The sequence below is a fragment of the Ananas comosus genome, linkage group 16 (genome assembly GCF_001540865.1).
Source record: "Ananas comosus cultivar F153 linkage group 16, ASM154086v1, whole genome shotgun sequence".
In the NCBI taxonomy this organism is placed as follows: domain Eukaryota; kingdom Viridiplantae; phylum Streptophyta; class Magnoliopsida; order Poales; family Bromeliaceae; genus Ananas; species Ananas comosus.
The window spans coordinates 2,132,238-2,204,326 of NC_033636.1; the positions used below are offsets into that span (position 1 = coordinate 2,132,238).

The 72,089-nt window shown below is 36.2% G+C and overlaps 4 protein-coding genes across 12 annotated transcripts; 3 read left to right on the top strand and 1 right to left on the bottom strand.

The window, feature by feature from the left end:
• On the top strand, nucleotides 9,421–19,378 carry LOC109722178 (phosphoethanolamine N-methyltransferase 1-like). The gene is made up of 12 exons (XM_020250092.1): nucleotides 9,421–9,734; nucleotides 9,993–10,111; nucleotides 14,756–14,893; nucleotides 15,058–15,195; nucleotides 16,027–16,170; nucleotides 16,424–16,534; nucleotides 16,650–16,791; nucleotides 17,532–17,812; nucleotides 18,389–18,550; nucleotides 18,676–18,729; nucleotides 18,918–18,992; nucleotides 19,068–19,378. Exons 1-12 carry the CDS (start codon nucleotides 9,719–9,721, stop codon nucleotides 19,161–19,163), a joined length of 1,476 nt encoding a protein of 491 aa, XP_020105681.1. The 5' UTR covers nucleotides 9,421–9,718; the 3' UTR covers nucleotides 19,164–19,378.
• Nucleotides 22,667–46,274, bottom strand: LOC109722460 (pentatricopeptide repeat-containing protein At5g59600-like). Of its 7 annotated transcripts, XM_020250529.1 has the most exons (7): nucleotides 44,270–46,274; nucleotides 44,094–44,167; nucleotides 43,070–43,105; nucleotides 28,515–28,856; nucleotides 24,066–25,740; nucleotides 23,147–23,524; nucleotides 22,667–22,943 (listed from the first exon to the last, which is right to left on the bottom strand). In XM_020250529.1, exons 1-3 carry the CDS (start codon nucleotides 46,218–46,220, stop codon nucleotides 43,082–43,084), a joined length of 2,049 nt encoding a protein of 682 aa, XP_020106118.1. In that variant the 5' UTR covers nucleotides 46,221–46,274; the 3' UTR covers nucleotides 22,667–22,943; nucleotides 23,147–23,524; nucleotides 24,066–25,740; nucleotides 28,515–28,856; nucleotides 43,070–43,081. The 7 variants fall into 7 exon arrangements, with proteins under 7 accessions (XP_020106118.1, XP_020106116.1, XP_020106115.1 ...); XM_020250527.1 differs by lacking the exon at nucleotides 24,066–25,740 and having other exon boundaries at nucleotides 23,147–23,250; nucleotides 23,437–23,548; nucleotides 44,094–46,274; XM_020250526.1 differs by lacking the exon at nucleotides 24,066–25,740 and having other exon boundaries at nucleotides 28,521–28,856; nucleotides 44,094–46,274.
• LOC109722579 (uncharacterized mitochondrial protein AtMg00810-like) lies at nucleotides 40,957–42,858 on the top strand. Its single transcript, XM_020250674.1, has 2 exons — nucleotides 40,957–42,065; nucleotides 42,783–42,858. Exons 1-2 carry the CDS (start codon nucleotides 40,957–40,959, stop codon nucleotides 42,856–42,858), a joined length of 1,185 nt encoding a protein of 394 aa, XP_020106263.1.
• On the top strand, nucleotides 59,309–65,990 carry LOC109722469 (zinc finger BED domain-containing protein RICESLEEPER 2-like). 3 transcript variants are annotated; one of them, XR_002219474.1, is made up of 5 exons: nucleotides 59,309–59,417; nucleotides 60,634–62,627; nucleotides 62,737–62,813; nucleotides 64,999–65,100; nucleotides 65,716–65,990. XR_002219474.1 is itself a non-coding variant. In XM_020250538.1 (4 exons), the coding sequence occupies exons 2-3, from the start codon at nucleotides 60,635–60,637 to the stop codon at nucleotides 62,811–62,813; spliced, it is 2,070 nt and encodes a 689-aa protein (XP_020106127.1). In that variant the 5' UTR covers nucleotides 59,309–59,417; nucleotide 60,634; the 3' UTR covers nucleotides 65,716–65,990. The 3 variants fall into 3 exon arrangements, 2 of the variants coding, with proteins under 2 accessions (XP_020106127.1, XP_020106128.1); XM_020250538.1 differs by lacking the exon at nucleotides 64,999–65,100; XM_020250539.1 differs by lacking the exons at nucleotides 59,309–59,417; nucleotides 64,999–65,100 and adding an exon at nucleotides 59,539–59,735.

Here is a 72,089-nt window from a genome sequence, read left to right on the forward strand (position 1 = left end):
GAAAATATTTTGTTCGTAACAGTTTACTGACTATTGAGGATCATCGTTGAATTGAGAAAGATTGTGGGATTATTTTTACTGAGAATTTGATCTCAAAAGTTGTAATGATGTAAAGATGTTCGCTGCTTAAAACTTGATTGATTGCTTCGCAAGTGGTGGAGTGGCGGCTTGTTTATCTTTTTATGCATGTTGTTTTATTTGCGAGATTTTTTTTCTTTTCTTTTTACGGAGTTGTTTGCCTGGTATGAAATTTTAGTTTGATTTAGAGAGTTGTCGACTCAAATGTTTACATTATATTCCTTAAAGGAATTGAATTGCATAAAAAATCACCATATATTCTGCGGTCAATAAAGAGATAGATTTTAATAAAAAAAAAATTGAAAATTTTCCTAAATTCATTATTAATTTTGTCCAATTTAATAATTTTAGTTACTTCTAATAAATAAAATAGATTAATAGAGTTATCAAACTTGATAAAGTTTTAATTTCACTAAATGTAAAAAATTTAAATTAAAAAAAAAATAGAAATTGAGATGACATTGTAAACAAGTCTATTTCAAAATATCCTAAATTTTGGCAGACGGACAGATTGGACAACCCGCAGACGGGTCATCGTATTTGCGGGTTAAACAGATACGGATAAAATTCACTCGTAAGTTTTTGGATAGCCAACATCTTTACTAATACTAGCGAGCAAGTGGACGAGCAGGTATGCGGGTTACCGACAAGGTACTTTTTTTTTATTTTTTTCTTTTTGTTCTTATAGTTTTCAAACACAAATAACATGTATATATTTTTTAAAAGATCAAAATATAATTTATTATTAAAAACAACACATTAAACAACAGACACTACAACATAATTAGGTTATAGGGACACATGTTTGGGACACTTTTGAGTAAGTGTCCCATTTATGCTAAAACTTAGAAACACACCTACTAATGCCTAAATATAAAGCCCAATCCAACAAAAAATAAAAGATTACTTTACTGAACCCACCACACCCAGTCCAATTGGCCCGATTACAAACAGAAAAGAAAAAAAAAAGAAAAATCAATTACCATCTTGTCTTCTCTCTTCACTCAATCCACTGAAATTCTAGACGAAGAGCCTTTACTGTCGTCCTTCTCCGCCACCGCAATTAACGAGATAGAGTTTCGGCGGTTGCTAAATGCTTAAATAAGTGTTAGTAAATTAGCAGCACACTTTTAGGTTATAGCGACACTCTTTAACTGTCACTATATACCTAGCGACCCCACATATAGCAACACTTTTTAAAAGTGTCGGTAATTTTAGCTAGCAGCACTTTTTTGACATGTACCTATATTTAAAAGTGTCGCTATAGACCGTTTTTGTTGTAGTGATAATAAAGAAAAAAAAATGACACCAGTAGAAATTAGTGTGAGAATTTTGAGGAAGGATATGTAAATATGGATCTCTATGGGTACCCGTGGGTTATTAAAAAATGCATATAATTTGAAAAGCACCTTCCATTTCACCCCAAAAACTTTAGATAATGTAAGAGAAATTAATAATCATACCCATAAATTTATGAATAACCTGTATATTCCGTGGGTACAGATTTAGGTTGGCGAATCTATGCCCAGGCAACCAAGTCTATATGGTCTATAGATCTATGCAATAATTTTCCTGAGTGGGCATATCCAATCTCCATCCTAAGTCACCCATGTCATGATATGTCATTATCATGCATCAGTGTCCTTTTTTCATTGGCCTTTTTTTGCATAAATATTGTTGGATTTTATTCAATAATAAATTTTAATAATAACAAATAAATTTGGAATTTAATTTATCACTTAGTAATTTTAGGTTATAATTGAATTTAAAATAACTCAAGTCAAATCGGAATTGATCAAAGATAATCATTCAATCAAATTGTTTAAATTGATCCGAACAACATCAAATTGTAACAAATTGGATGCAAGTGCCACAACAATAATTTGAAGGACTTCTTTGTAATTTATTGGATTTGAGCCGGCCAATCTAGTCAAGTTGAGATTAACGTCAAATTAGTCATTATTTTTAATATAGTATGAAAGAGATTTGATATATGGTATAAATTCAAAAATAATTTTATTATGGCATAATTAAAAAAAATATGAAATATGATATAAATGAGTTTTATAAGTATGGAATTAATTCAAAATCTTTTTTACAAATGTGGAATTAATTCAAAAAGTTTTACATTTGTAGTATTAATTAAAAGCATTGTACGAATCTAGTATAATTTCAAATGAACTTTTCAAATGTAGTAATATTTCGCCCCCTGCCGTTAGTAATCCGTTAGGGTTCCGTTTATAAAATATTATTGTATTTTTTTATGCCAAAAATATCTTCAGCCTTCTCTTCTGTGAACATGGTGAGGGGCAAATTGGTGAGGGGCAAAATTGTCATTTTATCATCACAGTTCACACCATGCCCCACTGTGAACATTTTTTATTTTATAATGGGGTAAAGTGTATGTTTTTTAATGACCGGGGGGGAAAGTGAAAAACCGGATTTTGACAGGAATGTTTTCTGTAATTTAGCCTTATTTTTAATATAGTATGAAAGGGATTTGATATATGATATAAATTCAAAAATAATTTTATCATGGCATAATTTAAAAAATATGAAATATGATATAAATGAGTTTTATAAGTATGATATTAATTCAAAAGCTTTTTTACAAATGTGGAATGAATTCAAAAAGTTTTACATTTGTAGTATTAATTAATTAAAAGCATTTTACAAATCTAGTATAATTTCAAATGAGCTTTTCAAATGTAGTAATATTTCAAATGTGGTATGAATTCAAATTTATTTTGAAATTAATTCAAATACATTTACAAATATAGTTAAAATTTAAATTAAATCAATTATACTTTAATCATGCCTTTATTCTATTTTTGAAATGATGGCTAGCATATTTAAAGAGGAGCTTGGATGTTGTTTGATGTACACAGCTTCAGAAAAATTTTTCAGGTCCTAATTGTTCTTTTAATTTACAATTGTGAGCTTTATTGAGAAATCGTAATATAAGTTTTGTAAAGTGTGATTGTAAGTGGCTTTGGTCTTGCCCTGTTTAAAAGGCTAAGTGATAGTAATTAAATCGGTACCTGAAGGAGAAAAAGAATTGGATTGGAGTAAGCAGAAGGCCGAACCAGGATAAATCATCTATGTCATCTGCTTTTGATTTCTTTCTTTTATTTAGTTGTGTAATTTTTATCTTGATTTATTTTTACTTGAGTTTTTCTTTTTAGTTGCCATTTGATCTGTTAAAATCGGAACGCCGAAAAATAGATCCAGAAAATAACTTAATGCAAGAAAAGAAAAGATAAGCGGAAAGAACACACCGACATTTACGTGGTTCGGCCAACGGCCTACGTCCACGGGCGAAGACGGAGCAAATAATTTTATTAATGTCGAAAAGGCGGAGTACAAGAAAATCTCTCAAAAGACCAAAACTTAATTAGATCCGAAACGCCGCAACAAGCAACTCCAAAGCGGCTTCTCTCTCAACCCGTACGGACCAAAAATGGCCTTAATTTGCCGGCGGCTTGGCTCTCTCTAATACGCAGTGCACAATAGCTTCATCTCGGCTCGGGTCACGACACGCAAGAATGCACGATACACCATGGGTTGGGTTGACTTAATTTAATTAAGCACCAACAGAGTACCCTGAGCGGAGCACCAAGAGCAACCCCTTAATTAATTTGCTTGGCCCTTAATTTGGTCGCTGCAGGAGTTCCGGCTCCTCAATGCTCTATATATATAATATATATTAGAGCCTTAATTGGAGTCGGATTATACCAAATTAATTTGAGTCTGACTCAAATTAAATATTACCAAATTATATAATCCTCATTAGATTAGGATTTAACTTCAACTTAGATAATTACAAATCTAAACCAAATATAACATGATCCTTCAAATATTTCACTCATTTTATGTTTTTGTAAAAGTGCACTATTTGGGAGAGGTAAAGAGGGGAGAGAGAGAGAGGCGTTGAGAGAGTGAGAGAGAGACGATGAGAGAGAGAGAGAGGCGGTGAGAGAAGAAGAGAGAGAGGAGAGAGAGAGAGAGCGGCGCTTCCGCGTTGAGAGAGTGAGCGAGAGACGATGAGAGAGAGAGAGGCGCGGTGAGAGAGAGAGGCGGTGACAGAGGGAGAGAGAGAGAGGCGAGAGAGAGAGACAATGAGAGAGAGAGAGAGAGGCGGTGAGAGAGAGAGAGGCGGTGACAGAGGGAGAGAGACAGAGAGTGGCGCTTCGGGTATGGACGGGGCACGGAAAGGGAGCCATCCGATGGAAAAAATGGACGGCGCAGATTAATCTCTGTTGAAAGGTTGGTTTTGGAAGGGGAATGAGAGCGTGGCAGAATAGAAGTCCCAAATAGTAAGATTGTATAGATTTTATACATTCGGTCCGATTTGTTTAGAAATTCGACAAAAATCTTTTTATCAGGACTATTCGCATAGACCGAGACAATAGGCTGGCAGCAGTGGGAGTACGACACCTTTTTATCAGTTCACGCAAAAATCTTTTTTTCATTGGTTCTTCTTACCGTTGATTGTTGTGTGAAAAAAATTCCAAATAAAAGATAGGCACAAAAATAATGCATGATCCTATTAAATAGAGTAAGTAATTTTCAAATGGGATTGTGCAGCATTTTATAGTGCAACAAAAGAGATTTTTTTATTTTTTATTTTTTTTTTGAGAAATAGGTAGCACGCTATCCGCTTCGCTTATTTCATTTAGAAATAAATTCAGCTAGAAATGTGAATCAATTGGGATTCGAATTTGGGTCTCGGGTACTAACCACGAAGTCCTTTGCCACTTGCTCTAGGGACGATCGGTGCAACAAAAGAGTTAGCTAGTGCAACAACCTACTGCAAGTCTGCAACCATCGTTCGAGAACATCAGTGGGTTCAACTTTAAACAACGAACATATAGAACATGGAATTGCGAACGTCAAAAATAGCAAACACAAATTATCATACAGATGCGACATTTTAACTTTTTTTAAAAAAGTTGCACAATTTGAATGTCTCTTACATATATGGTTCGATGAGCACTCACACCATTTAATTACTAATATTTTGTATATCTCACGAACCGTCCCTAGAGCAAGTGGCAAAGAACTTGATGGTTGGTACCCGAGGTCCCAAATTTGAATCCTAGTTGATTTATATTTTCAGCTAAATTTATTTCTAAATGAAATAAACGAAGCGGGTAGCGTGCTACCTATCTCTCAAAAAAAAAAAAAAATCAATATTTTTTTTATGGTGCACTCTATTTATACATGTTATAAATGTAACGACCCGACACGCTAGCAACAATAACTCATTGGGTCCAAACCACCGGGCCCAAAATGCTTAAGCCGGGTTATTATTACTAGCGTGTAGGCCTCATATAAACTGATCGAAATCAGTAGAGATTTTAGAGGTGGCTCCTACCAAATCCGTTGGTGTAGCACTTTGTCCCACATAGCACTTAGCTTTCACACTTCTAGCCGGTATTCGTCTCTGATACTATTTGTAATGACCCGACCCGCTAGCAACAATAACTCGTTGGGTCCAAACTACCTGCTCAAAATACTTAAGCCAGGTTATTATTACTAGCGTGTAGGCCTCATATAAATTGATCGAAATCAGTATCCCATCCAATGTGGGATTATTGGAGCGTTACAATAAAATAGTGCAATTTCTATTTTAATTGTGCAATATTTTACTAATTAGTGCATATTTCTCTTTAATTGTGCATTATCTCTCTTTCGTTAACTCTTCTGTTGCGCGACTTCATCAAAATGTTGTACAATTTGAGAATTTCTTACTCTATTTAGTAGGATCTTGTGTTATTTGTCGTCCCCAACCTATACAAACCCACTTTTTAATATTTATAATGTGAAAGAGCTTCAAATAATTTAATTTCTAGATGGTAAAATCAAGATTTTTAAAATCTAGATAGTTATTTCTAAGATCTAAAGTTCACGTTAGGATATATGTGTTTCATCGAAAGTGAAAAAGGGTGAAGTGATTTTTGTCCGTACATGTCTACTTCCGTTACTTGGTACATTTTTACTTCACCTTCGGCGGAAACTCAAAGCCTCCAAAATATTATAATTGACTTTGAAAAAAAAATAATACAATATTAACTACGAAAAATTGAATCCAAGTTCTTGACCCGTAGGAGCCATTTTTAGAGCTAGGTTAGGTTTTAAATGGAGGATGTAAAAAGAGTTAAATATAAGCCCATAAACTCGCAAGAGCCACTTCTTAAATCCGTAGGAGGCGTTTTTCTTGAACTCGTAGAAGCCACCTTTAAAAAATCAAAGTTTAAACAGGGGATGAAAAAAGAGTTGAATATAAGCTTTTGAACCCGCATGAGCCACCTCTTCTTGAACCTGCAAGAGTCACCTCTAGGCGTAAGGATCTAAACGTAGGATGGAAAATTGATTGACTATAGGAGACCACACACATTCTAGCTAGACATCAGGAACTAAACGTAGATGGAAACGAAATTGAATATAAAAAATAATATATCCTAATAATAATAATTAAATTTAATTATTTTTTAAATTAATAATTTAAATGTAAATAAATTATTATTACTGGTTGATCGGATCGTTACAATATTAAAAATTTCTCTGACCGAATCAAACAAACACGTGGCGAGGGGAATCAAACAAGAAAATCTCAACCTCAAAATTTCTATATAAAAAAAGGCTTTTCTCGTGACCAAACCCACGTGTAGGCGGGCCCACACACTCGTCCACTTTTCTCCCTACTCCACTGTAGGTGTTCAATTCCGATTACTACACGAATACCACCGTAGAGAAATGTCACCACCGTGGGGCCCACTGGATCTCTTCCGCCCAATGGCGATCCGCCACGTTGATACACAACCCTCCGCTCTTTTTGCGACGCGTGTATGCACCACTACAAATAGGCGATTTGGTTTAGCTATATATTATTTTTAATAAAAAAATAAACATAATGGAAAACAAAATAATTCTCTTATTATATGATTCTGATGCAGAACTATATTCAGGCTTCGTTTGGAATTATAGAGAGTTTGTATTATACGCGGTAAGAAAGTATAATAAAAAAATATCCTGTTTATTTTCGTACGTAATATTGCGTTCTGCATGAGTCGGTTATGATATATTTTTTGTGGTCTTGTCGGAGAACGCAGAAGCATATCTTTGTATGTTTTTACCCTAACTCTATTTTATCAAATTGCATCTGATAGGCTAAGCCTTACAGAGGGTACCGATCAAGTTATTTTTTTTAGTAATTTAAATCGATTTCTTGTATTAGATTTTATTGAGTCTTTAAGTTTTAATTTTTTGAATTTTTAAAATTATTTATTTTATTAATTAACTTTTAGAATTTTTTAACTTTTAGAATTTATTATAAGAAATAAATCTTAAAAATTAGATATATGGTTTAGAATTTTTTTTTTAGATATGTTTGGATTAGAAGGAATCTTAAAATCATGGATTTGTTTTAGATTATATTTATAATTTGAATGCTAATTAGCCTATATTTTGTTATTTAAGAGTTTTAGTTATGATGAAAAATTAGAGATATGATTTAAGACTTTTTTAAAACAAAATTTTCGATTAGAAAAAATATCTGTGAGATTTGTTTTAAATTATGATTATATTTATAGTCTATGTGTGACGCCCCACTTGCAGGGGGTCACCCATCCTAGGCCTACCGAGTTAATAATTTTAACCCTTTTATATATTATATAATATAAGATCACCTGGAGCTCATACCAGGCCTTGTAATTTCAGAGCTAAGTTATAATAATTTTTTTTGGTGTTTATGATTTGATTATAACCGTGGTTTCTTCCTTCCCGTCCTTGTCGTATGCGCGGTGGTTAAATTCTTCTTCATAAAAAGGTATTATCCTTTTCTTTTCTTCCTCATTTTATCTCTTTATCTCTTTTTTTTATTCTTTTTTTCTAAATTTGCTTTTTCAGAATTTCAAAAATAATTCTATAAAATTTTCACACGAATTGAATCACCGTATTCATATCCATGCCCTAATCCTTATTTTTCGATCTATGATTTTTCGACCTACGAGCGATGAGAATTAAAGAAATACGATAAAAATATAAAAAAAAACATAGTAAGAAATACAAAAAGAAACACAATAATTTAATCATTGGGTTTTAAACATGATGACTGAATAATCATGTTTAACTTAAAAATGCCCACACGACTCTCTTTTGTTCAATGTGACTGAATAATCATGTTTAACTTAATAACACCCACATAACTCTCTCTTATTCAGTGTGATGCTCACGTAGTAAGGAAGAGGCCATTTTCGCCGGTTTAAATTTACTGAGATTATTTGTAAAAATAAAAATCAAAGAGGCTAAATGCAGAAAAAAATCTTAATTTGTATTCGATTTCACAAGAAAAATCAAAAAGTCGAGCCGAACCAAACCGAATCAAAAAAAATCTACTGTCACACTTGCACGATATCGTCAATAATAAGCCAATCATATCTTTTTTTTTGAGATAAAAGTATAATAAAAAATATTTTTTATTAACTATACTGGGACGGATAAACCCTAAAAATACAATCTAATTGATTGAAAATGCATGTCAGCAATATAAGGGGTGCATTCAAGATTTTTTTTTTTTTTTCCCCACGGAAACCGAACGGTGCTCACCAGACACACACACACAACAGCAAACATCCCAATACCCAAACATCCGATCCCAGTAAAGAAGTGGTCCCCACAAACCAAAATCGAATCCCGAGGGCTTTTTTATAAAATGACTCTCCATAAATTCAATTTTGACAAAATAGTCCTATCAAAATTTTATTTGTAAAATTAACCCTCCTTTCGCCACTTAGGCGTAACGTCAGGAATTGTTCAAAAAAAGGTGAATCGTTCACCATCTTTATTATATTTATTGTGAAGGCGGTGAATGGTTCACCGCCTTCATAAGACGGTGAATCATTCACCGTTTTTAGTACAAATCTCTACTCTGATGCGCAAATTTTTTTAAGTCCAGAATATGGTGTCCTTGATAAGATGGTGAATCGTTTCCCGTCTTCTCGAGGGCACAGAAACGGAAGATTTTGCACTAAAGGCGGTGAATGATTCACTGCCTTCTGAAGGCGGTGAACCATTCATCGCTTTTACAATAAATATTACAAAAACGGTAAACGATTCACCGCGTCCACGTGGCGAAAGAAGGGTTAGTTTTACAAATAAAATTATGGCAGAGTCATTTTACCAATTTTGAGTTTCTGGAGAGTCATTTTATAAAAAAACCTAATCCCGATTCGCTTTTTTTATATATATATATATTTTATTTTTATTTTTTATTTTTTATTTTTTTAAATAAATTTTTTGGCCCGCCCCTTCGCCTATAAAAGAGTCGGCGAAGCCCCTTCGTTCTCCTCAGACCCATTCCCCCCTACGATCTCTCCTCCGACATTGTAGTAGCGTTTCTAGGGTTTTTAATTAATTCAATTTTACGCATTTTTGGTTTTGGGGGTTAATTTGGGGGTGTCAGCATATATGCAGCAAAAGGGCCGGTCCTATAACCGTCGATCCCGGAGCTTCTCTCGATCTCGCGTCGCCATTGAGGGATCTTAGCATTTTCTTAGCTCTAATTACTGTGAACATCTCATATACCCACAAAACAAGAAAAAAAATTAAATTTTGAAAAAAAAAACTGAAGAGAACGATGGCTTCTGCGTACGGTAAGATAGATCTCTATCCAGATCTGCACATTTTTGTTTTTTTTTATTTTTATTTTTAATTTTAAGATGAAAACATGACCAGATGATGAGTTTGATGGTGGAACATATGATTGAACATATTATGTGTCGTGTTAAAATTTTGTTATGTCTTAAGATGAAAGGAGATGTGAGATTGTGTTGTGGAGCATATGATCGAACACGTTGTGTGTGTCCGTATTTTGAGCTATTATTGTTGTTTTTTTGGTAATGGGGGAGCAGGGGAGGAGGAGAGGATGGCGCAGAAGACGTACTGGTTGGAGCATTCTAAAGAGCTCACCGTCGAGGCGATGATGCTCGACTCTCGCGCCTCCGATCTCGACAAAGAAGAGAGGCCTGAGGTATAATCTCCACTGCACCTTCTCTGATTTTATTTTATTTTATTTTATGTTTTCTGATACTGTGTTATTATTATTATTATTATTATTATTATTATTACTACTACTACTTTTTTAGAGGGAAAGTTCAAAATGCCTCCTATATAGTGCAAAGTTTTTTCTCTTGATTTTTATTTCTACTTTGTGTTTATTTTTCCTGATGTAAGTTATTGCTTCATTTTTTTTTCTTGCTTTATTTTGTTTCCTTGATGATGGATGGTATAATGTGGAGTTGGAAAAGCAGATAAACTATTTGTGAAAAAAATGTAACTCTTATCTTCTGCACTGTGCTGTGAGATGCACGTGGTTGTCTGTCCTAGAAAAGAGCCTGGTGTGTTGTTGGTACTTCGTAGTACAATTATTAGGAAAGGGTGATGATATTCACAACACCGATTTTGATAGGGACAGAGCAAGTTCTAGCTTTATTGATTGCTCTATTTCTTAAACTGTTAGTGATAGCCTGTATTTTCAACTTTTTAACTGAGAGAACTAGAAATTAGCTCCGTCTCTATCAAAATTAGATTTGTGAATGTTAGCTCCTATTAGGAAAGAATGTGAGAAAAAAGGGTCACGTTGGAAACAAATATGTTGTAGGTGTGCACTGAGAAAGGTTGCTGCTTTTGGTATCCTCAAAGTTGCTCTCAAAGGTTGCTGATTCGTTGGCAATTACATGTGGTTGACGTCGATGAATCCATGCGTGCAACGCGAGTGAATGCCAGCACATCAGCAGCTTTTGGGGGCTCCGTAATGGGTACCCAAAGCATTACTCAATTAAGAAGAATGTTGTGTTTTGGATAGACCATAAGGCTCTTTCGAAAGTTGCTGATGTATTAGCAGTTAGGCGCGGAGGTCATTGATTGGCTCGTGTACGCAATATGAGGCACTGTTGTGCATCAGTAGCTGTTTGGAGGTTCTAAATAGTATGCCTAAAGCACTCCTTACTAAAAAAGAGTTTTTCTACAAGTGTTCTAAAGGTCTCCTCAAAGGCCATTGATGCATTGACAGTTAAATATGTTAGGGACTAATTAGTTTATAGTGCAACACAATGCACTGCCAGCGCATCAGTGGCACTTTGGGGGCTCCAAAAAGGGTATCCCAAGCATTATTTAAGGAGAAATAGTGTTGCCATAGGTGTGATCAAACGTTCTTAACAAATTGTCGATGTATTGAGGCATTGATTGGTTCATGCGTGTGACGCGTGATTGCTAGCGCATCAGCGGCTTTTTAGGGGCTAGAGAAAGGGTACTTAGTGCATAACTCATTAAGAAATAGTGCTATGCTATTGGTAACCTCAAATGTTCTCTCAAAGACCGTTGATGTGCCGGCAATCACACGTAGCGGATGCTGAATGGTTCACATGCGCAACTTGAGGTGTTGCTAGTGGATTATTGACACTTTGGTAGTTACATTAGGGGTTATCTAAAGAATTACCAAATAAGAAGATTTTTGCTGAAAGTACCCTCAAAGTTTTCTTAAAAGGCTGTTGATGTGCTGGTAATTACACGTGATTGGTGTTCGTCGGTCAATGTGTGTGATTTGAGATGCTATTAGTGCATTAGTAGAACTTTAGCGCTACATTAGTGTTACTTGAAAGGCTAAAACATAACCTAATGAGAGCAAGTGTGCTAATTTAAACTCACCGGTCTTTTCAAAGGCTATTGATGTTTAAGCAATAATGCACGAATGACATGCTAATTCATGCACGTGAACTAAGGTGTTGCTAGCGCATTTGCGCTCTTTGTGGACTGCATAAGAGATATTGCTAGCATTGCATAATGAGAAAGTGTATTGTTATTTATACCCTCAAAAGGACCCTTTAATGGCTAGTGACATGCTATCAATCACTTCGCATGCACAACTTGAATTGTCGTCATTACTGACAATTTTAGGACTGCACAAAGGATCCCGAAAAATAAATAAAGAATGTTCAAAGGGTATTGTAAAAGATCCTCTTAAAGATTGTTGATGCATTGGCAATCCTGCGTAGCGGGATTTGATTGTTTCATGCAAGCAAATCAAGCTACTGCCAGCATAACAATAGCCCTTTAGGGGTTGCAAAAGGAGGTATCCAAAGCATTACAGTGAGAAAGAGTGCTACTAATATCCTCAAAAAAGTCCTCTCAAAGGCCACTAAGGTGCTAGCAATCCCACGTGGTGGCCAATGATTAGTTCAGGTGCACGTATTGAGATGTTTTTAGTGTATCATTTGCTTTTTGCGGGTCACACAAAGTGGTACCAAAAAAATTACTCAATGATGTTTAAAACTGAGGCAAATAAATGAAAATTAATGTCAGATATTAGTTGGTATTGCGTTGGATCAGGTTGGCCCATTGGAGATTGGACCCAATAGGATTGAAAATTTAACCTTATACCCTAAGCCTAATCGTTTTATGTCCATGTCAGGTAGTCGAGAGCAACAATATAAATCTTTGGTTGTGTCAAGGTGCAAAACTGACATGAATGAGTAGAGCAAATCAATGCAATATATGTCTTTGAAGTGTTTAGTCTAATTAAATCTTATCTTTTGTGTAATTTCTAAAATAAATTGTCATTATTGTGAAAGAAATAATTATATATATCTCAAACCCAGTGAAATTTAGGAAGGAAAAACATCAAGAGAAACAACAAAATGAAGACAAAATTTATTAGAAAATAGGTCTGCAAGCATAATTTCGTTTCTTGATTTAAACCTCTTAACTAACATGTTGTTTGATTTTAGAAAAGTTTTTAAGAACTTAATGGCTTTTCTAAATAGAAATTTTCAATTTCTTGACAGCATATTCTACACCTTCTCGGAATAAAACCGCTAAGTTCTAACAGAGCTTGATGAAATTTTCTAAAATCAAATAACATGTTCGTTGAGGGGTTTAAATGCAAAAAAAATATACTTTGCACCTTTTTTAGATGATCTATATTTTGGAGTGGTTAGTAAAATTTTTTGCCAGAAGATAACATTGTAGGAATAATTGTTAGAAGATAAAAATCATAAACCACAGTAGGTATGTACTAAACATATTCAATTATCAATAGAACTTGCCAAAACATTGAAGTTGTGTATATACTAAATTATCATTAGTCAAAAATTTTAAGTGGGTTTGTTTCTACTTGTGGGTACATTTAATATATGCAACATATTTGAAAATTTCAGTAGGTCTCAATAGTTGTGGCTCCACACAAAAAATGGAGACCTAGCTCCTGCTTGGTTCTTGTCGGTCTATGTAAGCTTGTTTGAGTGAGAAAAATTATGATTTCATTGGATAATTGAGAATAAAGTCAACTTAATTGTTTGATTTTCATTCTATGAAAGTTTCTTAGGACTGTAGGGGGTGAAGCAACTATATTCAGGGATAAGTGCAATATAATAGGTATAAAGTGAAGCAGGGCACAGTTCCATGATATTGGTTATTTCTATGTATTTTAGATAATCTGGTTTGGCTAGAATATCGAACCCCTTCATTTTTTGTTTCCGGGCTTTCTTTGATCTAGTGTAATAAATTGCTTTTCCAAAGGCTAGGTGAGTAGCTATTTCTTGTTCATATCTTTATTCCATCCCTTCTCTTTATCCTCCTTTTCTTCAATTCCTTGGTGTCTACTCTTCCGGTTCCCTTTATAATATGCTTTTGCCAAAATGTTCAAACCCACTATAGCCCGAAGCATCCTCACTAGTTAATATCAAGTATTGTCCGGAGGTAACAACTTTTATTATACATAATCTATTAGATGAGCAAAGCTACTTATACATTTCAATTGGGGTGTACATTTTACATCTCACCTATTCAATGGGTGGGGTAGTCTCATTAGTCACATCCAGTGACCAGTGAGTGACTCCCACCCATTGGATGGATGGGGTGTAAGATGTACACCCCGATTGGGGAGTACAAGTCGCTTCTTCCTTGTTAGATAGTATAGTAGTTTATTGAAGTTAAATAGTGCTCATAGATTACAATATTGTATTATTTACAGTCACCTTCGTAATTAGAAAGATTGGAGGGGCCTAACGCTAGAATCATTTGCATTTTTGCACCTGATTCTTCAGCTTAGAGAGAGATCAGCAATGAAGTAGGCAATATTTCGTAAAGGTGGAGAAAGGAGGGGGGGGGGTGCGCGTCACGAAGGATTCTAACTCTAGACACATTAGTTCTATCTAGTTAGTAAATACGATGGTTGTGACGGCATACTAATGCAGTAATCAGTTGGGATTAGGATAAACAATTTAGCAAGAGGTTTGAGAAAGAGAGTGGATGCTGGTTATTGAGGACGTTTTTTTTTTTAAAAGATTGCAAGATTAGCCTGACTTGTCATGTTTCAGACACATTTGATTACAACAGATATCTGACACAGTTTCTAATTTAATTGTGTTAAAATTCAATCTCTGTTCAATTTACGGTTATCATATCTGAGATTGCTGCCAATTCAAACCTGATGTTTAACTTGTCTCGGAAAAGTTGGTGTTCTATAGATCTCAAGCTCAAGTACTGAACTGTAAGTACGAGAGGGAACTTAGACCTTCGGCACAACATTTTGGCTATTTTTGCATGTTATTTCTCATTAATAGAGTATCAGAGTTATTATATTTACATATAAGAGGTCCCATGCTTTGTGCTACAGGTTCTTTCTCTACTTCCACCATATAACGGGAAGTCAGTTTTGGAACTTGGCGCTGGCATTGGTCGTTTCACTGGTGATTTGGCAAAAGAAGCTGGTCATGTTCTGGCCCTGGATTTCATTGAGGATGTGATTAAGAAGGTATGACAACTTTTTCTCCACAAGGAAATATTAGTTGATAAAGCTAGATTTAGGTTCAAGGGTTTTATATATATATATATATATATATATATATATATATATATATATATATATCATTGCCACTTTACTTATGCCGCGTGATCTTCAATATGTTGCTTGTGCAGAATGAGAGCATAAATGGGCATCATAAGAACGCAAGCTTCTTGTGTGCTGATGTGACATCTCCGAACTTGAAGATTAATGAAGAATCTGTGGATCTGATTTTCTCGAACTGGTTACTGATGTATCTTGCAGATGATGAGGTGATCACCTATGAACTTATAATGTTCTTCTGCACTTCAAATCTTCTCCTAGTAATAGGGTGTTGGCAAGATGAATTTTATGCACTTCACAACTGTTTTCACCTATGTATTAAGAAGGAACTCAGCAATATAATTGTTCGAATGTATTCCTTGGGTAGATTCAACTTATGTATACGTAAGAAGGAACTTGTAATTCCTTGATATTATTAATTTATATGTTCACTGCATGCATGCATGCATGATGTTGCTTTAGTAAATGCAGGAATTAATGATGCTATAGTAAATGCGGGAATTAATGATGCTACTACACTACTACAGTAAGCAAATAATTTTAGGGATATAAATTCTTTGTGTTGATTAAGTCATCCTATGATATGTTATGAACTATTTACATTATTCATCACCTCAAGTGTGGTGAACCGCTTCTTCACAATAATAATGCAACAATATTGCTATTTTAGGAGCTAGATTTTTGGCAACATTACGTAGTAAGTAGTCATGGTGGCAGACCTTGCATAACTGCAACCTAGTTTTTCATGCAGAAACCCACCTAGACAGTAGATGATGACCTTTCATAACTGCATTGCCAGTTTGTGGGGTAGTTTTTGCTTCTTAGTATTTCTTAGAAATCAGTAGTTTGAGTTGGAAAGAAGACGATGCAAGCTGATGCAAGTTATTAGTTTTATGGGGATTTTTTTTTTGGTTAGGATTTTGCACTACATTTTGATGCTCTTCAACATTTTCAGAAACCTTAAATTTGCCTTTCTCGTTGTTTAGAGGATATCTTATTTTAGTTTCTAGTATTTAATCTTCCTGCTATTATTCGTATAGGTGGTGAAGTTAGCAGAGAGGATGGTTAAGTGGTTGCAGGTTGGTGGCTATATTTTCTTTAGAGAGTCCTGCTTCCACCAATCTGGTGACTCCAAAAGGAAAGTTAATCCAACACATTATCGAGAGCCGAGGTTTTACACTAAGGTGACATCCTTAATCCCTTCTCCTTATGTTATGATATTTTGGGCATGCTAATGATTTTATTTTTTGGTTATATGACCTGATCTAACACTTTGACATGCTAGTTAATAATGCTGTTTTGAAATAAAATTTTGCTGAAGAAGTGTAGTTAGCCCTTTTCTGTTACGAGTTCGATTAAACTCTCAATGACATTTTAAAGTTGAAGTCCTGACTAGCTGTTTCTCTCATTTCCTATTTGAAACTTTTTTTTTGACAGGTATTTAAAGAATGCCATACCTATGATGAACATGGGAACTCCTTCGAACTGTCTCTTATTACCTGTAAGTGCATTGGAGCCTATGTCAGGAACAAGAAAAATCAAAATCAGGTTAGTCTCTCTCCTTTTGGTTTATTCCTTATATTATTTTCATCACTATTTTTTTCAACGTATGCAATTCTTTTAATTAAATTGCTCAAATACATTAACTGTTCACATCTTGCAGATTTGTTGGATATGGCAAAAGGTGAAGTCAAATGATGATAGAGGGTTCCAACGTTTCTTGGACAACGTACAGTATAAAAGCAATGGGATTTTACGCTATGAACGTGTCTTTGGAGATGGTTTTGTGAGCACCGGAGGAATTGGTATGTATCTGTTCTTCCTTTTTGTTTTTTTTTCTTTTTGGAGCTCAATAGATGTGGTAGAACATTTATTTGGTTCATCCTGTCCTTGTTGAGAAAAAATTTTCTAGTAGTTATGATTAATAAAGCAATTTTTGTTGCTTTTAGCGCAATAACTTGATTCTGTGAAATTTACTTGTTTGTTGAACTTTCATAATTTACAGTTGTAAACATGTGCTAAACTGCTGATTGGTTTTGAACAAGAAATGGTCATCGAAATATATTACAAATGAACTGCATCTGTTTTTCAACCTTAGTATCTGCTATGTTGCTTAGTAAGTAATGAAGAGTATATGAAGAAAAGAGGAGCAGTACTACTGATTATTACAAGTTTCTATTTGTATAAACTATAAACTTATGATATGTCTGTTAGATGTGAAGAAAAGAGTGGGTTAGGGATGCATTATAATCTTTTTAGCTTATACCACTTCTAATAATTGAAAAGGAAAAAAAAGAAAAAAAGAAAGCTTCCAAATGTTGCATGTACCTATCATTTGACATTAGCTTGCCGAAGAATATTCTATATTATTGTAATTTACGGACACAGTATTCTTATTGCATGCTTCCGTCAACTTTCTCGAGTGCATTTAAGTGCAACAGATTTTCTAACTTAAACATGAGTTCCTTTTTTGAATTTTTGGCTTGCAATCATTCTCTTGTTTTTGTTCTTCAATGTGACCTCACTATTACATTTCCCTTACCAGAAACTACGAAAGAGTTTGTGGCGAAGCTGGACCTTAAGCCCGGGCAGAAGGTGCTTGATGTGGGGTGTGGAATTGGGGGAGGTGATTTTTACATGGCGGACAACTTTGATGTTCACGTGGTTGGTATCGACCTTTCCATTAATATGGTCTCTTTCGCGCTCGAACGTGCCATTGGGCGCAAGTGCTCAGTCGAGTTTGAGGTTGCTGACTGCACGAAGAAAATGTATCCGGACAACTCATTCGATGTGATATATAGTCGTGATACCATACTTCACATACAGGTTTGTCCAGTCTTCATCAAGTAGCTGCTAGTATTATTCTTCTACATGTTATTATCTATTTACTGGTTTAAGACTTGTGCTGTACATCTTTAGTAGTACTTTCTTCTCCCAAGTGCTATTGAGTGGGAATAGTGGTTGATATCTCCACTATTGCACTGACATCCTTTGGAAAGATGGAATTCATGTCTAGAATTAGGTAACCCAAATATTCTTGCGGACTGCTTAGTTTGTGGAGATAGCAATTCCATGGTAAGGATGGAATACTGCTATCCTCGTCGGCGACCAAGTATTAATCATTCATGGAATTTTTGCTTGAACTAATTTCTTGTCATGGACTTTTTTACCTCTCTTTAAACCAAACATAATTTTAAAGTACTTAGCCGATATTTTCTACTGAGAAAATAAGGTTTCCCCTAGGTATTGCATAACCAGACTGATGTTTCGGTGACAAAAAGTGCCACAACCTTGCGCATGAGCATATTTCATAGTTCTTGCAAGCTTGAATACATTGGTATTATATTTTCTAGTAACATTGTAATTGATGAATTCCTGTTATGCTCATTTTTGTTTTTTTAGGATAAACCCGCATTATTCAGAAGCTTCTTTGAGTGGCTAAAGCCAGGGGGGAAGCTTCTCATTTCTGATTACTGCAAGAGTTCTGGTGCACCTTCCGAGGAGTTTGCAGAGTACATTAAGCAAAGGGGGTATGATCTGCACGATGTGAAAGCATATGGACAGGTTGTCTTCTTGAACTCGTTTTCTTTCGAAACCATTTTGTCTTAACATACTTGCGCATACTGATATGAATTCCCGGAAAAAAAAAAAGGGTAACTCTGGTCTCTTTTATTATTGTGTCCTTCTAGATGCTTGAGGAATCTGGTTTTCGCGACGTTGTTGCGGAAGATCGCACTGATCAGGTTCTCTCTCTCACCCCCCCGTGCATGACTTCCATGACAGCATACTACTTGATTCCAGTTACAATGTTAAAACCAGTTTTGTGAATAGCAATTTGAGAAGTCTGAGATACTGTAGTGGGTTTACCATCCACATACATTCTATGAATGTAAAAACTTGTAACTATGTTTTTGTTTATTTTTTCCCTCAGTTTCTCGAAGTTCTGCAGAGGGAACTTGATGTAGTGGAGAAAGACAAAGACGCATTTATACATGATTTCTCTGAGGTGCTTACAATGCTAAAACCGGTGTTTTCTATATTTTGTTGATCTTGTCTCACTCTTTTTGAATTCGATGCACAGGAAGATTATGATGACATAATTAATGGATGGAAAGCGAAGCTGAAGCGGAGCTCAGTTGGCGAGCAGAGGTGGGGCCTATTTATTGCCACGAAATAATGATCGAGAGAGTTTGACATTTTCAATAATAATGTTTGATCATGAGATTGATCTCTTTATCCCTTCGGTTTACCATACTAGATGGTGCTTGGTTTACTATTTGGACTGTTTATGTTTGAACTCGACGAACCTTTATTAGTATCTTATTGTTGCTTAGTTCATTGTGGGACCTCTTTACCAAAATAAATGAAGTTCATTGTGGGAGTATGATGTTATGTTCTTGTTCTACTCTCTGCTTGTTGGGTATTTTGGCTCGAAATTGTCGAACATAACCTATTTTATTTTAGACTATAGAATCAGAATGAGATTTATTAATTTGAATAGTTGTTGTTTATTTTGCAGAAATCAGATTTTTATTTTTATTTCAATTATGAACCAAACATGCCCTTATCTTTACAACTACTAGTAGTTTCCTTTTGTTTTCTCATTTTTAATTTTTTGCAATTTTATGATGGAAACAAAGACTATTGAATTTTATGATGGGCACAAGCCACCTTTCTGTTTTTTCCTTCTTTTTTTTTCCCTCGAGAATTGACTTTATACGACTTACAAATGCACGAGTGCAAGTCATGTAATCGAGCTTCGCCCTCTCACAATCTTATGTAGAAATACAAGAACATACGTATTTTTAATGATAGTTTAATTCGAATTTTACTACGTCCTTTTTTTGATGTGATGTTTGTCATCTCACGTGACTTACCGAATTTTGTTAGGTATATATCCTATGTGTAGTCTCCGTTGTAGAGAGTACTTTTTGTACCGATTATTTAAAGATAAAAAACATCTGATCAGCTCTTTCTTAAACAATTGAGCTTTCGATATGAGCTGAAAGTGAGCTGAGCTTGAGTTAGCTTGCAAGTAGCGAGCTATTGTGACACCCCTTATTCGTTCTCTCTCTTTTTGGTCGATGATAGATAACATCTAGGGTTTAGAAATGTATTTGATAAAACGAAGAGAAAGGGGGCGTTGACATTCATTAATTAGTAAATTAACACGTTAATGGTTATTATCTGAGTTGCTGTTCTAGAGGTAGTAGGTTCAATCTTTGCTTATATTTCTATAAGAAAAGCAAGCTCTTACGACACCCCATATGGTCATGCTCTTACATCACTCTCTCACTTTCCGGTCGGTGGTGTTACATTTAGGCTTTAGAAATATATTTGATGCAATGAACGAAAAGAGGCATTACCATTCATAATTAGTAAATTAACAGCTTAGTAGTTGTTATCGAAGTTGCTTTTCTAGAGATAGTGGGTTCAATATCTGTGCTTATACCTTTATAAGAAAAGAAGCTTGTACACTAGACTACCTTGAGTTAGCATGCAAGTAGAAAGCTCTCTTGACACCCGTTGTTCATTCTCTCTCTTTTTGGTCGACATTACATCTAGGGTTTAGGAATGCATTTGATGGAATCAACGGAAGGTGGAATGCCATTCATTAATTAGAAAATTAACAACTTAGTGGTTGTTATCTGAGTTGCTGTTCTAGAGATAATGGGCTCAATCTTTGCTTATACTTCCATAAGAAAAGCAAGCTCTTTTGACACCTCTTACGGCCATGCTCTTACATCATTCTCTCATTTTCCGGTCAATGGTGGATTACACCTAGGGTTTAGAAATACATCAAAAGGGGCATTACCATTCGTTAATTAGTATATTAACAACTTAGTGGTTGTTATCCGAGTTGTTGTTTTCGAGGTAGTGGGTTCAATCTTTGCTTATATTTTTATTAGAAAGAATCTTATACCCTAGACTTCTTGAGTTAGCATGCAAGTAGCAAGCTCTTTTGACACCCCTTATTCATGCCCTCTAGTTTCGGTTGATGATGGATTACATCTAGGGTTTAGAAATGCATTTTGATGGAATGAACAGAAGAGGGCATTGCCATTCATTAATTAGTAAATTGACTGCTAAGTGACTATTATCTGAGTTGCTGTTCTAGAGGTAGTTGGTTCAATCTTTGCTTAGGGTGTGTTTGGAACGACGTAAAAGCGGGTGGAAAAAAAATTTTCAGGGAAAAATCACTTTGCGACCGTTTGGTTCGATGTACAAAATTTTTCCTTGAAAACTAATGTTACATATACCGGGCAAAACACCTCTTTTCATTTTCTGTGGGAGAGCTACGAAAAACGAAAAGAGTGGAGGAAAAAATCGCGGCGCATGGCTGCTTGATAGCGCGGTCCACAAGGCCATTTCGGCATCCGTACTACTGATAGTATAGCAGCCGGGCTCATATAGAGCTAGACTGCTATACTATCGTTAGCATGGACGCCTCTGTGCTACCAAGTTGTTTTCAATGATGCCACTTCCAAATCAACGATCGGCTCCGTTAGACTTGATCTACACTATTGAAAGTATTTGAAAACTAAATTTCATAATTTTTCGGTATCATTTACNTAAATTTCATAATTTTTCGATATCATTTACATATCAAACAAATAGTCTAAAAATGAACGGCTGAAAATAAAAATCTCATAAAAAATGATGATAGAAGACTTGAATTTAAGATCAGAGGTACTGATCTTACTCTAAATAGTAAAAAGAATTTTCTACAAAAAATTCATCTGATTTGGGTTGTTTTACACCGTTAAATTTACAAATGCATCACATCTACCATTAAAATTGTCAATTTTGAGACCTTTTGATCACTAGCCAAATGATGTCGAAATTTTGCAACTACCTACCTAAAATTTCTATTTCGTCAATTTAAAGTGATTAACATTACCCAATTGATCGAAAGACAATAAAGAATGCTTGCCAGAAATATAGATGACCTTTCTTGATGTCAAAAATCACTTTTGCAGGTAAAAGTTATCCTAATTATTATATTTAATTTGTAAACATTCAATGCTAAAAATAAACTTCTATACTATATGACTAAATTTTGAAATAAAAAAGACTGCTTTATTGCCACATTTGCTCCTTTTTTTTATTTTTGATTATTTGGCAGTGCTAAAACATAAAATTAGATGATCAATTGCAAAGTTTAAAAAGTTTGGGTGGGGAGTATGAAATATTGAATTTAAGTAGTTATCTGCAAACATGCAAAAGATTGAGTGGTTCTGATGCATGTAATCCCGACTCTGCGTACTGATAGATATGTCAAATTAGACTCTACTCAACCATAGATACCATCCCCACTATGAGATTGTCAAATCTCCTATTCAATAATGTGGAGCGACACTTGAATCTCAAATACAATGATGGATAGTGAATTTGATGATCTCACCATGCGAATTATTCCCCACAAATTTATGTTCAAATAGGATGATCTTTATATCCATTATGTAGCCGAAATGATTCGGAATTAGGGCTCTTGCATTGCCTTTTGAGTACTTGTGGATGTTTTGGATCCCCGAAAACCAAAACCAACCATACTTCCATGCTAATACTAGTGTAGGGGACAAGTTTAATTAGTGTTATAGAACTATTAAGCATCTTAATAGCTCAAAAAATCTGGAGCCAAATCGGAACACCTTCCATTCACATGGCATCATAGTTATGTACTGAAAAAACTGCACACTACTTTAAATTAATATGGCATAACTATATACACCTTGGTCTATATGTAAATACATGCTTAATCCAAAAATCGTACCTCAATCTGAGAATTTGGTACCGTCAAATTTCAAGTTGAAGAATCTGAAGCCTATAAAATCACTGTGATTAGATTGCATTGTTAAACATGACTTGCAAGCAATTAGTTTGCAAAAATTCAGAAGCACCATGATGAGATTGGCAAAACCTGCTTTTTCACCGTTAAAATTTGACGTGTGTTGTCCTGTAGTCATTGATCACAAATTGAATGAATTAGAGCTCTTAGCATAATTAGGAGGACATAAATCTGTGTTTTATTTTAAAAAATAACTAAAAATCAAGCTAAAAGGATAGTGCAAGTGAAAAAGAGGCTGAGATTGGGCCATTTATCTGCTACTACTTTTTCAAAGATGTTCGAATAATTAAGAAGAAGACAAAACAATTTACCTGAAGCACAAGAAATCGCTGCAAATGGTTGCCTATGGAGGAGGAGACTGTCCATTCTTGCCAAGCAAAGGCCGCAAGGTCACCGGAGATAAAAAATAAGGGGCCTGTTTGTTTTTATGAATCATGGAGGTTGAACAAATAAAAAATAAACAAATAAGGGGCCTGTTTGCTTTTATGAATCATGGAGGTTGAACTCGTGACTTCGAAAAAGTCAACGGCGTTAGTGTTTGTTTCGGCACCGAAGTCATGAGATCAGCCAAACTCCTACTCACAATTGTACAGAGATCAACCTTTTCACTTCGGTGGGATCAGGGGCTAAGTCGAGTTCACAAAACTCACGAGTTCCTCGCTTTCTGACTTCTCGATTCCATACAACCCCTAAATCATCAGAGCCTCAATAAACTAAGGGAAAAAAGAAAGACAAAATGTATCAACCAAAAAAAGCAAAGAAAGCCAATGAAATTAGAAACACACAAAAGGAGACAATTTCATGAGTAAACAAAAGCACACAATAGTAACTTGGTGAACAGTAGCAGAGGTAAACAGGAAGCATAGCTACAAACATCAGTATAATAATACAAGATAATAAGATAGAAAAAAAAGAGGAAAATTCAGAGAGCAACAATATGTTATGAAGAGCAAGAACACAAGACAAAAATAAAAAAAGAATGTTTAGTGGATAGAAAAATATATGTTATTAATAGCAATCCACCAGAAAAAAAAGGAAAAATTATGAGGAGAAAAAAAAAGAGATGCAATCACATGTCGTGGTGACATAAATTGAAGTAAAAGAAATCCAGCACATTATTTTTAATCATATAGGAACAGACTAGAGAGGAATGGGGGGAGAAAAGGGAGAAAAGACTGCATATGAGGCTCGGATAGACCTATATTTGTCACACATGAGACATTTACATACCAAAACAATAAATTTCCCCTGCATATAATGCTCTCCGCATTTTGGAGAAAGGTAGGCCCTGCGATTAAGCGATGTAATGAGTAATAACAATTGGTTATATGCCTACTTGTGCTGTATTTCTATACATCTCTCAATATTATTCTCTCCCATATATTTCTATCTTCCTTACTCTCATCCATAAAAGTAAACAAACATGTGGAAGAAAAGGAGGAGACACCATATATGTTGTAAAAACAGTTTAACAAAAAATCAAACACAGAAACCAAATTTCAGCCCCTTGTTTTTTCTACTTTCATCGCGTTTGAAAAGGAAAGGAAGATACAGACAAAAGCAGAAGAAAAGGAGCTCAAGTAAAGAAGGATGCAGTAAAAAGACTGATATTGCAGTACTCGATTATTAGAAGCAGGAAGTTTGTAGGAAAAAAAAAAGAAAGGAGACAACATGCGAGTAAAAAAATTGAACCAAGTAAAAAGGAGGCAGCACTGTTGCACCTATTATGCTAAATCAACAACAAAACGAGTCCACGAAATTCAGTTAACTTACTATTGCCTCTACTTTTGTGCGTCCCTGAGATTGGAGTATTAGGGTATCAAGAATGGAACAAACGAAAGTCAGAAAACCCATTTGGATTTGAAGAACTTTTGGCATTGTTGCTTGTCAAAATTTCTAATCAGCTCTCTACATAATCAAGTTTTCAGTTTAGTTGTCTAAGTTTCAGAACAATTCATAAGTTATAGTATTTTTGTCTCTCTCAGCATTGAAACAGAAGCTAAATAATATATTTATCCATCATAATTCTCTAAAAAGGAAAATAGAAAAGAAGAAAAAAAAACAGTAGAAAATTCATAACAAATAAGCATCCAAAGAACACTAACAACTCAGTGAAGACTTCTACGAAGTCCCCCAAAAAAAAAAAGCAACAGAAACTGAAAAGAAGAAAAAAAAAAGAATTAAGAAAAAGACTCATTATATGCTGGTACTTACAGAAGAAAAGTATTTGGATTTCTTTTACTAATACTATAAGTACCAAATTCATTTACGACCTAAGTAATATCAATTTTTTCAAAACTGCTAAAGCTATAATCTTCTTCTACTTTAGCACTCTGTTTGGTTCACGTATAAAGAGGGGAATAAGGTCTTATTGCCCTCTTTATACCCAAACAAGAATTGGGGGAGGTGGGAACTGTTGTTCCCACCCCTTAACGGGTTATCCTAGATTATCCTGGGATAACCTGTTAAGGGGTGGGAATTGTTGTGCCCACCCTAAGTTGGAACAAGCTTGTTCCTATACTTGTTCTCATCTCCTCTTGAGAGCTTTTGTGGAATTTTTGTAGCCGCCTCTCCAACCGTAGCTTTCTTCTTCTTTATGCTTTTTCATCTTCCTACCGCGTCTCTTCTTCCTTTTCGTGCCTTGGACTCTACGGACGAACCTTGCGCTGCTCCTGAACCTTGGACTCTGCAGCGCGACAAGCCAATCTCCAGCTTCGGGCATGGTCGAACACGAGGATGAAGGACCTCGCGGCTGGGTCATCGACGACGGCGGCTGGGACGAGGCCGTGCAGGAGCCGGAGCAGCGGCTTGAAGGGGACGATGGTGGTTGAGGCCGAGTACTCCTCCGCCCCCTTCCTTGGCATCGCCTGCGCCTCCTCCTCTTCATCTATAACACCCAATGGTCCTACATCGGATGGAAAAATAATTATGATTGAATTATAAGAGGTCTCGTACTGTAGTAATAATAACTGAGTTTAAGCATTTTGGGTCGGTGGTTTGGGCCCAACTAGTTATTATTGCTAGCGGGTCGGCTCGTTATAATTGGTATCAGAGTCGAATACCAACCGTAAGTGTGAGAGCTAAGTGCTAGGCGAGGCAAAGTGCTACACCAACGGATTTGGTGGGAGCCAATTCTTGAACCCGTAGGAACCACCTCTAGAATCTCACATCGCCTGGTAATTCTGGTCTATATGTCTATGATTTCGATTTGGACTTGACGAGGACATCAGGGTCTAAATGGAGGGAGTTTGTAATACCCCAATAGTCCCACATCAGATGGAAAAATGATACTGATTGAATTATAAGAGGTTTTACACCCTAATAATAATAACCGAGCTTAAGCATTTTGGGCCAGTGATTTGGACTCAACGAGTTATTATTGCTAGCGGGTTGACTCGTTATACCATCGTCGCCCTTCGCCATTAATGGAGAAGGGGAAGGTGTGGAGGAAGAGGAGGACGAGGACAATGTGGCATTTTGAAAATATAAGTTTAGAGTGAGGGGTATTTTTGGTACCCTAAAAATATAACTATTCACTATTCTTTTTATTTTCCTTAATCATTCGAACTAAGGATCAAAGTGTCGTCACGTGCTGTACGGCACAGGGCGGCACATACCGTGCCGCAAAGAAAGGGGCACGATACAGGGAGGGTCTCGGACCCTTCTATGCCGCGGCACACAGCGCTGTGCCGCACGAGACAAAGTGGCACGACGCAGTGTGCCGCGGCACAGTGCCGTGCTGGTATTGTGTTGTTTTTCTGTTTTCCTATCGATCCGAACCCTCCGTTTCCACCACAGATATTCATTTTTTCTTTACAAATTATTATATCAAAATTTATCGCACCACAAAACTTTTGTCGAATTAGGGGAACAAAATCGAACTCAATAAACAAATTTTGAGGCACATAAAACATAAAATTTTATTTTTGCATTAGAAGATTGAAAATACTGATAAAATTAAAAATTAAATTAAATCAATTGATACTTAAATTTATTTAATTTATTTGTCATACAATTTAGCACTTAATTTTTTTGATAGATCTACTAATTTTTTGAAAAAATTAATTAAAAAATAATTTTTTCAAATACTTTTTAAAATAATTTTTTCAAATTATTTTAAAAATTATTTTTTTTTTGTATTTTATAAAAAAAATACTGTAATATGGTCAAAAGAAAGAAAGAAAAAAAGATGTCTTTATATTTTAAAAATTCTAACCTATAAAAATTTCTATTCTGCATCAGGTATAGTTGTATTTTATATAAAAAAAAGCTTATAAGTATGTTAATTGATGAGTATACTAAGCTATATATAGCAAATATTCATAATTAATTGATTAAATCTTTTAAAATAACATTATAAGGGCTTATTGGAACAAGAAAAACTAAAATAGTCCGCGTCAAAGTTTGCCAGTAGGAGGTCATGCGTATCCATTGGCACGCAAGCATACCATGTGTCGGCACGGAAGCGTGCCAGTGCCGTATCATGCCAGGTAGACAGCGGCACGCCGCCGCCACGGCACTTTAAACCTTGATTCAAACACTATTCTTTTTATTTCTGCTTATTCCCAAATTATCATCATTTACTCTAATTCCTATTTATACCTGAACTTATACCTATCCCTGGAGTAAGTAGTTCTTAATTATACACAAACCAAATGAAGCCAAAGAATATTAACTTGAAATTAGAGAAAGGAAACAAACATTAGACCCATCTTAGAACAAAGAGAACACAAAAGCTATTTTAGAACAAAGGGAACGCATTAATAATTCCAAGAATACAACCAATCCATAGTTATGCAGCACTGTACTAATAAACAGTCTAAAAGTCGAAAAGCTAAGTTACTTTAAAAAAAAAAAGCTAAACAAAACAAAGGCATTATCAAACAGTTGAAAATTATCAACAAAAGGACTAATTACCGTAGTTCTTTACTATCAAAGAATATTTATAATGCAGCAATATACATACACATACACTACCAGCTGGAATGTAAAACCAGGCATACAAAACCAGAAATATCATTTTGTTCTAACTGGGCACAGAGAAAAGAAAAACGTAAAAGCCATAACATAATAAGAAAAAAAGGGCAGTTTGATCATTTAATAATATAGAAGCTGAAAATCATCTCTGTTCATCTCAATATTGTGTGTGTGTGTGTGTGTGTGTGTGTGTGTGTGTGTGTGTGAACTATGAATGACACGAAAATTACTGCATCCAAACATCTAATTCCAGTTCCTTTGTTAGACCTTATAAAGTAAAATTTCCCCGCCTACAAAAAGCAGTAATAAAAGCTGATTAATATACAGCAATTCATGCCCAATCCAAACCATACAAGAGGAAGCAATTCAAGCTCATACACTATCCATACTAAATGCCATATACCAATCTAGCTATTACGGCTATGTTCTTGTGGGTGCATCTACTTTGTCACAGCATTTCACTTGTCTAAATGTGGATCTTGTATAGTCAAGATAAGAAGGGAATGCATGCATAGTCTTTGTAGCCCATGATATTTCATATCATTTGTTCTTTGATGTTTAATATTGTATCTCAGGAATCATAGTGTACTTTGTTTCAAGAAAAAGATAAATACATCAGGATGAAAACAATATATTGAGCAAATTAAGACTTTATCATGGCCACATATATTATTTTGAAAGGTCTAATTACTTAGTACTTACATATACCTATAAACTCCAAATTGGTGGAAGAAATTCACATTGGCATGCCATTGCTAAGCCCGCCGTTCCGTGTGCCCTCTCTCATGCAGCGGGCCTCTATTTTAGAACCTTTGCATAGTCCGCCGCAGTTGCCACCAACACCCACGTCTTCATTACAGATCACAGTGCAAGAGAGGAGGGGACTGCCACATAGGGTGAAGCTTGGATTTTCCAGGCGCTTTGGCGGAGGGCGTTCTGGATTCGTACATTTTGTATAGATGCTCCTCTAAGTTGAGATCTGCAAATCCCACTAGAGGTTAATTTTGCCAACATCGTTCTCATTACACCTTCAAGATCACGAACCTGACAAAAGAAAAGAAAAAGAACAGTATCAGCAGCATTTATGACATGCATCTTGGTTTTTTTTACAATGGAATAGTGCTGATATGAAGGGGATCAATCAAAATAAATACTTACTGACGAGAAACAGAAATAAAAATTAACTCGCTATATCTAGGAACTGAGAAATTAACTGCTCTGAAGCAGAGCAAGATACATGTGTAGAGATATGCATGATATGCATATTGCATACGCATATAAAGAATGAGGTTCTCTTTTTTTATGTTTCTTAGAAAGGATATTAGTTAACAAATAAATGATCCACACCTTGGGCTCCAATGTATCTATATGTTGGTAAAAAATTCAAAATTTCCCAATAATTATTTTACTTTTTAATTCATTAATTTATTATTATTATTATTTAATTTTATTATTAATTAACTTAAGTTTTTTTATTATTGCGGACGTTTCGGCTTGCGCCTCGTGTGCATCGTTACGCGCGCACCTGCTCCGCTTGCGCTCACGCGCGAGAAGCGGACGACCGTTCCACAGGCGGGTGCTCAAGTCTCCCAACGTTCCACCGTGCAACGTTCGATCTTTGACCCTCTATTTATTATAAAAGGGCTTCACTGTTCATGAGTTCATCATGACAGTGAGAAAGCATTTTTGAGAGAGAAAAAGAGGAGTTTCATCATGACAGTGAGAAAGCATTTTTGAGAGAGAAAAAGGGGAGTTCCGGTCGTACCTTGGGGCGGTGTTTCCGGTTAATCCCACACGAAGGACGGAAATACGCCTTAGGGTAGTGCTTCGCATGCTTCCGGATCAAATAATTTGGCATTCTTCTTCCAAATTTTTTTTTGGAATTTAGCGATTATCGGTAAGTTAATTTTATTAATTTTATTACAAAATTAGTTAGATTTATATCACAATCGGATTATTCGTTGCGATTTTTCCCCAACAATCTAAGGCGTATTCCTATCTGATTGTGATTAAATCTAACGAGTGCTAATCCGAAAAAAAAAAAAAATTCATATTTGCATATTGTATATATTTTGTTTGATAACTTGTTTGTATGATTGACATACAAAGTTAAATTTATCAGGATTAGCATTTTTAAAAATTAATTGCATATAATCCGTTTGCATTTTTTTTTTCTTCTTCTCTACTGTTATTTAAAAAAAAAAAAGAGTAATTTTCTACAGTAAAAGTAATTGTTTAGACTGGTTGTATGGATTCCTAGGTCGGAACAAGTTAGTTGATAGGATCCCCTTTTTTAGGTCCCCATGTCCCTCCCGTGTGGTGTGGCGACATGGGACCACTGATTGTTTCTTACTTTGCCTATATATATATATATATATATATATATATATAGAGCTAGGCTACTATACTATCCATAGTATCGGGCTCCGGTACTATAGCGTTGGTTTTCGATCTTAGGGCGTTCAAATCAACGATCCACACCGTTAAAACTGATCTAGGGTATTTAAAGTTTCTAAAAATAAAATTTTATATTTTTTCGACATAGTTTATTTTATGATCAAACTATTTCAAAATTGTCAATTTTCAATGGCTATTATGACGAGTTTGGAGTTTAACGGTGTATAAGAATCTAAATTTCTTCAAATTTTGATAGAAAATACTTTAAACTATATAGATTAAGGTTAACATTCTTGATCTTGAATTTAAAAGTCCTATGCTCAAATTTTAAAGATTATTCAATTTCCACCGTCCATTTTGATATAATTTATTTACTAAGTAAACGATATCGAAAAAAACTAAAATTTTATTCCTAAGAAATTTATATACCCTAGATCATATTTAACGGTGCGGATCGTTGATTTGAAAGCCCTAAGATCGAAAACAAACACTATAGTACCGGAGCTCGGTACTATAGATAGTATAGTAGCCTAATTCTATATATATATATATATATGCTACAGTAATTTGTAATTTTTTTTGCCTTTAAAAAAAAAAAAAAAAACTGTAGCATTACTTTGTTTTCAACAGAGACATTGTACGGATTATATAAGAAAAAAAAAATTTCTACAGTGCATACACCTAAAAAGTTTAACAAGCTTGCTACAGTAAAATTTATTTCTTTCAAGTGGGATTTATGGTTAGCTCAACTACTTTATAAAAGCAGGGCCTAGCCAGTAAGCCCATTTTCAACTTTGTATTTTCTCACTGTTTCAGTATTTATATAATTTGTTTGCAGCATAAATAGTATCTGATTGCATATATCTGCTTGAAATTACCTAATTAAAATCAAATATTTAAATTGTTTGGGCCATCTGTTTGCTGCTAAACGAACTTTCATAAGAGATTAAATTTAAACACTTAAACCCTAAAATATTCTGGTTGACTAGGGTAGAAACTTTAACAACATGTTTGTTTTTCTAAAAAGATTTTTTGAACCTTTTTTGCAGCTCATTTTTATCATCGTTGATTTCTTTGTTCCCTCAACTAGATTGTTTTGAATGGCTTTTGATGACACTTCTAGCCTTAAACCAAAAAAGTTTAAAAGGGTAGGTTTTTTGAGGTGGCAAGAACAATTAGAGGCTTGGCTTATCACCTTAGGCCTCATAATTGCAATTGGAAAAAAACCTCATCCTACTTCTAAAAATTCTTCTGATCATCTATTGAAACTCCTCCATCTGATTATTCTAAATCTGCTACCACCTCAGTTATAGAACCTAAATCTGATAAATCTCCCGAGGAAATTGAATTTCACTGTAGGTTTAGAATTCTTAGCTGTCTATCTGATGAACTTTATGAAACCTATAGGAAATATCAAACTGCCAAAAATTTATGGTTTGCCTTAAAAGATGCCTACATTAGAGATAATGAAGGTGTGGCCAGATTTACCATTACCGATTTTAACAATTTTAGAATGGTAGACAACATTCCTATAAACGATCAAATCTACAAATTTCAGAATTTTGTCTAAGAGATTCATAGAAATGGTTCAACTTTAGATGAAACCTATTAGGCAACCTGTCTATTAGATAAATTACCTCCTTCTTGGACCAAATTTGCCCAAGAGCTTAGACGTATCCAGAAAACTCTTAAATTTAGATCGGTAATCCAAGCTATTAGAATAGAAGATCAATACCGACTTAGAGAGATTAAACCGTCCAACAACCGATCAAACATAAACCTGACTAAGATTCAGAACTAGAGCCATGAGCCTAAACCCAAAGGTAAAAATTTTAAACCCAAGGGTAAAAGCTTTAAGGGTAGGAACCCAAATCGAAATCGGAACTATATCCAGAAACCCAACACCAACCAATCTAGTAGGAATAAGAAGAAGGATGGTTTCTGTTATGTATGTGGCCGGGACAACCATTTTGCTTCAAAATGTTTTTATCAGAAAAAAGAGAAGGTTGTTTACAAGAAGGGTTAAAACAATCAAAACAACTATCCTAAACCTCAGGTCAACATGATTGAGGGTGAACCTTCCAACTCCACTTTTAGGTCAGTCTCCTTTGTATCTTGTAACGTATTGAAACTCGGTAGAAAATATCGAACTTTAGCCAAATTGACTAAAGTGTGCGAAAGAATCAATTGGACAAGTTCCAATTAACCTTTCAACAATATTGGAAGGGTTAGAAATGAGTTTAAAAGAGGTTAGAAAGGTTTTAGCATCGACCGGTGCGAAGTAGAGTCGAATCGGAGCTAAAACTGTAGTCTGGAGCAAGTGTACCGGTACAACCATCGAGTTGTAACCGGTACAACCAGCAGACCGAGAGATAGCAGCTCTCGGGTTTGAGTCTGCGCAAAAGTGTACCGGTACAACCCCTGGTGTGTACCGGTACAACCCCTTGAGTGTACCGATACAAAGTGTGTTAACCAGAGAGGGTTGCTCTCGGGTTTGGCCTTTGCGCAGAGCTGTACCGGTACAAAATAACGTGTACCGGTACACTTTGGTCTGGCAGCAACTTCGAAGTCTGTTGCAAATAGGGATGTTTGGGGGGCTTAGTTGCAAATGTAGCAACCTATATTAACCCAAACACCTCCCCTTTCACAGCAACACCACCCAAACACCTCTCCACTTCATTTCTCTCTTTCTCTTTCTAGAGATTGTGCCCTAGAGCAAGGAGAAGGAAGCGTGGAAGGCATTGAAGGTGGATTTTGGAGGAATAGAAGGCTCTAGAAGCTCTCCATCAAGGTGGACTTGGGATTGCTTTGGGCTAAGGTGAGTTTTATGCAAGAACACATCTAGGGTTTGGATTTCTACCCTAAGTTTTGAAGTTTTGAGCTTGCTTCTAGCTTTAGAACATTGTTGAGGCCTTGAATACATGAAATCCATGGTTTTCTCAAGGTCCTCTCATGGTGAACTTCTAGGGTTCATGTTAGATGCCCTAGGGTTGGTTCAAATGAGTTGGAAATGGTATTAGAGAGCTTCCTAGATGATTCTATGCTAGCTTTTGCTTGGATCCAAGATCAATCTAGGAGAAGACCATATATGACATTGTTAGGGCATGGAATTTGGGCCTTTTGCCTTTGATCGTTTCCGAGGTAAATTGACCTCTCGGAAACCTAATTAGGGGTATTTTCGATGCGATGCGTTGGTGCGCTCGGTTCGTCGATACGAAAAGACTATGTATGAGTTTATGGTAAAAAGCCTAATTTGGCTCTAATTTGGTACAGATCGCCGCAGCACGCGGGATAAGAGTCCTAAAATCACGAGAATCGAACCACAACTCCTCTACTACGATACGAGGTGGGGGGTGCACTCCGGAATCGTTGGATTCCCTTCTATGTCTATGTCACACTTATTGAGCATATACATGTAAAGTATCATTCATGCATATTAGGGTTAATTACATGTGAATCTTGGTTTGACTTCATTTATATGCTTCTAGTGTAGATGAACATAGGGAATTATAGAACCATAATGGACATGTATGTTGGAGCCCTAAAGTTGCATGAATGTGAGACTTGGACCTTGACAATAGTAAAAAAGGGTGACATTGACAATAGAGACGAGATTGACATTGAGAGATTGGTAGTAAACAAAGTTCAACCATTAGTGGCATTGTGACAAGAATGACCTAGAGAGTGGCATGAATAAATAGGTAGGAACCTATTATGATAGTGGCATTGTGGCTAGTAGCTATACATTTCCTAAGTGGGAATTGGATCGATACTCACGATAAGTCTTGGCTTGAGGGTGGTAGCTCCCCCTCAAGCGGTGCGTTCCGGAATTGTCACCACAGGGAGCGCGGTCCCCGAAGACGGTCCCTCGGGTCTTGTAGTGCTTAGAGCCTCTCCGAATGAAAAGGATTTTGGATTGTGAGTTATTGGGGTTAACAAGATTAACCGGTAAGAGATTGGGTAAAGGCCAAAGTAAAGTATGGAAAAGCATGCATACATAATCATTCTTATTTGATTATATATATATATATCCACTGATAGCTTTCTTGCAGGCATAGTATTAGCATTAGTATGGTTACTACTTTCCTTTCCTTTGAAATACTTATACCTAAATAGACCTCGTAGGTAAGTCGGCGAGGTCGGTTGCCGAACCCACTGGGAACTTCGTTGTAATTCTCACACCACTAACCCTGTAGATCCAAGCGCGAGCGGGGCGGCGGAGGATCGAGGCAAGGGTCTCGCGCCATAGCTAGTGGCCACCGGAGTTTATGCATTAGTCATTCCTTTTGTGTACATGTATCAACTTTCTTTTGTTGATATAGAATTGTAAAGTGGAAAACAAATCATGTATTTTTGGTGGAATGATTAAATGTAAAAGAATTTATGGATGAAAAGAGAATGGAATGTATTAGTTTAGTTTACTAATATTTGGTTTAAATGTAATCAAGTATTATATATGGTTGTATGTAGGGGTGGCAATCCAGCTCGCTGTTCACGAGCCAGCTGTGGTTCGGATTGACAAATGGAGACTCGAGATCGGATTCGCTGCCTTTTAGTAAACGAGAACCGAACCAGCTGGATTTTTAAGCTCCTCGATGTTAATAAACGCAAGCTAACACGAGCTGGGGTCAGCCTCGCCGTGTTCGACTCGGATAAGCAGCTCGGAATATCAGTGATATTTCATATTGTCTATAATTTATGTAATTTGTATATTATTTACATATAAATACAATAAATTAATATTAATCATATATTCTTGTATTTATTTAAACTTTTAGCCAAAATAAAAATATAAATGCGATGCTAATTATAAAAGACTCCTATTTATTTAGTAATGTTTCAATATTAGATCAAAGTTTAAATGGCATAAGATTGTAAATTTATTGTTTACTATAATTTAATCTAATCATTTTTTAATTTAATTTGTTCGTTGGCCAGCTCGTGGAGCCGATCCGTGTCGGGCGCGTTACCGAGTTGAATTTTTTCGCTCGATACAATTAACGAGCGAGTCTGGTGTTCGCTCGTTTAACTAACGAGAACCAACAGAGCCGACCCAGCTCGCTCTCGTGTCGGCTCGTTTACACCCGTAGTTGTATGTTTTAGCTTAGAGCTTTCGCTTCCGTTGTTGCTTGCCCTCGTGCAAGCCTTGTATAATAGCAAATCTTATTGTTTGATTGCCCGATTATACTTGATGCTAGAGCCTTGGGCGGGCAAGGGAGGCCCTGTCCGTTCGGCGTCTGTTGACGAGGCCCGAACCCGACCAAATTGGTGGGGGTCGGGGCGTGACATACCTAATGTTAACCTTACCTATCATGATTTAGATTGGTGGTTAGACTCTGGAGCCAATGTCCATATTTGCACTAATAGGTCCCTATTCTCCTCTTATCAGGACACAAGTGGAGGATGTGTAACTGTTGGAGATGGAAAAACTGTCAATGTGTTGGGGATCGGAACAGTCAAGCTGAAGTTAACTTCAGGAAAGACTTTAATCCTTCACAATATGTAGCATTCTCCCGAGATCCGAAGGAACCTAATTAGTGGATCTTTATTAGTGCAATTAGGATATAAGATTGTATTAGAATCCAATAAAGTTGTAATTTCTAAGGGGGAAATGTTCATTAGAAAATGTTTTGCATCTGAGGGTTTGTTCAAACTGAATGTACTTTATTTTGTTGATAATAAAAATTCTTCTTCTTCTTCTTATTCTACTGTTGTTTTGAATACTGAATCTTGTGATATGTGGCATGGCAGATTAGGGCATGTGAATCTTAGATCTATTCTGAAACTATCCAATCTTAACCTTATACCCAAATTCAAGATTGATCCCATATCCAAATGTGAGATTTGTACCCAAGCTAAGCAGCCTAGGAAACCTTTTAAATCTGTTCCTTATAGGGATACCGAGATTCTTGAACTGATTTATAGTGATGTCTGTGATTCCAATAGAGGTTCTACTCGTGGAGGAAGTCGTTACTTTGTGACCTTTATAGATGACTACTCCAAATATTGTTACACCTATCTCTTGAAGACCAAAGATGAAGTCCTCAATAAGTTTAAAGCCTTTAAAGCAGAGGCTGAAAACCAATTGGAGAAGAGGATTAAAATTCTAAGGTCTGATAGAGGAGGCGAGTATACTTCAAATGAGTTAAATCTGTTCTGCGAGGAACATGGAATAATTCATGAAGTAACTGCTCCATACTCACCCTTAGTCTAATAGTGTAGCAGAAAGAAAGAACCGAACCCTATTAGGCATGGTTAATGCTATGATTGTAAGTTCTGGTGTATCTCATAACTTGTGGGGGAGGCTCTTTTATCAACTTGTTATATCCTCAATAGGATTCCCTCTAAGGATAGAATCTAGACACCTTATGTACTTTGGAAGGAAAGAGCACCTAGATTGAGTTACTTCTGAGTGTGGGGGGTGCTTAGTTAAGGTGTCTATTCCTGAACCCAAAAGAAAGAAGATTGGTCCTAAAACAGTAGATGCCATTTTCATTAGATATTCTTTAGATAGTAACACCTGTAGATTTCTTGTAACCAACCCTGAGATTTCCAGTGATACCTTGATTGAATCTAGAGATGCAACCTTTTTTGAAAGCATCTTTCCTTTCAAAACACGTATCTCTAGATTAGCCCCTAATTATCAGCCTACTGTTGATCATGCATCTACTTCTGATCATTTACCTGCATCTGATTTATCATATAGTTTAGATCCTATAGAACCTAACCCACCAGCTGAACTGAGAAGAAGCAAGAGAGCTCGTATTGAGAAGAACTTTGGTGAAGATTTCTTTACTTTCTTAGTTGAAAGTACACCTTCATCATACAAGGAAGCTATAAGTCCTTCTGAAGCTTTTTTTTGGAAGGAGGATATAAATAGAAAGATCGAGTCAATTATTGGCAACAACACTTGGATCCTCATTGATTTACCTCTTGGAAACCAACCCTTAAGATGTAAGTGGATCTTTAAAAAGAAGCTTAGGACTGACGGATCGGTAGAGAAGTATAAGGCGCGGCTTGTTGCTCAAGGTTTTCGACAAAAAGCTGAAGTTGATTATTTTGATACATATGCGCCTGTTGCTCGCATTGCTACTATCCGAGTCCTTGAAGAAGAAATTTATATGACTCAACCTGAAGGTTTCTCTGTGCCTGGTCAAGAAACTAAGGTGTGTAAATTAGTCCGCTCTTTGTATGGACTAAAACAAGCACCTAAGCAGTGGTACGAGAAATTCGACAGTGTTATTGAGTCATATGGATTCCTGACAAACGATTTTGACAACTGTCTCTACTTCAAGAGATTTGATGATTGATGTGTTCTTCTTTGCCTCTATGTTAATGACATCCTGATCCTTGCACCTGATCTTGATTTGATTAACCAAGTTAAATCCTTTTTATCGACTCATTTTGATATGAAGGATCTTGGTAAAGCAGATGTGATTTTAGGAATGAAGATTCTTAGATCATCTGATTCTATTCTTCTAACCCAATCTCATTATACCCAAATGGTTCTTGATAAATTTGGATATTCTGATTGCTCTCCTGTTTCTACTTCTTTCGATCCTAGTGTTCAACTTGTGAAAAACACTAGTAATCCTGTGAATCAGGAGAGATATGCCCAGATTATTGGTTGTTTGATGTACCTAACCAATAGGACTAGACCTGATATTGCCTATGCCATATCGAGATTGAGTAGATATACTAGTAACCCTAGTATAACTCATTGGATTGCTTTGGAAAGAGCATTTCGTTACCTTAAAGGTACTATCTCTTATTCTCTTCGTTTTGTTGGCTATCCTGCTGTAATTGACGGATATAGCGATGCCAATTGGATTTCTGATTCTTTGGTATCAAGTCCACTTCTGGTTATGTTTTTATTCTTGGTGGAGGTGCAGTTTCTTGGCAATCCACCAAACAGACTATAATAGCCAGAAGTACTATGGAGGCTGAGTTAGTTGCTCTTGATACTACTTGTCTTGAAGCCGAGTGGCTCAAGAATCTACTGTCATCGTTTCCTTTGATTTCTTTTCCTATTCCACCTATTTCTATTTGGTGTGACTCTCGAGCTGCAATTGATTTTTGTAAAAAGAAATTGGTAAATTCTAAAGCTAGAAGACATATTAAATTGAGACAGAAGTCTGTTAGATGGCTAACCTCTCATGATATTATTTCTTTGAGTTTTATTAGATCTGATCAGAATCTTGCAGATTGCTTGACGAAAGGCTTGAATAGGACTAAGGTCTTGGAGTCATCGAAGGGGATGGGACTTTGCCCGTAAAGGGCCTTCCTGCAGTGGGAACCCAACCTTTGTGATAGGAGATCCCTTGAAGAAGGTTCAATGTGGTAAAAACAAGCTGCTAGGTTGGCCAAAGAGTACTTTCTACAGTTTATATAGAGGAGCTTTAGCTCCAGTCTCATCCCTATGGTAAGTAGTGCTCTGTGTAGTGGTTGAGGCTGAGCTTATAGCTCTTAATGGGATCCGAGGCGGTAATTTCCGCGAGATGTGTATACACATACCTGGAGAAAATCACCTATATAAGAGTATCCGTATATGGCCGCGGCTATAAGATGTGGGCTGTCCATCGAAGCTTTTATGAAAAATCAAGGTACTGTGCATAACCATTAACGCACAGACCCGCAACGGAAAATTCTGTACTGTGTGTGTGGTAGTTGAAGTCAGGGACAAAGGAACGTAGTTCAAGACCTGGTTCACTCCGATTCCTTCTGATGGAAACTGCTTACACTAAGTGAGGTTAAGTCCTTAAAGACACCTTACCTATTGCATAGTATAAACACCCGATAATTTATTGATTTATTGATTTATTTAATATTTAATTCTTATTTCGGAATTTTGAATTTTGTAGAGAATTATTGGAGAAATTCAATAATTTCTCAATTACTATTATTATTCTTTTATTTATTAATTCTTTTTTCTCTTATCTGTTAGTATTTATTTTATTATGATTATATTATCTTTTTGTTTAATTAACGCACTCACGCGCTTATGCGGGCGGACGTTGCGCGCTCCGCGCGCACTCAGCACTCATCGGCTCCTCGGAGTCTAATTAGCCGGGTGCAATTAATGAGATTGAACGTGGGGTGAATAGACAGTTACAATCTTTTCTCCCTATATATTTACATACTTTGCACAATGTTGAAATGATTATATGTACATTGGAGAGAAAGTATTTTAAATTTTTTTTTTTACTTTATTTAATCTCTTTATCATCGCGTGTTGAAAGAGTCTCCGTCAACCTCTTTCACGATCATGCTCGCAGGAGGAAGAATTCCGATCATATCTTGGGGTGTTGTTCCCGGTTAATCCTGCACGTAAGGACGGGAATACGCCTGAGGGCAGTGCCTCGCACGCTTCCTGATCAATCAAAATTCTTTATTTGGATTTAGCAATTATCTGTATGTTGAGTTTATTAATTTTATCACAAATTTAGTTAGATTTAAATCACAATTAGATTTTCGTTGCGCTAATTGTTCCAACAATAACTTTTATTTTCCTACAATTTTTTTTTGTTTTTTTTGTTTTTCTTCTCTTCTAGATTGTATCCTCAATTTTTTTAAAAAAATTAATGTATATTTTATATTATTAACCAATCAAATATGATTATTTTGCTTTTATTTATTTATTTATTTATTTCTTAAATTTTTACTATAATTTCTATCCGCCGTATTGCGCAGGTTGCTAAACATGAATATTATTTTTTTATTTAAAAATTTATAGATAAAATGGATGGATGCCTATTAAATTATAGACATTTTGAGCAACCTGCCATATATACTCATATACATTTTTTTAATTAAAAATATAATTTATTTTGTTTATCCATTCCTAAAAATCTTAACCTTAATTTGTCTTGGTGTTTTTTTTTTTTTCACTGTGGCCATTTCTATTGCCGTGCGCCCGTGCCACCTCTCCCACCACATCTCTTCTTGTGATACAGTAAAACAGAATGACATCAACCCCTTCCGAAAAGTCTAAATATCTCTAATTACGCATTTAGTTAGTTTCTGTAATTATAAATACCTTCTTTATGAAATATCATAGTAATTTATTTTGTTTCCTTATACAATGTAATACCGACTCTTGAGTCACTTGAGTAGGTGCTTGATTAGGTTTAAGTAGCATCCTGTTAAAATAATAGAGTTTTAGGGCAATTTCAAACAAGTCCCTCAAAAGTTATTTACTATCATATTGCCCTTGTAAATTTGTAAATTTTATTTTGTCACTATTAATTCATAACTATGTCAAAAATACACTTTCGATTGACATATGTTGAGAACAATTACTTAAAAATAAGTAGACTAAACTTATTGCACTATATATAGACGTGCAGTATTATGTGTTGCCGTGTTGGCTAATATGAAGTTATTTCTTATTCAAAAATGACATTATGGGCATGTTTGATTCACCTAGTTTAGAGTATGGAATAGGAATGCCATATATTTATTTCGATAGTTTTTGCTTGTTTAACAAAAATCGAATTTCAATTCCTATTTTACTTGGAAATGGAAATGGCTAAATTCATTTATGATCCACACTACAACAAAATTAGCTTATAAGAATACATTTTTCGGATATTTTTGTGTAAGTCNTTTTGATGAGACTTTTTCTCCGGTTGTCAAGTCGACCACTATTCGTACTGTTCTTTCAGTCGCTCTCTCCTCTGGATAGTCTCTCCGACAACTTGATGTGAAGAATACTTTTCTTCATGGCACTCTCTTTGAGGAGGTTTAAATGAAACAACCACCTGGCTTTGTGCATCCTTCGCTTCCTAGTCACGTTTGCCGCCTACGTAAAGCGATATATGGTCTCAAACAAGCTCCTCGGGCTTGGTTTCAACGCTTCACTTCTTTTCTTTCTGAGATTGGTTTTGTTGGCAGCACTGCTGATCCCTCAATGTTTGTTTGTCATTCTTCCTCTGGCACTCTTGTTCTCCTCTTGTATGTTGATGATATTATTGTCACCGGCAGTTCCTCATCTCTTCTCGATGCTCTTATCGTTACTTTACAACGCGAATTTGCCATGAAAGATCTCGGATCGCTGCATTATTGTTTGGGTATTGAGGTTCATCGCTCTCCCTCTGGTCTTCATCTATCTCAACAAAGATATGCGCATCAATTGCTTCAGCGACATGGTTTTTTTGACAGTAAGCCCGTTTCTACTCCTCTTTCGCCAACATCTCGTCTCTCTTCCCATGAAGGGCATCTTCTTGAGGATCCATACACTTATCGTCAGATCGTTGGTGCTCTCCAGTATCTCACTTTCACCAGACCGGACGTTTCATATGCCGTCAACTCTGTTGCCCAGTATCTTCATGCACCTCGTGAACCACACATGCAAGCGGTCAAACGTATTCTGCGTTATATTCGGGGGACGCTAACTTATGGCCTTCCTATCTCTCGCTGCGACAATCCTTCTCTTGTGGCCTTCGCTGATGCTGATTGGGCTGGTTGCCCGGATACACGTCGCTCTAATTCTGGATATTGCATTTTTCTTGGGCCAAATCTTATCTCCTGGTCTACTAAGAAACAACCCACCATTTCTCGTTCTAGTTCTGAAGCAGAGTATCGTGCTGTAGCCTACACACTTGCTGAGACAGTCTGGATTCGTCGTCTCCTTCGTGACCTTCGTGTTTTCTTATGGCGCTCTATCAGTATTTATTGCGATAATCTCAGCACCACATATTTTGCGGCCAATCCTGTTCTCCATGCTCGCACGAAGTACATTGAACTTGATCATCAATTTTTGCGGAAAAAAGTTCAGTCTGGTGATTTGGCTTTAATTCATATCCCTTCTGACAAGCAACTTGCCGACATTTTCACCAAGCCCCTGTCATCCTCTCGGTTTTCGATATTGCGGCTTAATCTTCGCATCCGACCACCGGATGCTTAGCTTGCGGGGGGATGTTACGATATATTTTATCTATATTAGGATATTGTGTATTATTGCCTTATATAGAGTAGTATTATTGCCTTCTATAGAGTAGGATTATATAGTATGTAATCCTAGTTATACTCTTACTATAGTAGTCATTGTTTTTATAGTAAGACAATCTCTTGTACTATATATATTCGTTAATACAACTCAAGAGGGTATGCACTTTAGCCCTTCTTTCAATAATGCCAGCTTCCAATGAAATAACCAAATCAGTTGCTCATGGGCAGCCCTACCAACTCTTTTGGGTTTCCAGCGGAAAAATTCCCCTGCGGTGAACAACATCAGTCAAGAGACTAACTTTTGGGAACAAAACATTGGCAGCAAAACAAAATTTTTTAATGATTAGCCATGACATATCACCTTCTTAATATTGACTACTGATAGCATAATTGTGCAACAGAAATTTCATATTTTTCATTACTTAGTCAAAGTGCATGTTTCTCTTTGCTTGCCTTAAATCCGAAAAGCTTAATGGAGTAGTCTTAGGAAGCTGAAAGAACAGTAGTGCACTTAAGAATATGATAGAAATGAGGTGAACATATATGGAACTAACTGGACCTTCAGTCCATTTTGAAATTTTTACCCATCCTCTAAAAGTTATGATTTTGGTACCTAACTTTCAGTTCGTCTGAGAGCCATGGATATTTTGTTACAAAATTTGGGCACACCAGTGGCTTTAATAGGAATTTAGTTGCATGAATCACGTGGTATGCTCTAATCAAGTTACATAAGCAGTGCACCAAGTTCTATAAAGAAAGAGCCATCAAATATTTCAAATTAAATGAATAGAAAGATTAGGTAGCATAATTAAAACTATTAACTTCAAAATAAATCGTAGTTCGGGTAAATACCAAAACACCATACAATTTTACCTATAAATGAATGTTGATGGTATTTGTAGGAAGCTTACCTCATAATATTGTCAAGCTATTCCTTCAATTTGAACCTGCCATAGTAAAGAAGTCAATGGCATTAGATAACAAAGGTTATACACGTCTTTGACCTAATTTGCCAAAAGTAATCAGCAGAGTAAGTTACCTAGAAACGCTTAGTAAGAAAGTAATGTACGAAATCCATAAATAAATAATGCCTACATCACTGATTAACATAAAAACTAGAACAGAACTAAAACCTAGTTAAAATTAAAAAGGCACACAAAACAAGGATTTTAAATAACTTTTAAGTTGTACTAGTTTGTAGAGTTGTTTACCCAACTGGGGCCTAAAACTGTCAAATTTTCGCAGACTACTTAATGTAAACTATAATGATATTCCACATAATAACTACTAAATACTAACATACATTTATGAAAAGATCAAAAGTCCTCATCTTCCATTTCATATATTCCATCTTCTTTTCCATCTATATCTCAGTTATCCTTAAAAACCAACACATGATGACAGTTCCTTAACCAACATCTTTATCTTATTTACTTCCCCAAAATTTTCGATCTATTGCCCTATCAAGGCCCTTCCACAAATATCCTTCTTGTTACTCTTACTCTGACTCTTGACTTTTTAACTCACATGTAAACTGTTAAATATAAAAATATATAAACACCGTTTTCTAATAGCTTAAGCTTTTAGAGTTACAACGGTTGTTTCACATGATATCAGAGCAGGAGGTCCTGAGTTCGAGTCACGCCAAGCTCCTAGCATTATTAATTTCCTCCTATTTAATTGAAGTCCACGTCATGGGCCTTGCAAAAATAATCTCAAGCCCAGACGTGAGGGGTTGCTCTAACTCTGACTTTTTAACTTGCATGTAAACCAATAATTTTCCATAGTCAATTCATACTTCTCTCCTCTCTTCCAATTCTTCCCTTAATCCTCCTCCCGCGTAAAACAATAAGCCCAACAATGAAAACAACTTAGGTAATGTTATATGATACAAACTTCAAATATACAGAGATTAGAGTGGTCAGAATACATTACCCAACTTAACCCAGGCTTCTTCCAAGAACTTGTTTCAATGTTCCTCCTTGCATTTTCTGCATCATCCCACTTTCCTGATTCAGAGTAAATGTTAGACATAAGCACCACTGTTGGGCTGTCTTCAATTTGCAGCCTCATAACATGTTTCCTCGCAAATTGTGCGAGTTCTAAATTACCATGAATCTTGCAAGCAGCTAAAAATACTGCCCATACAGATGCATCAGCCTCAAATGGCATCTCACTAATTAAAAGCTTAGCTCTATCCAACAACCCAGCCCTGCCAAACAAATCGACCAAGCATGCATAGTGCTCCATGTGTGGTACGATTCCATGCTTCAAGAGCATTCCATTAAACAGTTGAACTCCCTTTTCTACTAGCCCACAACGACTACATGCCGTCAGAAGAGATATGAAAGTGATAGGGTTTGGATCTACATTGTAACGCGGCATCTCAGCATACAGGAATAAAGCCTCATGCCCATATCCATGCCTTGCATAGCTAGTAATCATCGTGTTCCAAGAGACTATGCCTTTGTTGATTGTTTCATCGAACAATCTTCGAGCGTAGTGCAAAGCTCCACATTTGGCGTACATATCAAGAAGAGAGCTACCGATGAACTCATCCATGAGGCCATGTTTTAGGCTAGCCCCATGAATGCATCTTCCTAGCTCAAGATATAATAGGTACCCACACGAATTTAAGACGCTCGAGAAAGTAAAACTATTAGGACAAATTTCTGTAGAGCACATGGTTTTGAAAAGCTCAATAGAATCCGAATGGAGACCCCGATGGCTAAGTCCCGAAATAATTGTAGTCCATGAGACCACAGTTTTCTCTCCCATCTTGTCAAAAAATTCTAGGGCATCCTTAGTTGATCCAACCTTTACCAGAGCATCTAAAAGTGCATTATTAACCATAAAATCTGATCCAAAGCCGTGCTTAATTACATGGACAAAGAGGCTCCACTCATGTCCCCGGCATGAAGACAACAGAGCAACAAAGGTAGCCACATCGAGAACTAAAGATTGACGCTTCATGTCAACGTACAGCGCTACCGCCTCATCGGAATTTCCATTTTGCCCATATCCAAAAATCAATGCATTGTATGAAACAGTGTTTCTCTCATACATCCAATCAAAGACTTTAGAACCCTCGGCAACATCACCGCACTTCATGTACATATCGATCAATGCGGTATTAACCACCAAATCTCCTCGAAACCTAGACTTCTCCACGGCCGCATGGATCATGCTCCCAATGCGAAGAGACTTTAAACCTCCACATGCTTTAAGCACTCCGGATAAAGTGCAATCGTTCGGCTCCAAACCGACCAAAATTACTTTTCGAAAATACTCTACCGCAACCTCGTTATACCCATTTCTCGAATACCCGCCAATTACGGCATTATGTAAAGCAATATCAGGATTCAATACGCTGCCGAGAATAATCTCCATGTTTTCGACGTCTCCAAAGCTCGCGTACATGTCGAGCAGAGAAGTCGCAACAAAGCAACAAGCATCGAACCCGGCCTTCACAACACACCCATGAATCTGCTCTCCGATCCCTCTCTCCATCTCTGAGCAAGCCTTTGCCAGGCAGCTAAAGCTAAACTCCGTGGGCTGGAAATCAAAACCCCTCATTGCGTCCACGAAGAGCGCGAGCGCCGCCTCGCGAGCGCCGAAGCCGACGAACCCCGAAACCATCGAATTAACCATGATGGCGTCCTTCGCGGGGCAGGAACGAAAGACCGCGGAAGCGGAGTCGAGCCGGCCGACCTTTGCGTAGAGATCGACAAGCGCGGTGCCAACGACGGGGTTCGATCCGTGCCCGGAGACGACGACGCGGGCGTGCAGCTGCGCGCCGGGGCGCGCCGCGCGCAGCTTCGCGCACGCGGCGACGGAGCTCGAGAGCGCGAAGGGTTTGGGAGCGGCGGCGACGGCGAGGGTGTGGAGCTGAGAAGTGAGGACGGGGACGGGGCCTCGGTGGGGCATTTCGTCGAACAGGTTGAGGGCGCGGCGGAGGCGGTGGGGCTTGGAGTAGAGGAGGGAGGAGCCGAGCTTATGGAGGAGAGAGTTTTGGGACGCGGCGGGGCGGATTGCGGAGGCGACGCAGGAAACGGAGCTCATGCCTCACGCGCAGAGCTTAAAGTGGTGGTGCATCATCCCCCGCCAAATTCACGCGCTCTGAGCATTTTATAGGTGCGGGACTTTTTTTTTTTTTTTTTTTGGGTTAATTTCGTGCATGTCCCACAAATATAGTAAATTACGAATATATTCCCATAAAGTTCAACTTTTATAGAATGTTCACATAAAAGTTCTAATATTTTCAAATATATATCTTTAGTTTGTTACTGTTAAAGTACTGTTTATTTTATAGGTGAAATGATCTTTTTACCATCACAGATATGTTCCTCCAAAAATCCCAACTGTTGATTGAAGAAGGGTAAAAAGATCAATTCATCTCATTAACTAATTAAGATTAAATATTTTAACTGTGGTTAACTAATTTTTTCTAATGGATGCTAACTGCTGGGACATATTTGAAAACATTAGGACTTTTGTAGAGACAATATATAAAAGTTGAACTTTGTAGGATATATTTGTAATTTACTATATTTGTAGAGACCTGTATGAAATTACTCTTTATTTTATTATTATTATTTTTTGGCTAGAATACATAAAATCTATATAAGTATCCGTTTCCATCAAGTTTCATCGTTGCTCCTTCTATTTCTTATACATAAAATTAAAAATATCCTTGAAAATGACAAAAATATATTAAAAATTTATTTTTTTTTTCTAAATAGAAGAAGTAACGGAAATTTGATCATTTTGTCCTCCCATTAACATAGTAATCCCCTGAAATTATTTTTAAAATTTTAAGGAGAGACCTGATCCTTGACCCGGTCAAAGATCCTCTTAGGGGAGCGTGTCGGGATGCGGAACGGCTACGATTAGTGACCCTCGAAGTTTGCGCCCTTCGACTGGATCAAGCGATTCGATTGATGAGGGATCGAATCAGCCGAGTTCAAAGACTTTCACTGTAAACTCGGTTTGGCTGTAAGAGCCGATTGTACGAAAAGCACAGAGTTTTAGATTGGCTGATGAGCCGAATAGATGAAATACATAGTGACTAGTCGGCTGAAAAAGCCGAATTCCTTTATATATTAAAATGAAGTTGGGAACTCATACAAAATAGAGTGTGTCCGAAGGGCATACAGACTCTAAAAATCTATATTACACTGAGTGTGCACGTGGAGCATACAGACTCCAAAGATCTAACTTAAAAACTACTCCTAGGAAAGCAATAAATGCGGGTAAAAAAGATTACATGCAGACTACTCCTACAAAGCGATAAATGCAGAAAAGGGAAGTATTGAAAATGCGGTGGTCTTCTTGTTCAGGGGAGAGAAAGATCCCTTTTACAGGCTTCGAAGTTACTATTTATAATATCTTATCAACCCACATTATTGGTTAGTTATAGTAGTGGGGGAAGTGGCGTAACCATGATTATGGAAGTTACGCCCCACTTCTCATGGAAGTTACGCCCCACTTCTTAACCATTCCCGCCTAAATGCTCTTGACCTTCAGGCGCCTTATTGCTGACTCCTGGTGTATCACGTATCCTTATTTCTTTAGCTCATACATTGGTTAGGTCGGTGTGTTAATTTTTTGGTATCAACAGCTGCAACGAGTATATTAACACTTTTCACAAATGCACTCATAAATTTGAATGATTAGATGAGGATGGATGTCACGCCCCGCACCCCGCCTATTTGGTCGGGTTCGGGCACGCCGAGAGACCGCCGAACGGACAGAATTTTTCTTGTACGTCCTAGGTGTCGCAATCGATACAATGTACGAGGTTCCAACCAGGAACATATTTCAATCAAAGATTGCATAAGGAAGTATCAAAAATATAAAACTACTTGCTATTATAAGCATTCATACTAGACACATTCTTACATCACAATTACTATTACATTTTTCCAACTTCCAAATACAATGCAAGTTACAATAATTTATTACAAGTTTTATCCATTCATCTTGTTCTTTTCATTTTCCTCTACCCCTAGGCTATGCCGACTCGGGTATTGCTATCTCTGGTCTCTGGGTAGGTGCTATCTACGGAGCTACGCCCTTGCCTCGCGCCGCCGCGCCGCTCACGTGCGAACTTGTAATACCCAAAACAACGTGGGGTGAGAACCAACTCCATGATTCCCAGTAGGTACGGCCACCCAAGGGAAAAGCTCGACCAATAGGTCCAAGGTGGCACTGCAATCATGTTAGTCCAAAAACATCTACAGAAATAGATCATCATGTTATTATGCAACTAACAGATAACATGCCTCACAAAATGCAATATGAACATTATGCAAATCTTGTAACTCATGCAAGTAGATTAATTGATTCTACTTCAAATTATTAGCCATTCTTTACTTGTAGCCGTTCTTTACTTTATTAGCTATTCTTATTCATTAGCCGTTCTTTACTTTATTTCCTTGTCACACTATACTCATTGGCGATTCTTTCCTAAAGTTATCTTTACCTTAGCCATCTATGCCACCCGACTCGGTCTTGAGTCAATCAACAGCGGATAATCCGCGCTCTGGCTGCTCAACAGCCTACTGCCCTCTATGACTTAGCCAGCTGGCGGCGAAATCGTCGCACACGCCGAACACTGGTTCAGGTCCCTTGACTTAGCCATCTGGCGGCGAACATCGCACCTCACCCAACAATGGCTCAAGTCAATCCTGGCGGCCTAACCCACAAACCGGCTTAACCATCCGGCGGCGAAATCGTTGCACACGCCACGTCAATGGTTTAGCCCCGGGCGGCGAAATCGTCACACACGCCCCACACCACTCTCGGTGTGATCCATAAGCTCTGGGATTCCGGAATCCATTTCACATAACTCAAGGGTTGGCCTTAACCCTATAGTGTCGACCTATCTAGGTCCAATGTTCTTTCCACTCTAGTTCCACTTGATTCTAGGCTTGATGCTTTATCACATAACCTAGGTTTACTTTAACTCTAGGTTTATTCCACAACCTATGTTCTTTAACACTAGGTTCATATTCATTCTTATCCATCCTAGGTTCATAACACTAGGTTCAAATTCAACCTATGTTCAATAATACTAGGTTACATGCCACACTTGTTCAACCTATGTTTATCAACACTAGGTTACATGCCACACTTGTTCAACCTATATTTATCAACACTAGGTTCGATGCCACTCGATCTACTTGACATGCTAGTCGTCCAACCGAGTATTCTACAGTTCACATGCATATATAATCTAGCACATCCTCATAATGCTAATCATTTATGTATTATTATGCACTTTCCTAGCATCATATAATCATGCATTCATGCAATTTTCTAGCATTTACATATTATGCCCGTCATGCATTCTAACATTTCTACATCACGTTATATGCATCTACTTAGCATTTTACATTATGTCATTGACATGCATTCTTCACAACAGGCTCATATGTATTCTCTTTAGCATTTACTACATGCATCCATCTAGCATTTACATGCATCAATATGAAACCACATTACTTTAGACATAGAGGCGATCTAGTCGCTTCGGTAAATACAACCCACCTCACAACGCTTTCCGATTGCTTGTAGTCACTTGCAATCGGCCTCCAGCGGCACCTGTGACCTAGTTCGGCCCAAACTCTCGCGCGACCACCCGAACGGCCACCAATTCACGATCCGAAAATTAAAGGTCTATAACTTGATGTCAAGATGCTCCGGATCTGTTCTCGTAATTTTTGGACGTCGCCTCGGCCCTCCAGGCGGAAACGAAGTTTTAATGGTCCGTTTCTTCAATAACTTTGCGTAGGCTCGACGAATCGCCGAACCGACTTCACCAACGCGTTCGTATACCTAGCAATTAGGTTTGTATAGGGTTAATTTACATTTAAACCCACCCATGACAAAAGCCCCAAATTTTGGTGCCATAACAATGTCATTTTGCCATTTTTTCTAGATTGATCTCATCCCTAAGCAAAGATTAGCTTAGAATCATCTAAGAAACTCTCTAATCTCATTTCCAACCCATTTGAATCATTCCTAGGGCATCTAGAGCTAACCCTAGAAGTTCGCCATGAGAGGACTTTGAGAAACCATGGATTTCATGGTGCTCATGCCTAAAAAAAGCTTCTAAGCTTGCAAGAAGTCCAAAACAGCAAATCTTAGGGTAAAAATCTAAATAAACCCTAGATGTATTCTTGCATGAGAGCTCACCTTAGCCCAAGCTCCTCCAAGTCCATCTTGTAGGAGAGCCTCCAAACCCTTCAAAAGCTCCAATCTCCACTTGATCTTCTCCAAATCCACCTCTTCTCCACATTGGTGGAGAGTTTCTAGAGAGAGAGAGAGAGAGAAGAAATGAGGGAGGAGGGGCTACTGTGAACGGGAGGGTGTTTGGGGTTATATATAGTGTGCTACAATTGCAACTAGGCCCCCAAAATAATTGTATTTGCAACAGACTAAATCTGTGTTGTCAGCCCAAAGTGTACATGTACACTTCATGGTGTAACTGGTAACACGACCGCGTATGACCAAACCCGAGAGCAGCTCCCTCAGGTTTGGGGCATTTGTACTGGTACACTTTCATTTTGTACCGGTACACTTGTCTGTACCGGTAACAACTCGATGGTTGTACCGATATACTTTGCACAGACTTGATTTTTGACTCCGTTTCGATTATATTTCACGCCGATTGATGCCAAAACCTTCCCAATCTCTTTGGAACTCATTTTTAACCCTTCCAACACTGTTGGAATGTTAAATAGAACTTGTCCAATTATTTCTTTCGCATACTTTAGTCAATTTGGCTAAAGTCCATTAGGGTTTACCGAAGTTTCGGTAGGTTACAATGGACTTTAAATTCTCCTCAGTACACTTTACTCCCAACAAGCAAATTGTACTTCTCTTGCCCTTCCTACATAGCAATATATCCACGTCATTTTTGCTACTTTTTTTCTCGAAGTAGCAATGAGCCAACTAAGTGATCAGTCTTTTACAACACCTTATAATCCAACTCCTATTTGTGATTGTGGTAAATAGTGTTGAATTTGGATATCAAAACAACCACACGGTAAAAGTCGATGATTTTATCGATGTCCAAATTGGGGGTAAGTTGATGTGATGTTTTAGTGTGCATATAATTATTAATTAAATTCTAAATATGTAATGTTGTATATGTTTTACAGGTTGAGGAACAAAGATGGTGCAACTATCTTGCTTGGATAGATAATTTTCAACACAACAAAATTAATCTTAAGTACTAGATCCAGATGTCGGACGAAAATATAAATAGAGAAGAATTACGAAGTTGGAGGAGAAAATCCTATTCTACCCGAGGCTTGTACATTATATACTTGTTCCTGCAATTTTTTACAAAGTCCTTTTCTAAGTGGGGTGGCAGATCGTGTATTGAACACTTTTTCATTTATAAAATACAATCATAATTCTTCTTATTAAGTTTTTAGAATAGTTTTTCTCTGTACACAACAATAAATATTATGTAAGAATCTTATGAGAAATCTAGAATTCAAAGTAATTATTACAAGATTGGTCAGCTATCAATAAATTGTTAGAAGATAAGTAATTTCGAAAATTTATATTAGTAGAAAAATTAGAGTAGCATACACGATATCTCAATTAATTTTCATATAGTAGAAAGTATTGAACATCATGAGTACCGGAGGATAAAGCATTTTATCATCCTAGCTTTTTAGGGGTAAATTCATTATTCTATATTTTAACTCTCATTTAACTATATTTTAAGCCGGGTAGATATGATGCACCATTAACGGCAAGGGTAGTTGTGATAATTTTACGTGTTTAAAGAGATATTTATAATATTTTAAAGTTTAAAGGGGTATTCACGAAATTTACAATTTTGACAGGAGTACTTGTGAAATTGCCCCTGCTTTCTATTGTCTTGCTAGCAAATGAGCAAATATTTTTGTTCTGACTCTTCTTTATATAATAGTGTTAGATAGCTCTCAATATTAATCAGATCGGTACTTAAAAAAAAAGAAGAAGGTTTATCTTTACAACACACTAAGCATGTTGAGAATGCATCAAGCTTGCATCATCCTCGCTGCCAAATTGACCTCGGTGAGCATTTAAAGATAAGGAATACTCACAACCCGCACATTGCAGCGAATAAATATTATTAAATAAATTAAAAAAATAATAAATTATCAAAAAAGATAAAAATAAAAATATTTATATTTATTAAATAATCTTAAATGTACACATTGAGCCCAGAGTAATAAAAAAAATCGCCTAGAGTAATAAAAAAAATCATAAGAAAAATTCTGAATTAGGCAAAATTTGAAATTTACACAGTACTCACATATTATTCGCTTTCCAATTGCTTAGCATTTATGAGACATAGAATTTGAACCTATCATCTGTTGACTTGAAGTCACTGGCAGAGCAAAAAAAAAAAAAGAAGGTAGAATAAAGTAAATTACCATAAAATAAAATCTAAAAAAGTAATAAATGGAGGACAAATAGGGTCAACTCAGTATACATCTTGACTAAGCAAAACCTAACAAAGATTATTTGATTTGATGTAGATGGAGAATAATATGTGGTTAGTCAAGGATCACAACATAGTTTCAAATGACAATTAAAGCAACAAAATAATGATCAAGCTCCCTACTTGTTGGGGTACTGAGCATATGCTAGAAAATACTTTTCTTTTAATTTTTTTTTATTGATGCTCACTAAGAAATTTTGATCAATTTTAATGTTTTACGAGCTTGCATTTGAATCATTCCATCAACTTGTGCCTAAGTCCTACTTGAAAATATGCTCAAAATATACAGGTGGTATTACCACACTGCCATCTCACTTCCTACAGAAGATCCAATAGCGCTACTCAATGGCACATATACTTCCAAATCCCAAGAAGATAGTTCATAAATTAGGTTATAAAGAGAAAAAAAATTGACTTATAGATTACAAAGAAAATTGTAACAATATGAAAGTCTTTACCTACATAAATTAAATAATTATCTATCTTAGAAGTAAACCACTTCGAATTCATGAAGCGATGCATTTGATGACCTTCGGGGAAGGAGAAGAGTTCAATCGAGAGTAGTAACGATAATAATTATATCTCTTATTTTCGCACAATCTCAAAAATAAAAGACTATTTTTGTAATAATTTGTAAGTTAAAGGTAATTTTTTAAGGGGTTCATCTTTGCCTTGTTAACTGTAGTTAATAATTTGATTAGGATCAAAATTTTGAACACATATGCAAACTAATACCATTACCAACAACACAATAAATGTAATAGACTTCAAAAGGCAGAGAATAGATTATAAGCTTCGAGCTCACAGTGGAGGCTATGAAATGTCGGCTCAAGCTCTGAATCTAGAGGTTCGAGAAGGTTCAAATTTGTGGTTGTAGAGAAGGAGCCGAGCTAGAAAAATTGCTGGTCATGCTGCCGTTGCACGACACCCCATCGCTTCTGTCGCTGTAGCCGATTATTCTTTTCCCCTTAATGCACATAGCGACAAAATTTTAGAATTACATAACAATCCAAGATTTTTGAATAAATTTGAGGGATAAGTTTCCACTAATCTCCTCTAATTGTGAGAACTTATTACTTAGAGATACTAAATAACATGTGTTTTTCTAATTTCCATAAAAAATAATATAATAAGCAATCAACAGGTAAAAATGGCATAAGTAAATTAGATTAGGGACCCTAACTTTTGTCATCTGTCATGATTCTTGGTCATCTCTTCTGACCGATGGTGATGGTAATGATGATGAGCATGATGATTGACTTCGATGGGCCCAGCAGCCTTCTCCTTTCCCTACCTCTACCTTAGTTTCTTTAGACTCCGATTCCATGCCCGTGGTCGTTGGATTGATGTAGGTGGAGGTCATGTCGATGTGGACTATGCACAATGCGGTGAAGGGCTCGGGGAACTCACCTTCAACATGGGCCTTGATGGCAATGGTGGCAACGAACGTGAGTGTGAAGTGGAGGACATTTTCTTTTCGCCGGCAGTGGTGGCAGCGGAAAAGTCCTCCCATAGGAGGTCAGTGATGGTTGCAAGGTGGCAAAGATAGTGGTAGGCGGTAGGAGAAGGCAAGGAGAGAGGAGGCTAGAAGGGCGCAAAGGATAGAGAAGAAGAAGTCGGCGAGGTGTGTCAGGCTTAGGGTTAAGGTGAGATAGTGTGAAAGGGATGTGTACGGCGGTATGGGCAGAGGAAGGGAGGAGTCAAACGGCATTGGTGAAGGGAAGAGGAGATGTATGCCGTACCTTTTAATGGTTCCTTCTCTATGTTGATCATGATCTACAATTTAGAACTGGGGGAAGAGAGAAGAGTGGAGAGGAAAATAGGAAGGGTGAGATTTTTTAGGGTTTAGAAAAAATGGAAGAGAAAAGGGTTGGGACAAAAATCAAAGAGGGTAGAGTTTCTTAAAAAGGAGATAAGGAATTCGATTTCATTAATTAAAAAAATGGTAGATCAATAGTTTCAGTCAAGGTTTTATGGTTCAATGGAAGAAGGGAGCCCATATCAAATAATGAAGACGTAATTGACAGATGGGGCCCACACTCAACAATAAAGGAGAGATTGCCACGTGGCAATCCTTTGGGGATTAATATATAGTGTAATATAGTAATAGATGGGGATTAATATATAGTAATAGATAGATAATAGACAATATATAATAGATATATATTAGGGTAGAAACGTATAAAACTTATTTGAACTATAGAGTATTGTGATTTAGCTATTTAGCCTTTCTAAATTTTAATTTTACTATCTAACCTTTTAATTTATTTAATTTTAGTCAATCAACGACAATTTGACTTATAAGTTGCAATCAAAGCTTTCAACTTTTAAAAGACAAGTTGACATCGGCTCTAATCCTCGATTTGCCCATGGTAGGGAAAGGATATGTAGTTTATAGCGACGCCTCCGAGAGCAACATTGGGTGTATTTTGACGCAAGAGGAGAAGGTTATAGCCTATGCTTCTTGGCAATTGAAGAGTTATGAAATGAACTATCCTATCTATGACCTCGAGTTAGCCGTGGTGATCTTTGCCTTGGAATTATGGCGACATTATCTTTAGGGTGAATATTATGAGATTTTCACGGAGCATAAGAGCCTCAAGTATCTGTTCACATAGAAAGAATTGAATCCGAAGCAACGGCAGTGGTTGGAATTGTTGAAAGACTACGATGTCACAATCTTGGACCATCCTGGGAAAGTTAATGTGGTAGCAGATGCTCTAAGTACAAAGTTTGCGAAAAATCTCGCAATGTTGATCAGTAGCGAAGGGTCGCAATGGAAAGAAATGCGACATTTCAATTTGGAGGTTGTTGCATTCGACGCCTCATTGAATCTCATGGCACTTATGCAACTGACCTTGTTGGAGAAAATTAAAGAGAAGAAACAGTAGATGAAAAGCTCCAAAGGGTGCAGTCTGATATTGAGGGTGGGCACACAAAAGATTTTATCATGGACTCCAAAAAGGTCTTGAGATTTCAAGGTTGGTTGTGTGGGCCTGGTGACTTGGAGATCCAAGGAGGAGATCCAGGGAGGAAATCTTGAAAGAAACACACCGATCTTTGTATACCATACATCCGGACGGCACCAAAATGTCTAAAGACTTGAAGACCTATTTTTGGTGGCTGGGTATGGAGGGTGATGCTGGGGGCTTTGTGGTTCAATGCCTAGTGTGCCAACAAGTTAAAGCAGAGTGTCAATTTCCAATAGAAAAATTACAAAGTCTGCCTATACCAGTTTGGAAGTAGGAGAATATTGCCATAGGCTTCATTGTGGGCTTGTTGCCGTTACAAGCGGGCCATGATGCGGTATGGGTGTATAAGCTATTCGTCATTGGATTTGCGGGAGTATCTAAGTTATGATGAGTGTTCAGTAAGTATGCTTGAGCGACAAGAGTAGACATTACAAAACAGCTCCATACCCTATGTGAAAGTGTTGTGGAGCATACAAGAGGAGTGAAAAGCTACTTAGGAGCTCGAGAACACCATGCAGGTGTTTTTCTCACTTATTCGGGCAGTCGATGTGTGGTATGAATTTTAGTTTTGCAGATGATACTCTTTTTAAGAAGTGAGGGATGTAATATATTGAACTTTGGCTAAATTGACGAAGTGTAGAAGAACTCACACTAGATATGATTAAAATAAGTTTTGCGGAGTTTAGACTGAGTTTGGATCGTATTAAAAGTAACTCAGATTGAAACAGACTTCAAAACTCTAAATTCAGTGTTCCATACCTATAAGAATGCTCGGCAGTGAATCAGGCACCTAGAAATGGTTTCAGAGGGTTCCTCGAAGTGCCCAGATCATTTAGATCCTTATCCAGAGAGTTAGATTTTTAGGAATTAGAGATTCAAACACCCGGATCACCTTGTAGGCGCTAGGGTATGAATTTGGACCCCATTTACGAACGCCAAGACAATTTTTGGACTCCTAAATTGAGAGCTTTGGTCATGCTGGAATTAAACATTCAGACGCTCAAAATCTCCTATGGGTGCTCGAAACAACTTTTAGGCCATCTACTGTGGGCTCTCTATACTACTTTCCGATGCTCAACCCAAGAGCACTTGTCGTGTGAGAAATCGAACTTTTCAACGCCCGAATGGAGAAGTGGGTGGAGCCAGAAGGCATCCAGAACAACTTTTGGGGAATAGTTACGTGTTTTAGGCACTGTACATCTTCTATTCGGATGCTCGAAAAGTCAGGCGGGCGCCCAAAACCTCATGTGAACAGTGAGTCTGGTTTGCTATAAATAGAGATTTTTGGGAGTTTAGTTGCTAATGTAGCAATCGTATAAAAGGATTTTTCACAATAATCCTAATCCCCACAGCCATCGTGCCCCTTGTCACTCTTTCTCTTACTTTCTCTCCTCCCTTTCTCTCGATCTAGAGGAGAACACAATCCACTATGGTTCCGGGCTTGGGATTGATCTCATTCAGAGCTAGGAAATGGTGGAGAGCTTTACAAGGAAGCTCTAGTAAGAAAAAGAAACCTTTCTCTCCATTGTTTTGGTTTGCAAAGAAGGAGAAAAAGGTGACTGAACATTTTAGGATTTGGTTTGAGGTTTTCCCAATAGAAATTTTTGGGGTTTTAAAACTGCTAGAACTATTTTTAGGGTTCTCTTGGGGTTTCAAGAGATCAAGTCCATCACCTTGGTAGAGAAGCTAGCAAAGGTAGGGAATATCACCGAAAAGGGTTTGATCTCTCATTAGTTCATTGTTTCTTGATTTTATTAGCATGTTAAAATAGCGAATATTGATTTAAATGTGATTTAGTTGCATACTAGGAAGAACTAAGGTTTTAACCCTTTTATATGAAAATGGAAAAAAATGATTAAGTGTGTGTAATGAGAATGTAAACATAGAATATAGGTTAACATGTGTGGCATCTAAACTTAGGTCAAAACCTAAGGTAAAACATAGAAATATATGAACTCTAGATTGAATGTGAACTAGAAAACACGTTTGTGTATAATGGGCGTGTGTAATAACGCTAGAAGTCATTGAACTTAGGGTGTCATGATGTGTTATGTTGCAGCCTTCCAAAAGTGTGTTTGGGAGTACCACTCACCCTCGACTCCCTCATGTACAATGGGGGGGCTGATCACGCTCGACTCTCACTAAGCACCAAATGTCGATCCTCTCGACTCTGCATGTGGTACTTGGAGGGATAATATCCCTGACTCCAAGTGCATACCAAATTGGAGAGTAGTACAATCTCCCTCGGCTCTCCATAAGTTATGTATGTCAACTAATTGGATAGTAGTGTGATTTTCCTCGGCTCTCGATGAGGTGTAGTGTGAGAGGGAACCATTCAAATAGATGGTTGGAGACATGAGGTATCGGGTAAACCTACAGCTAGTGGCATAGTAGTATTTTGAATATTTGAGGCATGATAGTTGTAAAATTCAATTATTACATTTCTTGTATAGAAATAATTGTTGTTATTACTACCTATCTTCTTATGCCTCCTTTGGATTGAGTGAGTGTACTATCTATAGTTCTCATCTCTTGTGATTTACCATTTTTCAGATTCTAGCATTGCCGGCGAGGTGCATGACTGTGGCAAGAGCGTCATGGAGCAACAGACTTAGAAAGAGCTTTAGGAGTACCCTTATATTTTTTGGATAGTCAAAGTGTTTTGTCATTTTGGAATCAAAATTTGTAAACTCTAAAGAAATTTAATTTTTGTGAAATGCATAATTAGTTGTAGACTTTAAATTGTTAAAATGAATGTTTCAATTAGTAGTTGTACCCTGATATTACTTCTATATACATATTGTGTATGATTGTATATGTTGATATATGATTCCGCTTTGTTCGGATAAGAAAGGCCTTGCTCGTCCGGCAAGTTTGTGTGCGTGTCCGAGCGGGCCCAACTAGCGATCTCACAGCGTGACAATCCAAAGAATAGAAGTAATTACATAGGAATATCTAATAACGAAAAAGTTGATAGCACCAAGTTTTTGGTGCTATTGGAAGCACCAAGCTAGACTCATATTTTATATCTATGTATAACATTTATATGTGCAAAATATAAATTTCTACTATTTGAGTTTGGGCCCAATCCAAAATTAACGAGGTCCTATTCTTTTGTAAATTTCAACCATTAGATCAAAGATCTAATAGATAGAATTTTAGGATTTTTTTTTTCACATAGAAGCTTTTAAGTCAAACCCTAACATTATAGTAAATTGTAATAAATTTTAAATTAATTAATTTGAGATTTAAATTTACGTCGTAAATAATTTGATCTGCAAATAAGGAAGCATGGCTTCGTAAACTAGCTGAGCTAATGAATCGAGCATAGGCTGGCTTATCAAAATGCGAGACGATCAGGAGTTAGACTTTTCCAACTCATCACAAGCACGAGTCAAACACGGACCGGTCCCTTAATACTTTCGAGTCGATCTTAAGCTGGTCTTAGCTCGCTCGTATTCGGCTCATCGACAGCTCTAGATGAAATAGAGGTTTTTAAAAAACAAAGAGGTAAAGTGCAAAGCCAAATATTTGCCAGGAGATTTTCTAAATTTTACACAAAAACATTATTTTGACAAAATTGTGTAATTTCACTAGTTGTCAGGGACCTCTCTGCAATGTTTCCTACCAACGTAGTAGTCGTAATAGGGTTAGATGGATCCGTGTGCGGATCTGATAAAGAGCGGATCGGGTTGCGGGTGCTACGATCGCCCCTCCTCCGCCGCCGCCTCCGCCGCTCGCCGGAGCTCCGCCGCTCGCCGGAGATCGTATACCCAGGTGAGTCCCCGCCACCGCCACCGCCACCACCACCACCACCACCGCGCACTCCGATTCCCCCCTTCTTCTCCTCCTCCTCATCCCCATTTCGAATCAACTGTTAAAACCCTAATTCGATCACTCTTTAATTCCCCTCGTTCGTGGATCTTTTGTAGTACGCATCTGTAAATTTGACTTACGTTTGCATAATTTTCCCTAGAATTGACCCGTAATGCAGGATAGGTTGCATCTTCTCTACTGGAAAATACTCACAGTTTGATTTATTATCCGTTTCTCGCCCCTTTTGATCAGCATGATATTATTACAATCCAGAGACTGGTAGTTACTTGGCCCCGTTTGGAATCTTTCGATGCATAAACATTTTGCTCGGCGCATCTCTTTTTTCATTTAAAGACGTTTGTATTTGGTCGGCGAGGAGTATGATTGAATGTATAGAAATAATGCATACTATATTCGGTATTCAAATAATTTTCTCAGAATAAGATAAATCGTGTTGCATGTGAAATGCGCTATCCTACCTAATCACGGATGCCGAGACTTCTAAGGAGTTAAATCAAACTCCTAACTTGCAACTGTAATTGGATAGTTTATGTTTTTCACTAAGGCCTTGTTTGGATGCATGAATATTTTGTTCAGTATATTTTTTTGGTTTACTTAAAAAATTTGTATATTTGGACGATGAAAAGTGTGATAAATATTTAGAATGAAATCTTAAATTCGGCCTCATAGGTGAAATATGCTGTTCTACCAAATTATGGATAGTAAGATTTTTTTAATAAGTAAAAAAATTAAATTTCCTACTTGCAATCATACAAAAAAATTCTTATACCGTATACGTTACCCTTGAATAACTTATTCCGACATCCACACAAGGCCTTATAATACACCCATGAACTTACTGCTACAGCGGAAACTGAAGCTCCTTTTCGGGGGTCTGACGATTACATCAGTTTCTTAACCACTGTAAAAGCTCTGGGCTTTTATGTTTTCAAATGCTTTACTGCTTTTTTTTGAAGCAGAGAAGCTGGTTTGTAAGCTCCTTTTTGAAGTAAAGAATGGTTTCTTTCTTCTTCTTCTTCACTTCGGTAATCAGGATATCTCTTTTCGTTCATAATGCAAGCTGTTTCGGTTCTTTAGTGGTGGTTTTGAATTTTGATCTTCCTAAACTATTAGATACTTATGAACCTTTTGAGTTATCTTTCCTTTCATTTTTCAGAATGTCAGAACCGCCAATAGCAGCTGCAGACGTGGCCGCTGGCACCACTACTGCAGTGGTACAGCCGCTGGCAGCTCACAACCCGCGAGCAAGAAAGCTCCGATCTTTGGTGTGGAACGACTTCACAAAGGAGCGCCGGGCTGATGGCAGCTTTGTTGCCATCTGCAACCACTGCAAGAAGCAACTAACAGCGAGCAGCCGCAGCGGCACCACTCACCTCAAGAACCACCTGGGCATCTGCCTCTCCACCAAGCGCACGCTCAAGCGCAAGAAGCTTGTCGTCCGCCGTCTCGTCCTCAAGTCCGTTGATGCCAAATCCGATGCTGGGCCTGCCGCCGCCGACTCCCACTTTGATCAAGAAGTTAGTCGCCATGATCTTGCTCGCATGGTCGTTCAACATGGCTACCCTTTCTCCATCGTCAATGATGCCGGATTTAGAATGTTTGTTAAAAACCTCCAACCACAGTTCAAGATATTGTCCTACGATGAGGTGAAGGCCGATTGCATGAGAATATATGAAATTGCAAGAATCAGGTTGCATGAGGTGCTTAACAAAATTCCCTGCCGGGTGAGCCTCTCGATTGATACGTGGCAATCCAACAGGGGGGAAGAATTCTTGTGCCTGACATGCCATTACATTGATGATGAGTGGAAGGTTAAGAAGAAGATTCTCAACTTCCTACACATCGATGCTCCCTCTATGACGTCAGAAGAGATTGGCAGAATGGTTCTGGAGAAGTTGCACGAGTGGGGCATCAATAAGAAGTTGGCGAGCATCGTATTGGATAACTGTAGTAATGGTGAAGCGGTTGGTAAAGAGCTTCTTGGATCACTTCGGACAACAGGCTTCCTCCTTTTGAATGGGGATCTGTTGCAAGCCCATGTTTGTGCACATATGTTGAATCTCATGGTACAGGATAGCTTAGAAATGGCATCCGAAATAGTTAACAATGTCCGGGCGACCATGCATTATGTGAAGTCTTCAGAAGAAACATTTGCTAAATTTCAGAAGGCAGCGAAACAGCAGAAGCCACTAGTGCTTGACTCTCCAAATAATTGGGCTTCCATATACTTAATGCTCGACTCTGCGTGCCAATATGAAGCTGCATTCTTGCAGTTGGCAGAATGGGATGCGGAGTACCCAGGCTTTCTGGCATCGAAGGATTGGGCTGATGTCAAAGCCCTAACGGAGATTCTCGAAGTTCTTTACCACACTATGGAGAAATTCCCAGCAGTAGAAAAGCCGACTAGTAATCTTTATTTCAATGAGATTTGTGGTATCCATTTGCTTCTGAAAACATGGCGCACCAGTTCGTCTCCTGTTGTTGCGTCGGTCGCTTCGCAGATGCTCAAGAAGTTTGAACAGTATTGGGACTCCACCGGAATGGTGATGGCATTTGCATCTATATTAGATCCTCGCTACAAGATGAAGTCGGTTGAGTACTTCTTTAAGCTTATTTATAATGAGCAATATGAAGTCAAGACAAAGATCGAGAGTGTTCATAAAAGTTTTAACAGCCTATACAATGAATATGCTGTTAGATTAGCCAGCTCGTCAAAAAATCAAGCCTTCCTCTGCTATGTCGGGAACAGTAGTGGTTGCACCATGAGTTCTAATTATGAAAATGGGGGAGAATCGAAGACCATTTCTAGCATTACTCTTTCTGATGCTCAACGTGGGCTGGATCAGTACCTTCAGGAAACATCGTCTGGGCAACCGATGAAATCTGATTTGGATATGTATTTGGAGGAAGCCGTGTACCGCCCAAAAGAAGGCCTTCCAGATAATTTTGATATTTTGGGATGGTGGAAATCCTTTGCCGCAAAATATCCAGTCCTTTCTTTGATGGCCCGTGATATTTTGGCGATTCCTGTGTCAATTTTACCATTGGATAGTGAAGCTACAACTCTCAACGACTATTTCAGTGCCATGGACCCTGTGACCATAGAGGGCTTGGTATGTGCACAAGATTGGCTGCGAGAGGAAATTGAAGGTATGGATATGTTTTGCAATTGCTTCTATTCTTTTTGTTCAAATTTGTAGTTTTGTTGCCGATAGTACCTACCTCGTATCTAACATCAGTAGCTGTTGGATTTCTACAGCTACTCACGTGGATGGTAATGCTGATCAGAGTATGGTACCTTCAAATGGAAATGAATATTCTTCATCACCAAAATAGGTAAATTACTTATATAAAACTTCCTAGTTGTTTCAGATTGCGCTGTTACTTTGATTTTGCTGTTTCTATTGGTTCCATATGCTGCTGAATAGTCAATCACTACCTGTACTTATTTTTTGGTTATGCTGACAGTAATTGTAGTATTTTCTATATTTTCAACTGTTGTTAGATGCAAACCTAATGTGTGGCACACATATTGTATTACAATTTCTTTTCTTGTATTTGAAATGGTATATCACATAGTTGAAAAAGAAACATGAAATGTTATCAAATATTAGTGTTCGGATATATTAGTGTTCTCCGACTCGATAGTTTTTGATATGGATTCTCGTGACATTATAAATTTCTTACTCCTTTACTGTGTTGAGTTCAACTTGAGAAATATAGCAGGCATGTTCTCTCATGATGAAATTCCTTTTCTGAAGATCATTAGACTGTTAATGCCCTACAAAACAAGCAATAGGAAGACATGCTTTGTCAACCTGAGGAGCAAGTCTGAAAATTATTTTACCTTGACCAACATAGTATTGTACGTAATTATAATTTTTCATCTAATAGCCAAATACGTACGACATATTCGATAATGTGCCACAATAGAGAGTCAAATACATGCTGCTACGAATTTTAAAGTCGAAAACAAGAATAGCAAAATTCTTGTGGATGAAGCCCCATAATGACCTACACATGAATGTGGCTCTTGAACTCAAGGCCGAGCGACGACAGCATTGTACAAATTTGAAAGATAACGATATGTACTCATATATTATTGCAATAATATCTGTACCTTCTTGTTAGAGCTAAGAATTATGCACAAGGGTATGAGATGTTAATTTGATTTGTTCTCCATACCTATAGATGTCAACTCTTGATAGTGTAGGATATGGTATGGCCGCGGTTACAATCATATGAAATGAGCATAACAATTTCCACTTTGGTTTGAGATTTTTCCGCTGTCAATTATCATATGTTACTACACTCTGAAGTTTATCTTTGGTATTTTGTACCTGGTTAGAGCTGGGTCCATTCAAGATGTGATAATCTGTATTGTATAGGTACAGTTTCCCCATTGAACCTAACTAACTTGCATTTGCACCTAAGTAGAAAATATCATTGTAATCACTATGTGCCTGTCAATTTCCTGTGCTCTTTTTGATTATAAGAGGTGTAAATAACTTCCCTAAATCATCATTATTTTGGTGAAAACATCCCTTCTTGCAACTCTTTGAGTGTCTCTATTTCGTATGCTTTCAAGCGTGTGTAACCATTTAAGGCTTGCCTTCCTCTTATAACAGGTCCTTCGTAGCCAAATAATCTTTGATTTTTTCAACATTATGAAGCCTCCGATGTAGAGATTTTCAACCATTAGATGATTGAAAACGTTGTAGAAGCAATATCCTTTATCATAGCCAATTAATTGAATAAACCACCTAAAATCTATGGATATTTCCTGACAATTCTATTGGCTTACTATCTTTGATGTAATTTCTGGCTTTTTATTTGTTCATAAATGTCTCTCACAAGTGATCACATTTTCGGGGAAAAGAAAAGAGAAAATACGGTTGTCCTGATTATATTGAAATTATTACATGAACCTTGTCATTTATATGCAGTTCTATTAGCTCCTCATAATGAATGTCAAGATTCTTATTCACTTTATCCAACCTCAATTAAAGGGTCATAATACCGTTTCTCGCTGTTGTTCTAGTACAAGTCCTTCAGGCCTTGTCTCTCTATTGTAGGAGATCTATAAATAATTCAATGTTGTCTCTGACTTGCTTCTTGGTACTGTTTCTTGTCATTTATATTATGCCTATTATGCCAGTTCAACAACATTCTTTATGTCAAATAAACTTTGCTTCAAACTTATTTCTGTCCATTCAACTCTCTTTTTACATTAGAAAGATGAACCGAGTTAACATTTAACATAAGCAATCACCAATTGTATGTTTTTATCATTAAGTAGCAAGCTAATAGCTTTTATTGTCTTTTGTTGCTAATTTTGCTAACTATGCTTTCTTGTACTTCAGTTTTCTACCTACTTCTTCTTCAAACCACAGATTAGAAGATTATTCTCTAGAATTCTATACATAATAGTGCTGACTGATCTTTCTTTAGTTACAAAAAAAGAGTTGATATTAGGCGATTACCTGAAGTATGAGACTAAATTTTTGAATTTGCTTCTCAGGAAATCTGATCGAGGTTTATTGCCATTTTCTATTAATCAGTATTTGTCCCCATATATCCTTCATAGACTAGGGCTGAGTCTGAAAAAACCGTTCTCGGTAAAGTAAGTAATGCCTCAAATTTTCATCATTATATGATTTGGACTTCCTTTTTTTTTAAACCCATCATTAAGGCCTAATTTTTTTTTTTTTTTTTTTTTCCTTGTTTTTGTCCTCCAAATTTTTTGTGATTGATTGCGTCGGTGGATGAGCTGCTCTATTTTTGTCTTTGTTGGTTAGCTTGTGATGCACCCTACTTGGAGGTGGAATAGTGAATTCTTCAAAAATTTCAAAAAAAGCGAGACGGAAAAGAAAGTTAATGCTAAGATGATGGTTTTGTTTAATAAACAACAATTATTATTAACAAGATGGCACTGATCCCAAACAAGGCCTAAGCTTTTTATAAGATGACAAAATTTTGCCTTACTTCGAACCTCCCTTCCAACAAATGCCCAGGAGAAAATTATACCCTTAATCGGCTTCATACTTTCTAATCGTGTTTTTAATCGAAAAGCGTAACCAGATCCACCCCAAGAAGCCTTTTATAGCTACAAATAAATGCCTGATATTTTGTAATCTGATCATTTACCTCCTAATGTTACTGCATAGATGCGCCCTTTTTTATTTGAGCAAAATGTTCCTATAAGAATGACTAAATGCATCCATTTTCTTTTTTGCAGTGATCAGCATGAGATGGAACAAGTGTATTTCTAATTTTTTTACTCTCCTAGTACTCTGTCTTGTAAATTACATTTTTTCTTTCTTTCTTTTTTCTTTTCTTTTCTTTCCTTTTTTTTTTTTTTTTTCCCCAAGAACAAATACGTATGTAAAATCATGTGTCAAGTGTAATTTGGTATTCTTCTGGAATTACCTGCTTGGACAATGTGGAATATATTGATTGAAACTGCTACATGTGGATAACAAGTGGTGTGAGGCAACAAGAAGCTAAAATGAATATCTGAGTCTTTACAGTGGAAGTTCTATTTTGATGCTTCCACTTTTGCTGCAGTAATTTGAGGAATTTTAACTTTTTTTTTTTTTATAAAAAAAATAGCACTACTCTAGAAATGCTTCAGCAAACAGAATAAGAGCTATAATTGCTGTTTGTTGAGTTGCCTGAGGAATGAAAAGTTGCTTAAAATTGTAGTTAACTTGTAATTTAATTGAATAATTTTGCATTCATGGTAGAGTTTCAAATCTCTGACCTTTTAATCAGTAATCCAGAATACTAACCAAGTGTGCTAAACAGTGGTGGCGACAATGCTATATTTTCTATTATTGATATATTTCTTCAAAAGTAAGTCACTCAACGAGCCCGCCAACATGAATTTTAAATGAAGGGAATTTGTTAGAAGTTGTAATCCAAACTTTCTTATCTTTAAAGAGTTTGAATTGGAGGTTACCTCTTTTGTAAGTTCAGAATATGATTTAGTTAACATCAAATTATCTAGTTTTAAATCATGTTGGTTGGTGAACGGGTGCATCGGATGGAATAATTTTTCATAAATTAATTTCTTTCTCATCTATTTTGAGATCAATTCTTAGCTATTAAGAGCACAGCGCCACGAGTTAGACCTTGTTTGGATGCATGAATATATTATTAGATTAGATATGCTTATTTATTTGGTTGACGCGAAGTGTAATCTGATGTTTAGAACGGTATTCCATATTCTAACTCCAAACCATTTTTTGGAATAAAATAAAAGGAAAACTTTAAATACCATCCTTGTGGTTTCACACTTTCTCACTTTAGTACCTTGTGGTTTAAAGTGTATCAATTTATTACCTTGTAGTTTTATTTTTATCTTTTTATTATCGATTTTATTAATTTTTTTGTTAAATACAAAGTTAAACTAAAGGGTATTAAAGTGAATATTCAATAAACCTAGGTGGGGTATCTGAAGTTTTTGTATATAATTTAACGAAATATTAACGAAGAGGCTGACGTCGAGATAAAAATGAAACCACAGGACACTAATTTGATACACTTTAACCATATAGTACTAAAGTGAGAAAGTGCGGAAACCACAGGGGTGGTATTTGAAGTTTATCCTAAAATAAACTATCTCACTGTCGGCTGTTGGCGTATGTTATCTTACCAACTTAATAATGACACGATCTTTTGAGAAATTACTTTCAATCAAACAAAAAAATTCTTTTACTTAATAAACTATTATTTTAATAATTTATTCTTACATTCAAATAAATAATCACACAGTTGAAATATGTTATCCTACCAACTTAGTAATGACAAGGTTTTTTGAGAAATTGCTTTCAATCAAAACAAAAAAACTAAAGAAGTTATTATTTGATAACTTATTCTGAAGTTCGAGCGTAGCTGTCAAACAGACTGGGTGTCTGCGGATTGGCCTGGCCTAGCACTGTTGCGAGCCATGCTAGGTTGTGCTGCGCCAACACATGGCTCAGCACGGCACAACCCGCTCATGAGGTGTCGGTCATTCTGGCCGAACCTTGCTGGCTTGCATCCTGGTACGATATGGCTGCAAGCATAGATGCTGGCCTTGCTTAAGAGGCTAGACCAGCTCGTCCATATTTTATATATTTTTTTTATAATTTATAATTTTTATAAATATGACCAAATTATTTAAAAAATATTAAAAAATTATAAAATATTAATTTTAAAGATTTTATTCCCTTTCTCCAGTAAGAAAAATTATATATAAAAAATAAAGTTTCAACTTTTGGACACCATGAATGATAAGAAAAAAAATACAAATATTTGGGTATTTTATTCTTTCCATTTGTTTCTAAATTTTAAATAATTTTTAAAATATCTAAAAAAATGAAAATATAAAATGAGCAGGCATGAGATCTGTCTGTGCTTGTACTTGCCTCTAACTTAATTTTACTCATGTGGAAGAAAATTAACTTATTCAAATTGATATTTCTTCAATATTAATTCTCCCATTTAAAAAATTTTAATTATATTTGCGATACTGTTAGAATTCATAGGCTCAAAAATGAGCTCTCATGACTGCTTTTGAAATCAAGATTTTATTTATTTATTTTTTTTTTTGGAGGAAGTACAGAGGCAACGAATGTCCTGTTAAAAGCGGACACAAAAGCGACAGAGATGGACAAAACACAAAGGTAGTACTGCTGAACAAAACAAGGATAAAGAAAAGAGTCGAAAAGAAAAGAGTCGAAGGCGACATTCAATAACGGGTCAGTTAGAACCATCAGGCTTGTAACACAGCTCGCCACAGATTGATGAGGCTCAGAACTGTTCGTATAGTTTCGTCAACACCGGTGGAGCGGGCATCGAAGATGCGCCTATTTCGCTCCTTCCACAGTTCCCAACATGCCGCTGCAAAACAGAGATCGAACACCTTCTTGTGCCGCCTACTCACAGATCTTCTTGCTTGGTTCCATCGAGCAGTCAAATTCTCTGATAAAGTAGCAGTCAGTTGAGGTTTGATCGGGATATTGTGGAGCAGTCAGTTGAGGATTGATCGGAATATTTAGATAGCTAACAATTAAACCCTAAATTCTTTATAAATATACGACGTTCAATGTATCTAATATTTCTCCCACATATCGCACTTCTGCATATTGTTTTGATGATAATTCAACTTAAGGATATGGCTAATTTGGGACTGATGGAATCAAACTTCCTATTTTCCTAATCCAATTTTAGCAATCCGACGATGAATCATGCCGAGGATAAGATTAATTGGAGATAATGGTAAAGAATGGAGAAAGAATGAGGTAGCCGGAGGAAGAAGAAGACTGTAAGAGGGACTAGAGAAGAATGGGGGAAGAAGAAGAGAGGAGTTGGAGGAATCAATAATTACTTGACAAATATGCAAAATGCTAATTTTTGGGAATTAAAATGCCAAAAAAGAAATATTATAGAGGACTGTTTGTGGGTCGCTATCTCTGCAGGTTGGGCTATTCAGTGGATCCAGGCCCGAACACTTGCCTCCAATGGAAGAACCAAGATGTTCAAACTAGTGGCTCAGATTCTCCAACAAATTGATCCTTTATACCTCCTAGTTCACTCGGTCACCTTGTGACTCGTCAGTCTAAATCTTTTTCTGTTCCTCGTCAACCCTAATATCCTTCTCCATCGCCTCTCTACTGCTACTAGCATTGTTGCACAAATCTCTCTATGAACTATCTGGTCATGTTAATTCATTCTCGGGTTTGTGATGCATTAACAATGTGCTTCTACCTTTGCTTCGCCTTAATATTGATATCTGTTAGTTAATCTGACCCAATTTTGATATATAAAATAAAATGGATAACTACCCTGATATGTTTCCTTACAATAAAAATTTCGCATTAAATGCTTCTAATTTGCTTTCCTCCAATAACTCAATACTATTTGTAACAAAAAAACATTCATATATATTTGTTTTCTTTTTTTATAACAAAGAAAGAAATAAAAATATTCATCTTACATGTGTGTATATATAATAAATGCACTTATGAAGCATACATATAGTGTTCAAAATACGAAAACATTCATTTTATATGTTCAATTCACACTTTTTTTTTGAGAGAGAGAAAGGTAGCATGCTATCCTCTTTACCCATTTTATTTAGAAATTAATTTAATTGGAAATGTGATTCAAATATGCGACCTATTTAATTCACACAAACAATATTTATTTTAGCTAATGTCTTAATTACTTTTCTATGGAAAAAGTGTAAAAAGTTTGTTGTGTTGTTGGTGCTAATCATTAATTTTCTTCGCCTTTTTCATACTCTTATATCTTTTAGATGTGCCGGAATATTAAAACCAAAAATTTTAACTAGCTTAATCAGAAGTGGTGACAACATTAAAGATCCTAATTAATCAAAGATCTTTATTGCTTTAAGAAACATAATTCTTGCCTCGTGACGGGAGGTCAAGTTGGACTGAGTCACGTTTGAAATGACGGGAGACTGAGTTGAATCGAGTCTTATACGAATAGCAAGAGGCTAGGTTGTACCAGTCTTGAGCTGTTAGAGAATGCAGTTAATTCACTTAAAGTATACAGACTACTGTTCATAAGTCTTGATTGTGAGACCTACCGTAACTTGTTCGAGACACTACAGTAAGATATGTGTTTAAGTTTTGTAGGTGAAACATGTTGTAGGGGGGAAGATATAATACACTGGATCTTTGTAAATAGGCAAATTTGCAGTATTGGGGTATTTGGCCTTGCTTTTAAAAAGCACTTTTTGGCTGAAAAGCGATTTTCGGCTCAATAGAGCATCTGGCAACTTATTTTTAAAATCTGATTCTGCTTTTTAGAATCAGAAAACTGATTTTGAAGGCCTTAGAATCAGAAGCAGAAAAAAGCTGCTTCTTGAAATCTGATTCTAATTTTGGATTTAAACTTCAAATTTTTATTTTAATTTTAATTTCAATATTTAAATTTAAATTTAATTTTAAATTTTAATTTTCAGATTCATTTTAAACTTTTTAAAATTTAAAAGCTACGCCTGCCGAGCAAGATGGAGGAAGGCCGTGGAACTGAAACCACCTCTCTTGCCCTTACTTCTCTTTCAACGTCTATTAGAGTACCATACCTCTTCAGTCTTATATCTATTAAATTACATATAGTGATCACAGAAAAGTTCGACCTGTTTGTTGTTAGGAATATCTCGAGTCCCGATAAGGGATGGAATAATTTTAACTTTTAAATTTTAAAATTTGAAAATAGATTTCAAACTTCAAATTTTAAATTTTAATTTTAAATTTTAATTTTAAATTTCAAATCTAAAATTTTAGATTTTAAAATTTAAAATTTCAAATTTCAATGACAATTTAGATTTTAAAATTGAAATGTAAAAATTTAAAATTTTTAAATTATAAATTATAAATTATAATTTTCAAATGATAAATTTCAAATTTTTAAAATTTAAAATTTAAAATTTTAATTATTAAAATTTTTAATTTTTAATTTTAAATATTCAAATTTTTAATTTTAAATAATCAAATTTTTAATTTTAAATTTTAAATATTCAAATTTTAAATTTTGAATTTTAAATTTCATAATTATTTTAAATTTTAATTTTTAAATTTAAAGTTTAAATATATTTTTAAATATTAATATTTAATATATTATATTTTATAATTATTTATATTTTTAAATTTAAATTTTAAATTTTAAATTTTAAATTCTAAATTTAAATTTTGAAATTTTAATTTTAATTTATATTTTTATATATTAAAATTTTATATTTTAAAATTCATAATTATATATATTTTAGAAAAAATTCCACCATTTTGGGCTCCCTTATCCTAAAAATGTATCAATTTCTAAATTTTAAATTCACATAATATTTTAAATTCAATCTAGAATTTAAATTTCAAATTTTAAAATTTAATTTTAATTTTATTTAATTAAATTTAAATATAAAATTTATAATTAATAATAATTAATAATAAAATAAAAAATTAATTAACAAAAAATAAGTATAAATAATATATTATAATTAATAAAACTATAATAATAATAATAGATAATATATATAAATAATAAATAATAATTATTATAAATAATAATAATTAATTAATTAATTAGTATTAATTAAACTAATAAATTAAATTATAAAATAAATAAACAAAGTAATATTAATAATTACTAATAATAATTATAATAATTATAAATACATATTATAATAAGTTAACTTCAATTATTTAAGTGTAGTATCCTTTATAATATATTATATTATATATATTAATATATATATATATATTATATTATACTATATATATATATAGTATATATACGAGCTAGAATAGACTTGTAAAAGTATCCTGGGATATAACTTGTGTGTTTTTTACCTTGGAGGAGAGAGGATTGAGAATGATGTGTGGTTGTGTAGTGGTGTAGGTGGACATAGTTTTAACTCCAAGGCTATTAATAATCAAAAAGTAGATCCAATTGCTTAAAAACCTAATACACCATAAATAGTGAACTTGTAAATAGTACCTATAATCCCAGCTCAACTCTCTCTCTTCTCTGTCAAGGTCTCTCACTCTCTCTTCTCTCCTCCGTCCTCTCTCTCTCTCTCTATAAATATAATATAATATATAT

What these genes read in the sequence shown, in the direction of transcription:
- LOC109722178 (XM_020250092.1), top strand. An exon ending in TGTATCTTGCAGATGATGAG is followed by an intron (nt 15,196 to 16,026) that starts GTGATCACCTAT and finishes TTATTCGTATAG; the next exon opens with GTGGTGAAGTTAGCAGAGAG. An exon ending in ATGTGAAAGCATATGGACAG is followed by an intron (nt 18,551 to 18,675) that starts GTTGTCTTCTTG and finishes GTGTCCTTCTAG; the next exon opens with ATGCTTGAGGAATCTGGTTT.
- LOC109722579 (XM_020250674.1), top strand. Translation starts at nt 40,957, where the DNA reads ATGAAACAACCACCTGGCTTTGTGCATCCTTCGCTTCCTAGTCACGTT. An exon ending in AAGCCCCTGTCATCCTCTCG is followed by an intron (nt 42,066 to 42,782) that starts GTTTTCGATATT and finishes CCTAACTTTCAG; the next exon opens with TTCGTCTGAGAGCCATGGAT.
- LOC109722460 (XM_020250526.1), bottom strand. Translation starts at nt 46,220, where the DNA reads ATGAGCTCCGTTTCCTGCGTCGCCTCCGCAATCCGCCCCGCCGCGTCC. An exon ending in AGAAGCCTGGGTTAAGTTGG is followed by an intron (nt 43,106 to 44,093) that starts GTAATGTATTCT and finishes TTACTATGGCAG; the next exon opens with GTTCAAATTGAAGGAATAGC.
- LOC109722469 (XM_020250538.1), top strand. Translation starts at nt 60,635, where the DNA reads ATGTCAGAACCGCCAATAGCAGCTGCAGACGTGGCCGCTGGCACCACT. An exon ending in GCTGCGAGAGGAAATTGAAG is followed by an intron (nt 62,628 to 62,736) that starts GTATGGATATGT and finishes GGATTTCTACAG; the next exon opens with CTACTCACGTGGATGGTAAT.